Consider the following 72,089-nt stretch of genomic DNA (forward strand, 5'->3'; position numbering starts at 1 on the left):
GACCATCAAACTTTTTGGCTCAAGGGCCACATCATGGTTTCAAAATTCCGAGGGCCACACAGCTTTTGTTAGTCAAGATAAGGGCAGTTATCTGAAATTATATTGGTCCATTATTAGTTCTACATACTTTCTATTTGGTTGCATGTGTTAAAATGTAGCCTGGAGTTATTTTTTTATCCAAAATAATCATGGGACCGGATAGGGAAGTCAAGCAGAAAGGGGTGGTCACTTCCCTACCATATAAGAGCAACACAAACCTGGTAGAAGTTCTCCCTTTCACTGGGGTCTTTCAGCAGAGATTCAACCAGCTCCACAAACTTTGATTCAAATAATTCCACCTCGGCATCACCTGACTGCAACAAAACATGCACAACAGTTAAATAATCACATTTAACAACTCAACGACACAACATTTAGAGTGACATAGGCCTCTGCTCCCTCCCAGAAAGATACTCACCTCTGCTTCCCCAGTGGATATGAGGCTTCGGATCCTGGCCAGGTGTTGCTGAATGTCTTGGTCTGCTGTCTGCTCAGTGCGACACAACTCCAGAACCATCTACAATTACAGATGACCAATAATGTGTCCCTAGTAGAGCAAAGGTCAACCACACACTTTGAAGGCATTGCTCTGTTCTCATTTGAAGATAATGATAGCTAGCCTAGCTAAGGGCCAACGGCAGTATTTGAGAAACCAGTGTCAGGGTCTTTATCTCAATCAATGTTTAACAGCTGGCTGTTTTAGGCTAGAGTCAACAATATTGTTGTCAGAGAGTAACCTCGCATGATCTTGTTGCATGTTTCTTTTTCCCCATTCTGAACCCAATCTCTTACCCTTGCTCGAAGCCCCAGAATGAGTTGGGCCCTCTGACTGCAACTCAAAAGCTCTGGCACAATCTCTGTCACCGTGGTGACAAACTCCTCCAGCATCCCATAATCTTGAACGTCTCCTCGCTGAACCACTTGCCACATGGCTGCAGAGACAAGCCGCAGTGGTGGAATGAAGAGACGCAGAGAGGGAAGAAGAAGAGGGGGACCTAAAAATAAGGATATGAGCCACAATAATGATTGAAATAATACTGAACTGATATTGAAAGTTAGAGATGGTTAAAAAAAACTTTCAAATATTTCCTCAAGGTTCCTGATTTAACTTGTAAGACAATATGAAACCAATGGAATTGCCCCAAACGTGGAAACTGCATTCATATGAACTAATCAAGCGCACCAGATTAGTTCCAAATATTGAGGTCCCGATCTAGCAACTCATTTGGTTAAAGGGGAAAAAACATAACATGCTTGCCAAGGTAATTGTACATCTAAATAGGCTATCCCTTAAAAAACATAACAGTAGATGATTCAGAAGTACTAGTCCTCCCGCTTCTAGCATACTTAAAAGATCGAGACATACGGAAATTTAGCGAGGATACGCCATGTTGAACATCAAGCACACCAAGTCTAGTGAAAACAAATCCGCAATACCATTTTCGCTGGGATTTTGACATTGCATCTCGTCCTCATACAAAAGTATTCACGCACGAAGCTTGAAAATTAGCTAAGTGTTTGTTATAAAGATGGTTTCCAAAGTTAAAAGGCTTACAACAGTTTTAAAACCTAACCGTCGGTAGCATTGAGTGTGACACTGAACGTAGTCCGTTCAATTTCCGGTTGCGTTTACACCACCCAGAATAAAAGTCCTCGTGAATTGAGTTAAAATTCGGAATAGATTTTTTTAAGAAAGTCATCTTTGTCAGCAAGTTCGGTTATTGACTTGGTGTGCCAACTAAAAATTATTATTATAATAGTTAGCAATCCCCTTGTATAATCATAAAACATATTTAGAAACTCACCTGCAAGTGTGTAAATCCCAGAGTCTGGCATGGCTCAATAATGTGTCCCTAAATGTGAGGGTCAACAATGTGCAACAATAAAACACAGCCTAAAAAGATGACTTTGAAACCATGTACAGTACACCATAAACTATGTGGATCACATGATGTGCATTGAAATCAAGATTGCCCTCTTTCTCCATCTCCTCATGTGTAACCTACTAGATGGATTTACCCGTCATGCTCCTTCCACAAACAGCAAACTGGAAAAAAGCCCACACCATAATCAATGACCATTCCCATATTCTCTACACTTCATTGGAACTGATGCCCCCTGGGATGTGCTTGCTGCCCTTAAAAGCAGTGTTATGTGGGCTTGTATGAGTGGTAAGGCTGAAGCAACAGTCTGCAGACGAAAATTCGAGGAGTGAAGTCAGGGGATGTGAATCTGCTACAGTTTAAAGTCTGACATTGATGTGGTTTTCTATCAGCAAGGCTCCATGCAACATGGCAGTGTTGTCATTGTTTATAAAAGTAATTTTTTGTGGTGTTGAAATAAACATGTCTCCAACCCCCATATCACATACTGAAAATATGTGTGTACATTGTGCTATCAAGTTGTAGGCCCTCATTGTAAATACAATTTTTTTCTTAACTGACTTGCCTAGTTAAATAAAGGATTATTATTTTTTTTTTTTAAAGCATAAATTGGGGAGAGAGCCTCAAATATCACATTAATTTGTACATATCCACTGTATATGTTTGCCTTTGATGATGTTAAATGGCATTATGCTTATCTTTGTAATTCCGATAACTATTTTATTAACATTATTATTCTCTTGGCCAAATATTCCTCAAACCTGTTAAACTTAAAAAGTTGGAAAATATATTAGAACTCATTAACATGTCGGTTAATGTCTCATAGCCTTGTCACATCTAAAGATGTCTTGGTGTTGAATTTTTGAACATTTTATTGTATACACAGGAATGTCCCAGTATTGATGTGTAATATTGCTATTATTGTTGCAATAGAAAATGTAAAATAATTATAATTATATCCACGCGACTAAAATGCTACCTGATGGTCTTTGGTTCCGTTCGCATTTGTCAAACAAAAACACTCTAATGATCGGTTGACAATTCCCTTACAAAAATGTTCCATGCTAGTACTATGGTACTTTCATTCATATCATGGTACTTTCACTTACACCATGATATTGTCTGAATTATGGAAATGTACCATGGTTTTAACCTTGAAGTATGATGTTACTACCATGGTACTGCCATTGTACCTAAATATTACCATGGTATTGCCTCATTTATACCATGGTATAGATGTGGCTCATGGAAATACCATGGTGTTAAACTGCATTATACATTCTACCATGGTAATGCACAATTATGATGAATGGTACCAAAAAATGATATATGGTACTATCTTTATTAAGTGTGCGTTACCATGGTATAATGGCTATATAATGCATTAAATAAATAAACCCCCCAATGTGAAAAGAGGTTGGTTGGCCTTTAAATTGATGAATTGATATACCAGTATGGGCACGTTTCTTATAAAGTCAGAGGCAGGCTACTTGTTGGTCCTAGTTTTCTGAAACATCAAAGAAAAAGGAGAATAGTTGCTGTATTAATAGTACCGTATTTTGCTCATGTTTGGGTTCCCTGTGTTGCCAACCTGAAATGTGGGAGAAAGTGAGATATATGGTAGCCTGATCTTTGGCATTTTGTAATAATTTAGTATTTATAGTCAAGGGGCGTTGTGCTTGTTTCAGCCCGCAGAGGGAGCCGCTCGCTCTACTGGTTGCTTCACGCGCTCTCCCACAGAGGCTCTCGCGCTAGATCGACTAGTTAAAACTGATGAGGCACCAGATAAACGAAATATTTTTAACGTTACCATCACGGTGAGCAAGTTGTAAACCATAGGATAGGAAACCACAAGTTAAACGGATTGTAGTGATATAACTGTTGTTATTTTATGTTTTGATAGTTTAATACATTTATAAAAGCCCGTTAACATAGAAATCGGCTAAAGTTCGCTCCAGTCCAGCTAGCCTGTCGTAGTCATGGCGACAGGATCAACGAACGTTCTTGCAGAGTAACAAAATCAAACATTGTAAATGGCTGTTTTAGGGATATGGTGAGAATCTATTAAATAATATGATAATTAATACCTTTTAAAAACATGTTTTTTTTAGTATGTTGGCTATTTAGAATAGTATAAGAGTAGCCAATTCAGTTGAATGAGAGCAAACTGAAAAATCTATTGAAGAGATTTTTTTTTTTTTTTTGGAAAAATAATTTTTATTTTCATTTCACATTCAAATACAAATTCAGTGCATAACGTTGTACATAACATGGATACTTACAAACAGTATCAACAAGTACCGTAACAATATTAGAATATCAAAACTCCTAAAAAAAAGTGCTGTTCTGCAGAACCTGAGCAGTATTATTGGCCTATATTCAAGATTAACATGCCTCTAACAATCTCCAAAAACAATACAAACAATTCTATAAATAAAAATATATACATATGAAGAGATACGTTAGTTTACGGTTTCCGACTCCTGTCATTCTTCTCACCATACTCTATCCAGCTCCCAAGGTTTAAGAGGGTACACTACTAGACCATGTGTGTTGTGGTTTTTCACTATGAGCTAAAGGGGTTTAAGAGGGTACTAGGTTTACGCTTAGCCATTTCAGAGCTACTATAGTAGTAAATGTTGCATTATGCGAGTATCATAAATTACTTCGATTTTGGTCATATTACCCGGAAAACGGTGGGGCACAGACCATCATAATTCACTGTAAACAACTACCATGCTTTTGTTTTACAACATGCTACTAGTACAAAAACCAAATACCATGGTACGTACTGGTTGGAAAAAAAACTGATAGTACATTTTTTAAGGAAATCAGTGCCTCCCACAACGCAGGCGATGAGGAGCTGGTGAGGAGCAACTGCAGAAAATTGGAAGTCGACTGCAGTCAAAACTTCGTGACTTTTGATCACATGTTGTTGTAAAGTTCATGCAGTCCACACGTAGACGCATGTCGGAACATGTTTATCCCCACAATGCAAGTTTGAAAGGTAGGTCACTGATTTAACAAACGTGATCCACTCGGAGCATCCATGGTGTTGCATTTGGTTATGAGTATGTCATTTGTGCTGTTCGTGTATGCTGTCATGTTGCTGACTCACGTGCCCAAAATAATTGCCATGCGGAGACCGTTTTAGTGGTTTAAAGAAGGCCTGAGTAAGGCTAACAGGTCACAAATATTCCAAACTTGGATGAATTATTTCTCCATGAAGCTTTCGGATAAAAAATATAAAATAGCCAATATGCCCGAAAAAATACCCTTCCTCCCAAAGGACCTTTCTATGGATTAGCCTTCCTTCCTTCCAGTTAAATCAAGTCATTAATACGTTTGTTCCAGTGTCACTGGGACATTTGAGGACCAGCGATGCTGACCTGAATGATACACATGACTGATACAAAATTCAACCAACGCTTGCAGAAATGTATGAAGTGAATCTGTGCAAGATATGAATGTGAATACACACGTTTTTAAATCAGATATTTTCATGTCCTCCTTTATTATTGCTATTGTCAGAAAATGCAATGTTGTAGTTATTTGAGAATAACAGTTTACATTACAATTTATCTATTGAAATTATATAGGGAATTATGAATAAAAGATTAAATGAACAACAAACAAAAAATCTATTACAAGCAAAAGGTGTTAAACCAGTGTTTTTTAATATATATATATATATATTACAGTACACAACAAGAACTCAAATGCCAGAGTGGTAATGCTTTTGACTCCGGTCCACATATACCTGGTGACGAGGGTTCAAACTCCTTCTCTGCCCTTCTGTCTGTGCCCCTACTTTCCTTCTACCTCACTACTTTCCCTGCTGTACCATCTTAAAATTAATAAAAAATAAAAAGGAACATCAGAGTTCCAAAAAAAAAAAAAAAAAACGTCTATTTTAATTCCCAGGGTGAGTGCATAGGTGTTCAGTCAGGCACTTTTTTTGAGCGAAAGCTAACCCACATTCTCCACACACATGTGGCTTATTTTTTCTTGTATGGGTTCGCTCGTGTTTTAACCTATGATAAGACAATCTGAAACTTTTATCACAAAAGCTACATGCAAATGGCTTCTCTCCTGTGTGAAGACGTCGGTGAGATTTCAGATAACCTGACTGAATGAAAGACTTTCCACAGTCTTGACATTTGTATGGTCTCTCACCAGTATGGTATCTTTCATGCAGCCTTTTTTCATTGGCAGTGATGAAGGTTTTTGTGCAATAGGAGCATGGAAATGGTCTTTCTCCTGTGTGAGTGAGTTCGTGTCTTTTTAATGACACTGCTTTGTAAAACTGCTTTCCACAGATAGTACAAGGGTATCTCACCCCCTCATGAACTTGTTCAATGTGTGAATTCAGCTGAAGTTTTGTTCTGTAGGACATGTCACACTGCGAACAGGAAAATGGTCTCTCCTCTGAGTGGGTCCCCATATGCACCGACAGTTCTCCAGCAGCCTTGAAGCTCTTTCCACATTGCCAGCACAGGAACGGCTTTTCTCCTGTGTGCTTCCTACTGTGTATTGTTAGAGAATTTGCTGAATTAAACTTTGCTTGACAAACAGAGCACTGGTACAGGTACTCTCCTGAATGAACCCTCTCATGGATGACAAGGTACGATAACTGAGTGAAGGTTTTCTCACATTGAGAGCAGGGGTATGGGCCTGTGAATTTATGTTGATGCAGATAGTGTTCTCTCAGACGCCCCAACAGGGTAAAGGTCTTCTCACACATGGTACACTGGATTTCCTTGTGCTGCATCAGCTTGTGTCTGTCAAAGGCAATGGAGTTTGGGAGGACCCTTCCACAATCAGAGCAATAGAATGGGTTGTGAATTCGCTTATGTGTCCTTAGGGATGATGAACCTTTGAAGTCCTTCCCACAATCATCACATTTGAAGACCACCTTTCTTTTTTCACATTGGAAGACCACCTTTCTTTTTTCCTCTTTGCATGAACTTTCCTGGTGTTGCTTCAAATTACAGATGTCATCGAAACACTTTCCACATTTTTTACACCAGTGAACCAGTTGTAGTCGACTGGTAGATGTCTCTGGGGTATCAGCCTTAACAGCCACCAGTTCACAAGACTCCTCCTCTTGGTGCTGGTCTACCATCTGAGAGGACTCTTCTCGGTTCACCTTACAGATATATCTCTGGTGTTGATTCAAACTTTGCTTGTACTTAAAACGCTGCTCACAGTTGACACATTGGTAAGGACGCTCTTCGGAATGGGATCTCATATGAGTAGCTAAATGAGAAGCACAGTCCAAAATCTTCCCACACACAGTGCATGGGTGTTCTTTGGCAGTTGGCGCTGGAGTAAAAGCCTTGATAAGGAGCTCAGTGTCGTTTTCCTTGGTAGTGAGAGGGCTGATGCAACTCTCTGTGTTAACTTCCACTTGATGGTCCACACTCAGATCAAAGTCTTCTAGGATGCCCTCGTGTCCAAGGATTTCCTGATGTTTCTTCAAAGAGTCTTTGTACTTAAAGCTTCTCTCACAAATAGCACAATGAAAGGGACGTGCCTTTGAGTGAGATTTCAAGTGCCTTTCCATCTGTGAGGTACAAGTCAAAATCTTACCACAGACATAACAGGTTTTGGAATCTACCTGGGTTCGATTCTCTGCAGTGGCAAGAAAGACCTTCTCTGGTTCCAGGCCACTCTTTTGTTGTGCCATGTTCTGACCAACATCCTGACACAAATCTCCCTGGGTCACTTTCTGACACAATTCTCCCTGATGTTTTCTAAAATCGTATGAATACTTGAATCTCTTACCACAATTGACACACCTAAATGGACGCTCTTTTGAGTGGGAGCTCATGTGCCTCACCAAGCTTGATGTACGAGTAAAAAACCTCCCACACACAGAGCATGTGTTAGTGGCTGTGATAGTGTCCAGAGTTCCTTGATGAGATGGCCCTGGTGGACAGGGAGTCTTGAGGAGTGATGGGATCTGAGGTTTGCTAGTTGAGGGTTGTGGGATCTCTTCCTCATTTTTATCTTCATGCAACATGTTTAGCTCCTTTTCACAAACTCGCTTCTGGTGTCTCTTCAGACTTTGACCATCCGAGAATAATTTTTCACATTGGTGGCACTTAAACTTGAGATTTTCAGTGTGGGTTAGCTGATGCCTTTTCATGGCTGCAACCCGAGTGAATGTCTTTCCACACACTTCACATGCCTTATTGAATGGGCCTCTTCTGCATGAATTCTTTGGGGAAGGACACACCTTGGAGGATGATGGCTGTCTATTTGCAAGCCCAGTTTTTTTAGGTTTTCTACCTATTGAACACATTTCCTTAATCTGCAGCCTTTTGCTCCGTTTTAATTGTGATGGTCTGAGTAAATTCAAGCCAGTGACAGCTTGATTGTCATTTTCCCCAACGGCAGACTCCATGTTCATACCGTAATCTGGCTCAGTAATTATGAATCTTCTAACTTCATCTGCTGGGACTAGTACATCGATTTCCTTTGTCCGATTCTCCAACAACTCTCTTGCTTCCAGTCCCTCCAAATTCATGCTTTCTGATTGTGTATCTGAGTCTACATCTGGGGCAGTCACCACTCGCACATATGGAGGAAGAGACAGAGAGGAGAGGATGAAGTCACCAAAGGACGATGGAGTTCCTTTTTATGCAAAAGAGGGAGACAATGACAAAAATGTTCCACTGTGAATTCACTTTTTTTGCAACAGTAGTTGACTAACATCATACATGCAAATTATGTAAATGCCCCAAATATAAACTTTTACCGATAAAAGTCACATTTGTTCTACTTGACACATCATTCAAGTAATAAGGCAGAGGGCGTGTGATACATTTAAGCATAAGGCCGAGGGGGTGTGGTATATGGCCAATATACCACGGCTAAGGGCTGTCCCTAAGCACGACGCAATGTGGAGTGCCTGTATACAGCCCTTAGCAGTAGTATATTGGCCATACACCCCAAAAAATGTGCCTTATTGCTAATATAAACTGGTTACCAACGTAATTAGAGCAGTAAACAAGTATTTATACATCATACCTGTGGCAAATTGTTTGATATACACATGGCTGAAATTCAGTATCAACCAATCAGCATCCAAGACCCAAACTACCCCATTTATAATTGCAATTTTGGCACAACCAATCTAGAACACTGTATGATACTTACGGATGGAGTCCAAATGTCCAAGTTTTCTGTGGTACTGGAGCAGGGTCCTCAATTGTATGGGGTCAGGTACAAACTGTACACATTTCTCCAGGGCAGAGGGGACAGCACTTAACAAGGAGGCAGTCTTGAGAGAGAGGAGCATGGTTTAAAATCATTAACCCACGACAAACTCATTTCACACTGAGTTTCTTTGTTTAAAAGTGAAAAATATTACTGATTGGTATTCTTGACTTCTAATTCCCCAAGCTGATTAAATAAAGGTGTTATTCATTCTTATTACCTGTTCAAGGTCTGGTATGGGAAGTAACTTCTCAAGTCTGGAAAGGAATTCTAACATCAGCATCTGTATTGCAGTGTCATACTTGGGCCCAAATTCCACAGGGAACACGTCCTAGGAGAGAATAAATGCACCTAAAATGCCAATAATACCTATATTTATATTGGTTTGAAACAATATAAAACTAGGCCACTAAAACCTAGACCAGCAAAGCTTTTATACTTTCCCACCGTATAAGCAAAACAAACCTGGTAAAAGTTCTCCCTTTCACTTGGGTCTTTCAGCAGAGATTCAACCAGCTCTACAAAGTTTGATTCAGATAATTCCACCTCTGCATCACTTGACTGCAACAAAACACACACAACAATTAAATAATCACATTTAACAACTCAATGACACAACATTTAGAGTGACATAGGCCTTTGCTCCCTCCCAGAAAGATACTCACCTCTGCTTCTCCAGTGGATATGAGGCTTCGGATCCTGTCCAGGTGTTGCTGAATGTCTTGGTCTGCTGTCTGCTCAGTGCGACACAACTCCAGAACCATCTAAAATTACAGATGACCAGTCAGGAGTAGAGCAAAGGTCAACCACACGCTTCGTAGGCATTGCTCTGTTCTCATTGGGACACATTTGGAGAAAATGATAGCTAGCCTAGCTAAAGGCCAACGGCAGTATTTGAGAAACCAGTGTCAGGGTCTTCATCTCAGCCAATGTTTAACAGCTGGGTGGTTTATGCTAGAGTCAACAATATTGTTGTCAGAGACTAACCTCAATGATTGTGTTGCATGTTTATTTTCCCCATTCTGAACCCAATCTCTTACCCTTGCTCGAAGCCCCAGAATGAGTTGGGCCCTCTGACTGCAACTCAAAAGCTCTGGCACAATGTCGGTCAACGTGGTGACAAACTCCTCCAGCATCCCATAATCTTGAACATCTCCTCGCTGAACCACTTGCCACATGGCTGCAGAGACAAGCCGCAGTGGTGGAATGAAGAGACGCAGAGAGGGAAGAAGAAGAGGGGGACCTAAAAAAAATAGGAAAATAATTTGTAAATAAAGCCACCCAGATGTCTTTGCTAGCTAAGAAGTTATCCCATTGCACTGTAGTCACCTTGACCAGATACATTCATAGATCCTAGGTATAGTTAGAAGGGGAGGTCTAAATGCTATACTAAACAAAAATATAAAAACATACAATTTCAACGATTTCACTGAGTTATAATTCATTTAAGAAAATTAGTCGATTTAAATAAATTCATTAGGTTCTAATTTATGGATTTCACATGAATGGGCAGGGTCGCAGCCATGGGTGGGCATAGGCCCACCCAATTGGAAGCCATTTCCAGCCAATCAGAATTAGTTTATCTCCACAAAAGGGCTTTATTACAGACATAAAAACTTCTGTTTCATCAGCTGTCTGGGTGGCTGGTCTCAGACGATCCCGCAGATGAAGAAGCCGTGCAGTAGCAGAGAAAAAAAGTTTATGACTAGGGTGGCTGGAGTCTGACAATTTTTAGGGCCTTCCTCTGACAACGCCTCGTATAGAGGTCCTAGATGGCAGGAAGCTTTGCCCACGGTGATGTACTGGGCCGTACGCACTACCCTCTGTAGTGCCTTGCGGTTGGAGGCTGAACAGTTGCCATATCAGGCAGTGATTCAACCCATCAAGATGCTCTCGGTGGTGCCACTGTAAAACATTGAGGATGTGAGGACCCATGCCAAATCTTTTCAGTGTCCTGAGGGGGAATAGGTTTTGTCGTGCCCTCTTCACGACTGTCTTGATGTGCTTGGACCATGTTAGTGTGTTGGTGACGTGGATGCCAAGAAACTTGAAGCACCTAACCTGCTCCACTACAACCCTGTCGCTGAGAATGGAGGCGTGCTTGGTCCTCCTTTTCCTGTAGTCCACAATCATCTCTTTTGTCTTGATCATGTTGAGGGAGAGGTTGTTGTCCTTGCGCCATACGGTCAGGTCTCTGACCTCCTCTCCATAGGCTGTCTGATCTTTGTCGGTAATCAGGCCTACCACTGTTGTGTCATCAGCAATCATAATGACGGCGTTGGAGTCGTGCCTAGCCGTGCAGTCATGAGTGAACAGGGAGTACAGGAGGGGACTGAGCACGCACCCCTGAGGGGCCCCCGTGTTGAGGCTCAGCGTGGCGGATGTGTTGTTACCTACCCATACCACCTGGGCGGCCCGTAAGGAAGTCCAGGATCCAGTTGCAGAGGGAGGTGTTTAGTCCCAGGGTCCTTAGTTTAGTGATGACCTTGGAAGGCACTATGGTGTTGAAAATCTGAGCTGTAGTCAATGAATAGCACTCTCACATAGGTGTTCCTTTTGTCTAGGTGTGAACGGGCAGCGTGGCGTGCAATAGAGATTGCATCATCTGTGGATCTATTGGTGCGGTATGCAAATTGGAGTGGGTTTAGGATTTCTTGGATTATGGTTTTGAATTGAGCCATGACCAGCCTTTCAAAGCATTTCATGGCTACAGACATGAGTGCTACGGGTCGGTAGTCATTTAGGCAGTTTACCTTAGTGAGCTTGGGCACAGGGACTATGGTGGTCTGCTTGAAACATGTTGGTATTACAGACTCAGTCAGGGAGAGGTTGAAAAATGTCAGTGAAGACACTTGCCAGTTGGTCAGCGCATGCTTGGAGTACACGTCCTGATAATCCGTCTGGCCCTGCGGCCTTGTGAATGTTTACCTGTTTAAAGGTATTACATCGGCTGCGGAGAGCGTGATCACACAGTCATCCAGAACAGCTGATGCGCTCATGCATGTTTCAGTGTTACTTGCCTCGAAGCGAGCATAGAAGTTATTTAGCTCATCTGGCTGCTCTCGGCTGTGCTTCCCTTTGTAGTCTGTAATAGTTGGCAAGCCCTGACACATCCGACGAGCGTCGGAGCTGGTGTAGTACGATTTGATCTTAGTCCTGTATTGAAGCTTTGCCTGTTTGATGGTTCGGAGGGCATATCAGGATTTCTCATAAGCTTCCGGGTTAGAGTCTCGCTCCTTGAAAGAGGCAGCTCGACCCTTTAGCTCAGTGCCGTATGTTGCCTGTAATCCATGAGGGAGGTATGGTTGAGGTATGTACGTGCAATCACTGTGGGTACGACGTCCTCGATTCACTTATTGATAAAGCCAGTGATGGATGTGGTGTACTCCTCAATGTCATCGGAAGAATACCTGAACATATTCCAGTCTGTGTTAGCAAAACAGTCCTGTAGCTTAGCATCTGCTTCACCTGATCACTGTTTTATAGACCCAGTCACTGGTGCTTCCTGCTTTAATTTTTGCTTGTAATCAGGAGGATAGAATTATGGTCAGATTTGTCAAATGGAGGGCAAGGGAGAGGTTTGTATGAATCTCTGTGTGTGGAGTAAAGGTGGTCTAGATCTCTGGCAACAGCTCTGGTGGACATTCCTGGAGTCAGCATGTCAATTGCACGCTCCCTCCAACTTGAGACACCTGTGGCATTGCGTTGTGTGACAAAACTGAACATTTTTGGAGTGGCCTTTTATTGTCCCCAGCACAAGGGGCACCTGTGTAATGATCATGCTGTTTAATCAGCTTCTTGATATGCCTCACCTGTAATGGGGACAGATTATCTTGGCAAAGAAGAAATGCTCATTAACAGGGATGCAAACAAATATGTGCACAACATTTTTGAGAAGTAAGTTTTTTGTGCATAAGGGACATTTCTGGGATCCTTTATTTCAGCTCATGAAACCAACACTATAACGTTACAGGTTGCGTTACAGTTTTGTTCAGTATGAAAGGGACCCTTTGGACGTCCAAACCTGACGTCACCCCATTTAAATTGAAACGTAATAAAGTAAGGGTAAGGACGTCCCAAGGAGCCCAATCTCAGCATCTACATACAGTGCGGGGCTAAAGAAATTAATATGAGCCGCAACCCTGAATGAATACTGAACCGATTCAAAGTTGAATTTAACATAAAACAGTGCTGCTTCAAATACATATTTAAAATATTTACTAAAAATGTAGCAGATTTCAAATAACAATGAAACCTATGGTGATGCCCCAAACGTTCGAACTACATGCACAAGCCAACAACGCGCACCCGATTAGTTTCGAATATGTTTAAAAAGACAGATTATTTATTTGGGGTAAAAACAATGCATTCTTGTCAAGGTAACGTTAGGTCTCTATGTCATCCTACAATGCAAAGCGTGCTGAATAACTACATATTATCCAATCAATTATTATTAAACAGGCTATCCCTTACAAAACATAACAGTGGATGATTCTGAAATACTAGTCCTCACATTCCTAGCATGCTAAAAGAACAACAAATGCAAATCTAGCAAGGATACGCCATGTTGAACATCAAGCACACCAAGCCTAGTTAACAAAATCCACAATACCATTTTCGTCAGGATTCTCGTCCATCTCGTCCTCATACCATATTCACCCAAAAAACATGAAATGTTGCTAAGTGTGACAGCTATGATTTCCTATGTTTAAAGGCTTGCAAGTTTTAAACGTTATCTTCAGTAGCAGTGTGACAGTGAATTTAGTCCGTTCAATTTCCGGTTGCGTTTACCGCCCACAAATTTCTGAATAACAAATCCCCGTGAAGTTGTACATTATTAGAAAGACATATTGGCCAGCAAATGCAGTTACTGACTTGGTTTGCCATACTGGAACTCTTACTATTGGTTAGTCATACCCTTTGATAATTATTACAATTAAGAAAATCCACCGGGAAGTGCGTAAATATCATGAAACTGTCAAATAAAAATGTCAATAGCCTTTGCCGAATACCCTTCATGCAAAGGACCTTTCCATGGATTAGCCTACCTTGTAGTAAAATCAAACGTAATGAATCATTTTGTTCCAGTTTAACCGGTAATGATCCCGAAGGATCCTAATAAAACAGATATTTTTGCAAGCATTGGTTGACTTCTCTGTGAAGTGTATCTTTTCCAAAGTTACAAATGTGAAAACACACATGGATATTTTCATGTCCTCCTTTATTATTGCCATGATCACAAAATGCAATGTTGTGGTTATTTGAGAATAACAGTTTACACGTTCTCCTTTACTATACATACTACAAATTAGCAATGGAAATTATCCACAGAATTATGAAACAAAGCTGAAAAATAGAATATTAATTCAAACCTGAGGTGTAAACCTGTGTTTTTAGTTTTAGTACACAACAAGAACTCAAATGCCTGAGTCTAACAGAGTGGTACTTGGTGACGAGGGTTCAAAAGACCCTTCTCTGCCCTTCTTTCTGTCTGTGCCCCTAATTTGTCTCCCTCACTACTTTCCCCACTGTACTGTCTTCAAATGAATAACAATGCAAAGGAACATTAGACTTAAAAAAATAATAATAATAATTAATTCAAGGAGTGAGTGCATTGGTGTTCAGTCAGGCGCTTTCTTTGAGCAAAAGCTAACCCACATTCCGCACAAACATGTGGCTTCTGTTTTCCTGTATGGGTTTGCTCGTGTCTTTGCCTATGGTAATTTAATCTGAAACGTTTGTCACAAACACTGCATGCAAATGGCTTCTCTCCTGTGTGAAGTCGTTGGTGTGCTTTCAGAAAACATAACTGTACGAAGGACTTTCCACAGTCTTGGCATTTATATGGTCTCTCACCAGTATGGTATCTTTCATGCAATCTCCTTTCATTGGCAGTGATGAAGGTTTTTGTGCAATAGGAGCATGGCCATGGTCTTTCTCCTGTGTGAGTGAGTTCATGTCTTATCAATGACACAGCTTTCAAAAACTGCTTTCCACAGACTGCACAGGTGTATCTCACCCCCTCATGAACTTGTTCAATGTGTGTATTCAGCTGAATCTTTGTCCGATAAGTCATGTCACACTGCGAACAAGAAAATGGTCTCTCCTCTGAGTGGGTCCCCATATGCATTGACAGGTTTCCACGATCCTTGTAACTCTTTCCACATTGCCAGCACAGGAACGGCTTTTCTCCTGTGTGCTTCCTACTGTGTATTGTTAGAGAATTTGCTTTATTGAACTTTGCTTGACAAACAGAGCACTGGTAAGGGTACTCTCCTGAATGAACCCTCTCATGTTCAACAAGGTATCTTAACTGGGTAAAAGTTTTCTCACATTGAGAGCAGGGGTATGGTCCTGTGAATTTATGTTGATGCAGATAGTGATCTCTCAGACGCCCCAACAGGGTAAAGGTCTTCTCACACATGGTACACTGGATTTCCTTGTGCTGCATCAGCTTGTGTCTGTCAAAGGCAATGGAGTTTGGGAGGACCCTTCCACAATCAGAGCAATAGAATGGGTTGTGAATTCGCTTGTGTGTCCTTAGGGATGATGAACCTTTGAAGTCCTTCCCACAATCATCACATTTGAAGACCACCTTTCTTTTTTCACATTGGAAGACCACCTTTATTTTTTCCTCTTTGCATGAACTTTCCTGGTGTTGCTTCAAATTACAGATGTCATCGAAACACTTTCCACATTTTTTACACCAGTGAACCAGTTGTAGTCGACTGGTAGATGTCTCTGGGGTATCAGCCTTAACAGCCACCAGTTCACAAGACTCCTCCTCTTGGTGCTGGTCTACCATCTGAGAGGACTCTTCTCGGTTCACCTTACAGATATATCTCTGGTGTTGATTCAGATTGTGCATGTACTTGAAGCGCTGTTCACAATTGCCACATTGATAAGGACGCTCATCTGAATGGGATCTCATATGAATAGCCATAACTGAAGCACGGTTAAAAATCTTCCCACACACAGTGCATGGTTTGGGTTCTTTGAGAGTCGGCACTGAAGTAGCAGCCGTGATAAGGGGCTCAGTGTCGTTTTCCTTGGTAGTGAGAGGGCTGATGCAACTCTCTGTGTTAACTTCCACTTCTTGCTGGTCCACACTCTGACCCAAGTCTTCTAGGATGCCCTCGTGTCCAAGGATTTCCTGATGTTTCTTCAAGGTATCTTTGTACTTAAAACTTCTCTCACAAATAGCACAATTAAAGGGACGTGCCTTTGAGTGAGATTTCAAGTGCCTTTCCATCTGTGAGGTACAAGTCAAAATCTTACCACAGACATAACAGGTTTTGGAATCTACCTGGGTTCGATTCTCTGCAGTGGCAAGAAAGACCTTCTCTGGTTGCAGGCCACTCTTTTGTTGTGCCATGTTCTGACCAACATCCTGACACAAATCTCCCTGGGTCATTTTCTGACACAATTCTCTCTGGTGTTTTTTCAAATCGTACGAATACTTGAATCTCTTATCACAATTGACACACCCAAATGGACGCTCTTTTGAGTGGGAGCTCATGTGCCTTACCAAGCTGGAAGTACGAGCAAAATACCGCCCACACACAGAGCATGTGTTAGTGGCTGTGATAGTGTCCAGAGTTCCTTGATGAGATGGCCCTGGTGGACAGGGAGTCTTGAGGAGTAATGTGATCTGAGATTTGCTAGTTGAGGGTTGTGGGATTTCTTCCTCATTTTCATCTTCATCCAACATGTTTATCTCCTTTTCACAAACTCGCCTCTGGTGTCTCTTCAGATTATGACCATCCCTGAAGCTTTTTTCACACATGAGGCACTTAAACTTGAGATCTCCAGTGTGGGTTAGCTGATGCCTTTTCATGGCTGTGACTCGAGTGAATGTCTTCCCACACACTTCACATGTCTTACTGAATGGGCCTTTTTTGCATGACTTCTTTGGGGAAGGCCGACCCTTGGAGGATGATGGCTGTTTGTTTGCACGCCCGGAAGAATCGGTCTTTCGAGGTTTCCGTCGTTTTGGAAACATGTTCTTAATCTGCAGCCTTTTGCTTCGTTTTAATTGTGATGGTCTGAGTAAATTCAAGCCAGTGACAGCTTGATTGTCATTTTCCCCAACGGCAGACTCCATGTCCATACCGTAATCTGGCTCAGTAATTATGTATCTTCTAACTTCATCTGCTGGGACTAGTACATCGATTTCCTTTGTCCGATTCTCCAACAACTCTCTTGCTTTCATTCCCTCCAAATTCATGCTTTCTGATTGTGTATCTGAGTCTACATGTGGGGCAGTCACCACTCGCACGTATGGAGGAAGAGACAGAGAGGAGAGGATGAAGTCACCAAAGGATGATGGAGTTCCTTTTTATGCAAAAGAGGGAGACAATGAAAAAATGAAGGTTAAATTGAACAGCATATATGATAATTATATCAATGCCTTAAATATAAACTGTTACCAGACAAACATAACCAATAATATATTTTCTATACATAATTACTCTACCTGACACTCATCATTTGACATTTTTGCAGAACCAATCCAAGCCATGGATCCTCTATAAATCTGTATGATACTTACGGATGGAGTCCAAATGTCCAAGTTTTCTGTGGTACTGGAGCAGGGTCCTCAATTGTATGGGGTCAGGTACAAACTGTACACATTTCTCCAGGGCAGAGGGGACAGCACTTAACAAGGTGGCAGTCTTGAGAGAGAGGAACATGGTTTAAAAGAATTAACAACTACATGCTCATGTCCAACACAGTTTTTTAAACATGAAAATATGATTGATTGTTGATTGGTATTCTTGACTTCTAATTCCCCAAGCTAAATAGATAAAGGTGTTATTCATTCTTATTACCTGTTCAAGGTCTGGTATGGGAAGTAACTTCTCAAGTCTGGAAAGGAATTCTAACATCAGCATCTGTATTGCAGTGTCATACTTGGGCCCAAATTCCACAGGGAACACGTCCTAGGAGAGAATAAATTAATGTAATAATTAATGTCAATAATTAGGCTAAAATGTGTACTGATATTACCTTTGGTCTTAGATCATCATACAGCCACATCAACATCCTAAAGCAGAAAGTTTTAGCCTTTTGTTTGATCTACAAAGAAATCATAACTAAACCAAACACCTGGAGGTGGAGATACAGCATGTATGAATGAGAAGGACTCGAACATATAAATATTGTACTTTCATTTATTGGAGATGCAGTCCTGTACATGGATGTAACATTTAGAATATAAAAACTCAGCCCCTATATTTAAATATAGTAAAAAAAATCCCTGTCTTAGGTCAGTTAGGACACCACTTTATTTGAAGAATGTGAAAAGTCAGAATAATAGTAGAGAGAATTATTTATTTCAGCTTTTATTTATGTCATCACATTCCCAGTGGGTCAGAAGTTGACATACACTCAATTAGTATTTGGTAGCATTGCCTTTAAATAGTTGAACCTGGGTCAAACATTTTGGGTAGCCTTCCACAAGCTTCCCACAATAAGTTGGGTGAATTTTGGCCCATTGCTCCTGACAGAGCTGGTGTAACAGAGTCAGGTTTGTAGGCCTCCTTTCTCGCGCATGCTTTTTCAGTTCTGCCCACAAATTTTCTATGGGATTGAGGTCAAGGCTTTGTGATGGCTACTCCAATATCTTGACTTTGTTGTCCTTAAGCCATTTGGCAACAACTTTGAAAGTATGCTTGGGGTCATTGTCCATTTGGAAGACCCATTTGCGACCAAGCTTTAACTTGGTCGCAAATTTGCAGTTGCAAACCGTAGTCTGGCTTTTATATGGCGGTTTTGGAGCAGTGGCTACTTCCTTGCTGAGCGGCCTTTCAGGTTATGTAGATATAGGACTCGATTTACTGTGGATATAGATAATTTTGTACCTGTTTCCTCCAGCATCTTCACAAGGTCTTTTTCTGTTGTTCTGGGATTGATTTGCACTTTTCACACCAAAGTACGTTCATCACTAGGAGACAGAATGCATCTCCTTCCTGAGCGGTATGACGGCTGTGTGGTCCCATGGTGTTTATACTTTTTTTTTTTTTTTCCCATGGTGTTTATACTATTGTTTGTACAGATGAACGTGGTACCTTCAGGCGTTTGGAAATTGCTCCCAAGGATGAACCTGAGGTCTTGGCTGATTTATTTAGATTTTACCACTATGTCAAGCAAAGATGCACTGAGTTTGAAGACTGGATGTATTTCAAGGCCTAAGGTACACCTCCAATTGACTCAAATGATGTCAATTAGCCTATCAGAAGCTTCTAAAGCCATGATACCATTTTCTGGAATTTTCCAAGTTGTTTAAAGGCACAGTCAATTTAGTGTATGTAAACTTCTGACCCACTGGAATTGTGATACAGTGAATTCTGAGTGAAATAATCTTTCTGTAAACAATTGTTGGAAATATTAGTTGTGTCGTGCACAAAGTAGATGTCCTAACCGACTTGCCAAAACTATATTTTCTTAACTAGAAATGTGTGGAGTGGTTGAAAAATTTGTTTTAATGACTCCAATGTAAGTGTTTGTAAACTTCTGACTTCAACTGTAAATGGAGAAACAAACCTGGTAGAAGTTCTCCCTTTCACTTGGGTCTTTCAGCAGAGATTTAACCAGCTCCACAAACTTTGATTCAGATAATTCCACCTGCATGGAGGACCAATGAAAAATGCATCACTTGCATCACTTGACTGCAACAAAACATGCACAACTACTACATCATTGAAGCTGACAACTCAATCACACAATACTGTCTGGTTGGGCCTATTGGTTTGGTATCGCCTGGTGACACGGGTGGGTGGAGTTAGCACATTATAGATCATTTTTCATTGGTCCTAAAAATGACTCTCCAGCCAGTCAGCCATCAGGTTAAATCCTTTTGAATTCAATTACTTTTTGACAGCATCTGTTTTGATTTAAATAAAAAAATTCCATACATATTAACCAATGGAAGAAGTGGTCAGAAAGTTACTTTTTGTACCTGAATGCCAAAACATTCAGGAGGTAAAGGTGCTTAAAGTTGACCCATTTTCCATACCCCATCCATGTCTTCATCACTGGAAAAGATAAACGGTTGAGTTTGATATAATTTAAAAGCTTACAAGAAGGGTTGTCAATTTAAAAAAAAATGTATTTACATTTTTAAAAATTAATATATATATTAATATATATTAATAAATAAAACATTGTTATATATATATATATATATATATACAAATTATGTTGTAGCTTAAACCTTTACATTTTTTATTTAACATGGCAAGTCAGTTGAGAACAAATTCTTATTTACAATGACGGCTGAGGTTGCTTGTTCAGGGGCAGAACGACAGATTTTTACCTTGTCAGCTCGGGTATTCGGTCTAGCAACCTTTCAGTTACTGGCCCAACCCTCTAACCACTAGGCTACCTGCCGTCACGACATCATCTGAGGTTTTTGTGTTGAGCCCGCCATCGGTTGAGACACAACATGCTCTTGTGTGTGTCATTTTAATCATAGAAATAGAATGTATTGAATGTAACAATCCCCCCCCCCCCCCCCCCCCGAAGACCACTGCAAGTTAGCTGGTACACCATTATTTTAATTGAATGGAAATGTTTACTTCTAATTTTCTACCACAAAGATGACCGCCGGTCCACCCACTGTCAAATGTCAACTTAAAATGGTCATGTCTATTTTCCATATTTCTATGATTGCAATAGGTTTCCTATGGAGGATTGATAGCATCATTTAAAACAACAGATATTTCATTCCAGTCAACATTCTCTGATGTGTGGACCTCCAACCATTTTTGTGGTACCATTTGAAAGTAGACATTTCAATTTGATTCAATTTGATTTATCAGTCACAACATGGCACCCTGTATTTAAGAGTACGTTATGTCTCAACCGATTGCGGGTTTAACACAAACACTTCAGTTGATGTAAGATAGGGTCTGACCTACAAAAAAATAAAAAAAAGAATCTGAGTTTAAGTGTTTTGAGATCATTTACATTTATGGTTAAAAAATGCCAATGATTATTAAAAAAACATTTTTTTAAAGAAACTATAAAATAGTAATAACCTGTTTGCAAGTTTTTCAATTATATCAATCTCAACTGGTTATCTTTTTTAGTGATGAAGACACGATGGTATGGTCGAGTATGTAAAATAGGTCAACTCTAAGCACCTTTATCTCTTGAATGTTTTGGCATTCAGGTCCAAAAAGTCCCTTTCTGAGCACTTCTACAATGGACAAATATGTATGGAAGGTTTTGTTCAAATGAAAAGGGGTTCTGTCAAAAAGGTGATTGAATTAAAATGGATTTACCCATCAGTGAGTGTGCCCACTGACATAGGCATGTAATTCTTCACCTCCAATCCCTCTTTGAAAGATACTCACCTCTGCTTCCTCAGTGGATGTGAGGGATCGGATCCTGTCCAGGTGTTTTTGAATATTCGTGAGGTCTAATGTCTGCTCAGTGCGACACAACTCCAGAACCAGCTGAAATGACAAATGGCCAGTCAGTAGTCGGTCAAAGGTCAACCCCACACTTCTTAGGCACTGCTCTGTTCTCATTGGGACACATTTTGAGAAAATTAAAGATAGCCTAGATAAGGCCCAATGTCAGTATTCAATTGAGATAATCAGCTTCAGGGTTTTCATCTCAGTCAATTACCATTCTGTTGTCTAAGGCCAGAGTCAACTGTCTACACTGTTTTGTCAGAGCTAAAGGCTAGGGTAGCCCCAGGGTCTTGTTGTGGTGTTTACTATGATAACTGTAAATATCTGCATCTAAAGGTGGAGGAAACATGCTCTTGTAGACTGCTCAGTGATCTAAAGGATGCAAAATAACTGCCTTCTGATTATAGATAGGCATATAAATTCATACTGTACATGGAAGAAGTTCTGCTCAGACCTCAAATAGATAGCTAGGAGTTCTAGATCTATGTAGGAGTTCTAGGTCTATGTAGGAGTTCTAGGTCTATGTAGGTCTATGTAGGAGTACTAGGTCTATGTAGGAATACTAGGTCTATGTAGGAGTTCTAGGTCTATGTAGGAGTTCTAGGTCTATGTAGGAGTTCTAGGTCTATGTAGGAGTTCTAGGTGTATGTTTGGGCTAAAGGATAGGACTACCATCATCATCTTGTCGCATGTTTATTTTCCCCATTCTGCACCCCAATCTCTTACCCTTGCTCTAAGCCCCAGAATGAGTTGGGCCCTCTGACTGCAACTCAAAAGCTCTGGCACAATCTCTGTAACCATGGTGACAAACTCCTCCAGCATCCCATAATCTTGAACGTCTCCTCGTTGAACCACTTGCCACATGGCTGCAGAGACAAGCCGCAGTGGTGGAATGAAGAGACGCAGAGAGGGAAGAAGAAGAGGGGGACCTTAAAATCGGAAAATAAGTTGTTAGCCGACACATGGTTACCCTGACTAGGCGCACGCAATTTTGACCCAAGTTAGCAAGCTCTAGCTAAAAAGTGAATACACTTTAGACTAACGTTAGTAAAAATACATGTTATGTTAATGGGATATTTAACGCAGCCACCAGCAGTAGAAACCATGACAAAGCGGAGTCCCGACTCTCCACCCATGTTAAGGTAGAAAGTTAAGGGACGGGGCTGGAGAAATGTAACCACTCAAATAGAAATAGCTATCCATGATATCAAAATTATAGTTTTAGTCATGTTTTGAGGCTATGTAGTGTTTGTTTACAATTACATTGTTGACAAACATTGTAATAAAACAAGCTTATATTTTGGGTTATAGTGGGGTGCGACCAATGGTTTATATACATCATCGTGTACGACAGTAAAACTTAGCTAATGAGGCATACAAGTTGTATTTTTCAAGAAACAATGGGTACATATCATTAATAAGTACAACAATGGATGAAGCAACTGCTGATTTGACGATATAGCGTGAAATAAAGTCATGGACGATTTCGAAACGGTCTAGACATATCGATATTGCAGATACGTGGACTTGCCAGTGCCACCATTTCAGATAGCCTGGACTACATTTCAGGCAGGGCGGGATCATAGGGCAAGATACGGCATACGCCATGTTGAACATCGAACGCACACCAAACCTAGCTAACGTTAGCTACGTTATCAAATTTGTTAACAATTTCTATCGTTAACTTACAATTTTCGCATGGATCCTGACTTTGCATCTCGGCCTCATACAATAGTCAACAGGAAGCTAAGGTATACTTGAAAAAAGTTAGCTAGCTAGATTTGATTTAGATGCCCCACTTCCCGGTCTAGAGTTGCCGTTCTCTCCACATACCATTCAGGCAGTGAGAAACGGAAGTTGTTTTAATCAGTTTCCGGGTTTTCTTGTTTTTCAAAATTAAACTCAGATAGGGCTTTCCTAATCACTTATTACATCTCAAACGACTACCTACTGCTATGCCTTTGTTCTGTATTTTAATGGGCGTGTTCATTCTACCGCTACATTATATTTATTAGACAATTAATTTAAAAAGTTGATGAAAAAGTGTAAGAATAGCTCATGCAAAGCCCATATGTAGTAGGACAAGTGTGTATGTTTATATGTAATGTAAATGGAAATTGTCATTATTACATCCTTCATACAATTTTCATACAATTCTTTTGAAGGCCCTCATAATGATTAGAACGATGAATTCTGACATTATAGCTCCACCCTGTGTCCGTATTAAGCTATTACTATTATTGTCGATTGACAGTGGTGGCACAGGGTGGTACCAATCTAGTAAGTGCACTGTAAATAGGAGCATCAATGCGGTGCAGCAGATCAGGGCTGGATGACGTTGTGTAAGGCAGAGAGCCAGAGACAGGCAGCTGGCCACTGAGGCAGAGAAGATAAATGGGGGCTGGGGTTGAGAGAGGGTCATGACCTTTAGAGGAACAGGGAAGGCTGGGGTGTGATGTTGACAACCCTAGACCTACATGCTTTCCGCAGTTGTGTCAAGTTGTCTGGATGTCCTTTGGGTGGTGGACCATTCTTGATACACACAGGGAACTGTTGAGCATGAAAAACCCAGCAGCGTTGCAGTTCTCGACACAAACCGGTTCTCCTGGCATCTACCACCATACCCTGTTCAAAGACACTTCAATATTTTGTCTTGGTCCACTGAGTTGGTCCACTGAGTTGCACACATACACAATCCATGTCTCAATTGTATCAAGGCTTACAAATCCTTCTTTAACCTCTCTCCACTTTTTATTTTATTTAACCTTTATTTAACTGTGCAGGTTAGTTAAGACCAATTCTTATTTACAATGATGGCCTACCAAAAGGCAAAAGGCCTCCTGCAGGAACTGGGGCATGGGATTAAAAATAAATAAATAATAAAATAAAATATAGAACAAAACACACAACACGATAGAACTACATAAAGAGAGACCTAAGACAACCACATAACATGGCAGCAACACAACATGGCAGCAGCACATCATGGTAGCAGCACAAAACATGGTACAAACATTATTGGGCACAGACAACAGCATAAAGGGCAGGAAAGTAGAGACAACAATACATCACGTGAAGCACCCACAACTGTCAGTAAGAGTGTCCATGATTGAGTCTTTGCATGAAGAGATGGAGATAAAACTGTCCAGTTTGAGTGTTTTTTGCAGCTCGTTCCAGTCTCTAGCTGCAGCAAACTGAAAAGAGGGGACCTTAAACAGAATGTGACTGGCAGAACGGGTGTATGTGTATGTGGAGGATGAGGGCTGCAGTAGGTTTCTCAGACAGGGGGGAGTGCGGCCTAAGAGGGTTTTATCAATAAGCATCAACCAGTGGGTCTTGCGACAGGGATACAAAGATGACCAGTTTACAGAGGAGTATAGAGTGCAGTGATGTGTCCTATAAGGAGCATTGGTGGCAAATCTGATGGCCAAATGGCAAAGAACATCTAACCGCTCGAGAGCACCCTGACCTGCCGATCTATAAATTACGTTTCCGTAATCTAGCATGGGTAGGATGGTCATCTGAATCAGGGTTAGTTTGGCAGCTGGGGTAAAAGAGGAGCGATTACGATAGAGGAAACCAAGTCTAGATTTAACCTAAGCCTGAAGCTTTTATATGTGCTAAGAGAAGGACAGTGTAACCGTCTAGCCATACTCCCAAGTACTTCTATCCGGTGACTACCTCAAGCTCTAAACTCTCAGAGGTAGTAATCACACCAGTGGGGAGAGAAGGATTCTTCTTACCAAACCACACGACTATTGTTTTGGAGGTGTTCAGAACAAGGTTAAGGGTAGAGAAAGCTTGTTGGACACTAAGAAAGCTTTGTTGAAGAGCATTTAGCACAAAACCCGGGGAGGGGCCAGCTGAGTATAAGACTGTATCAACTGCATATACAGTGCCTTGCAAAAGTATTCGGCCCCCTTGAACTTTGCGACCTTTTGCCCCATTTCAGGCTTCAAACATAAAGATATAAAACTGTATTTTTTTGTGAAGAATCAACAACAAGTGGGACACAATCATGAAGTGGAACGACATTTATTGGATATTTCAAACTTTTTTAACAAATCAAAAACTGAAAAATTGGGCGTGCAAAATTATTCAGCCCCTTTACTTTCAGTGCAGCAAACTCTCTCCAGAAGTTCAGTGAGGATCTCTGAATGATCCAATGTTGACCTAAATGACTAATGATGATAAATACAATCCACCTGTGTGTAATCAAGTCTCCGTATAAATGCACCTGCACTGTGATAGTCTCAGAGGTCCATTAAAAGCGCAGAGAGCATCATGAAGAACAAGGAACACACCAGGCAGGTCCGAGATACTGTTGTGAAGAAGTTTAAAGCCGGATTTGGATACAAAAATATTTCCCAAGCTTTAAACATCACAAGGAGCACTGTGCAAGCGATAATATTGAAATGGAAGGAGTATCAGACCACTGCAAATCTACCAAGACCTGGCCGTCCCTCTAAACTTTCAGCTCATACAAGGAGGCCCATGGTCACTCTGGATGAACTGCAGAGATCTACAGCTGAGGTGGGAGACTCTGTCCATAGGACAACAATCAGTCATATATTACACAAATCTGGCCTTTATGGAAGAGTGGCAAGAAGAAAGCCATTTCTTAAAGATATCCATAAAAAGTGTTGTTTAAAGTTTGCCACAAGCCACCTGGGAGACACACAAAACATGTGGAAGAAGGTGCTCTGGTCAGATGAAACCAAAATTGAACTTTTTGGCAACAATGCAAAACGTTATGTTTGGCGTAAAAGCAACACAGCTCATCACCCTGAACACACCATCCCCACTGTCAAACATGGTGGTGGCAGCATCATGGTTTGGGCCTGCTTTTCTTCAGCAGGGACAGGGAAGATGGTTAAAATTGATGGGAAGATGGATGGAGCCAAATACAGGACCATTCTGGAAGAAAACCTGATGGAGTCTGCAAAAGACCTGAGACTGGGACGGAGATTTGTCTTCCAACAAGACAATGATCCAAAACATAAAGCAAAATCTACAATGGAATGGTTCAAAAATAAACATATCCAGGTGTTAGAATGGCCAAGTCAAAGTCCAGACCTGAATCCAATCGAAAATCTGTGGAAAGAACTGAAAACTGCTGTTCACAAATGCTCTCCATCCAACCTCACTGAGCTTGAGCTGTTTTGCAAGGAGGAATGGGAAAAAATGTCAGTCTCTCGATGTGCAAAACTGATAGAGACATACCCCAAGCGACTTACAGCTGTAATCGCAGCAAAAGGTGGCGCTACAAAGTATTAACTTAAGGGGGCTGAATAATTTTGCACACCCAATTTTTCAGTTTTTGATTTGTTAAAAAAGTTTGAAATATCCAATAAATGTCGTTCCACTTCATGATTGTGTCCCACTTGTTGTTGATTCTTCACAAAAAAATACAGTTTTATATCTTTATGTTTGAAGCCTGAAATGTGGCAAAAGGTTGCAAAGTTCAAGGGGGCCGAATACTTTTGCAAGGCACTGTATGTGCCCTTTGATTTCCATGGTCTTGTTGATTATTGTTACAATGTCCGTTGGTGCGTGTGAGTACCTGTGCTGTGTATTTTGGGATTTCGTGCCCTTGTGGATTGCGCAGATGATTACGGGTGTTGTCCCATGTGTTAATCATTGTGCGTGTGTGTATTTATTCGTGGTACTCCTCGCTCTTTTGTTTGGGTTTCAACCTGCGTTTTTGTCACATGTTTGTTTGGTCTTCGTCCCCGTGACCTTGCACGGCGGAATTTGAGGTATAATAAAAAAACTATTCCGCATTCCTGTACCTGTCTCCCGAATCATTCATACCAACGTGACATAACATAATTTATTTTCATCATCGCTATACCTTGATTGGTTGGTTTCCGTGACAAGGGTTTTTTAAACAAGTTTTGTTTTGCTAATAAAATGAAAACATTAATTTGAGCTACTTTTGGGTACCTTGTTAACATAAAACATGAAATTCATGTCTTAAACATTGCTACGTTTCGGAAATGGCAAAGAAAACGTGTAATCTGCTTGACACATTAAAGTTACTTACCTTACAGATTACGAAATCAGATAATTTCCACTCCATTCATATGCAAATCCATTTGATTCATACTAGAGGTCGACCAATTATGATTTTTCAACACCGATACCGATTGTTGGAGGACCAAAAAAGCCGATACCGATTAATCGGCCGATTTCTTAAAATGTATTTGTAATAATGACAATTACAACAATACTGAATGAACACTTATTTTAACTTAATATAATACATCAATAAAATCAATTTAGCCTCAAATAAATAATGAAACATGTTCAATTTGGTTTAAATAATGCAAAAACAAAGTGTTGGAGAAGAAAGTAAAAGTGCAATATGTGCTATGTAAGAAAGCTAAAGTTTAAGTTCCTTGCTCAGAACATGAGAACATATGAAAGCTGGTGGTTCCTTTTAACATGAGTCTTCAATATTCCCAGGTAAGAAGTTTTAGGTTGTAGTTATTATAGGACTATTTCCCTCTATACCATTTGCATTTCATTAACCTTTGACTATTTGATGTTCTTATAGGCACTTTAGTATTGTCAGTGTAACAGTATAGCTTCCATCCCTCTCCTCACTCCTCCCTGGGCTCGAACCAGGAACACAACAACAACAGCCACCCTCGAAGCAGCGTTACCCATGCAGAGCAAGGGGAACAACCACTCCAAGGCTCAGAGCGAGTGACGTTAGCACGCGCTAACTAGCTAGCCATTTCACTTCGGTTCCACCAGCCTCATGTCGGGAGTTGATAGGCTTGAAGTCATAAACAGCGCAATGCTTGACGCACAACGAAGAGCTGCTGGCAAAACGCACGAAAGTGCTGTTTGAATTAATGTTTACCACCTGCTTCTGCCTACCACCGCTCAGTCAGATACTTAAGATACTTGTATGCTTGTATGCTCAGTCAGATTATATGCAACGCAGGACACGCTAGATAATATCTAGTATTATCATCAACCATGTGTAGATAACTAGTGATTATGATTGATTGATTGTTTTTTATAAGATAAGTTTAATGCTAGCTAGCAACTTACCTTGGCTTACTGCATTTGCGTAACAGTCTCCTTGTGGAGTGCAACGAGAGAGAGGCAGGTTGTTATTGCGTTGGACTAGTTAACTGTAAGGTTGCAAGATTGGATCCCCCGAGCCGACAAGGTGAAAATCTGTCGTTCTGCCCCTGAACGAGGCAGTTAACCCACCATTCCTAGGCCGTCATTGAAAATAGGAATGTGTTCTTAACTGACTTGCCTAGTTAAATAAAAATATAGATTTTTTTTCATCTGCAAAATCGGTGTCCAAAAATACCGATTTCCGATTGTTATGAAAACTTGAAATCGGCCCTAATTAATCGGCCATTCCGATTAATCGGTCGACCTCTAATTCATACACTGCCTTGTCTGTCTGTCATGTTTTATTTGAACCTGCCATTCCCTTACCTACACTGAAATAATATGATTTCAGTTGTCCTGTGAGCTGTCGCCCACTCTTAGCTATGATGCGGGCGTGCCCCAAGGGTCAATACCGGGGCCCCTCCTGTTCAGCCTGTACATTAATGATCTGCCTTCTGTCTGTACTGGGTCTGAAGTTCAAATGTATGCAGATGATACAGTGATATATGTGCATGCAAAGAGAAAACAACAAGCTACACAAGAACTCACTACTGTAATGGTCCAGGTTACAAAGTGGCTCATTGACTTGTGTTTGCATCTCAATGTGAAAAAAACAGTTTGCATGTTCTTCACAAAGAGGGCAACAGATGCTACTGAGCCAGATGTCTATGTGTCAGGGGAGAAGCTCCAGGTGGTATCTGATTTTAAGTACCATGGCATCATACTTGATTCCAACCTCTTTTTAAAAAGCATGTGAAAAAGGTCATTCAGATAACCAAATTCAACCTAGCTAATTTCCGATTTATACGAAATTGTTTGACTACAGAGGTAGCAAAACTGTACTTCAAATCTATGATACTCCCCCACTTAACATACTGCTTGACTAGTTGGGCCCAAGCTTGCTGTACAACATTAAAACCTATTCAGTCTGTCTACAAACAGGCTCTCAAAGTGCTTGATAGGAAGCCCAATAGCCATCATCACTGTTACATCCTCACAAGCATGAGCTCCTGAGTTGGGAAAATCTTGTGCAATACAGTGACAAATGTCTTGTATTCAAGATCCTAAATGGCCTGGCTCCCCCTCACTCAGTATTTTTGTTAAACAGAAAACCCAAACATATGGCAGCAGATCCACAAGGTCTGCCATGAGAGGTGACTGTATAGTTCCCTTAAGGAAAAGCACCTTTAGTAAATCCGTTTTCTCTGTGAGAGCTTCCTATGTCTGGAATACACTGCCATCAGACACACATAACTGCACCACATATCACAATTTAACAAAATGCTTGAAGACATAGCTAAAGGTCAATCCGATTTGTGATCATAATCCCTAGTTGTGTGTTTCCGCTTTACATGTTGTCTGTTGTCTGTAGCTTGTGAGGTGTGGAAACACTTTGTTGCTTTTATGAATTTTGTCTTGCTGCTTTTTGTCCTATGTTGCTCTGTCTGTATGCTATGTCTTGCTTGTCCTATGTTGCTCTGTCTGTATGCTACGTCTTGCTTGTCCTATGTTGCTCTGTCTGTATGCTATGTTTGCTTGTTCTATGTTGCTCTGCGTGTGCTCACTGCTCAATGATTGTCTATATTGTAATTGTTTTTAATAACCTGCCCAGGGACTGCGGTTGAAAAGTATCCGGCTGGCTAAAACCGGCACTTTTACTGAAACGTTGATTAATGTGCACTGTCCCTGTAAAAATAAAATAAACTCAAAATCAAGAGGGAGACTGTAAAGTCCAGGCACTCTGGACTGTAGACCGTCGCCGGAGGCTCTGGACTGTAGACCGTCCCTGGAGGCTCTGGACTGTAGACCGTCCCTGGAGGCTCTGGACTGTAGACCATCCCTGGAGGCTCTGGACCGTGAACAGTCGCTGGAGGCTCTGGGCTGTAGACCGTCCCTGGAGGCTCTGGACCGTGAACCGTCGCTGGAGGCTCTGGACTGTAGACCGTCCCTGGAGGCTCCGGACCGTGAACAGTCGCTGGAGGCTCTGGACTGTAGACCGTCCCTGGAGGCTCCGGACCGTGAACAGTCGCTGGAGGCTCTGGGCTGTAGACCGTCCCTGGAGGCTCTGGACCGTGAACCGTCGCTGGAGGCTCTGGACTGTAGACCGTCGCCGGAGGCTCTGGACTGGAGACCGTCGCTGGAGACTCTGGACTCCAGTGACTCGCCCTGAGGAGCGTGTCATCAGTCCGGTGCCACCTGTGCCGGCTTCATAGCACCTGGCCTCCAGTGCGCCTCTACAGCCCGGGACCTCCAGTGTTTTGTGAATTAAAATGTTGTCTTATATATTTATTACAACAAGATTTTTCAAGTAAGCCCACGCCTTCCAATCTGAGTTCTGGATAAGCTTTGTGTTCATTACCAAAGCTAAGATGAGTTTTCATTAGGGTAGTTAGACCACTGGGAACGGCTTTGACCACAGAAATAAACTCTCTGGAAAGTATTGGAAACTCTTTTGATGTTATAAATTGTTCATATGTAAGAATATTACCCTTGTTATCGAAAACATCAAGAACAAAGTCAATATTCCTTTCATGCCCGCTGGGGTAGAACAATGACTTATTCCTTACAATTATGTCTGAATTATTCCACAAAATTATTCCCTAGCAACAGAAGTTATAACTCATAGAATCCCATTGTGACGTAGAGGGTGACACTATTTGGCCGGGGGACATTATTTGGCATGACAGACCCCCAAAAGGCTAGAGCCCTGCATGGATTGCTGGGAGTGGATGAACTAAAGAGACTGGTAGCCAGATTAATTAAATGCTGCCTGCCCTGCCAGGGCAGAGCTCCCCCCCGGTCATGAAATAGCTTTGCTTAGAAGTTTAAACTCTTAACTGATATCACTGCCCTGCAGGACACACTCTCTCTCTCTCTCTCTCTCTCTCTCTCTCTGTCTCACTCTCTCTCTCTCTCTCTCTCTCTCTCTCTCTCTCTCTCTCTCTCTCTCTCTCTCTGTCTCTCTCTCTCTCTCTCTCTCTCTCTCTCTCTCTCTCTCTCTCTCTCTCTCTCTCTCTCTCTCTGTCTCTCTCTCTCTCTCTATCTCTCTGTGGTGTTCATGTTACTAAGGTCAGGTCTGTCCTGGCTAACACAATTTACTGAAGGCAGTTGTTTGTGGACTCTGGCTCACTTTGCGAAAGATAAAAGAAATTGCAGATGTGGTGACTAAAGAACGCAAGGTACACCTGAGAGCAAAACGTGTAACCAGCATGTGAGACGATATCTGTCAAGGCAAAACTTACGTGGGCATTGACCTTCACTATTTTGAACAGTTCATTTTCAGTGCATCACCGTGGAAATGTCGTATTATGAACTTAATTAATCACCCAGTATTTAAAAATATAAAATATAAAATGTACACCGTTAATTGGAATTCATTCAAATTTAAATTTGAATAGGCTAGGCATGTAGGCTAAGTACTGTCAAATATTAGAAACATAACATAAATTGAATTGGCTGTAATCAGAAGATAAAATGTCTTCTAAGTAATTAAATTCACCTGAAAACTAACAACCACAAGCAGATTTTTTGTCAACTTGTTTTGTTTATGCCAGGGCTGCCCAACCCTCTTCCTGGAGATCTATTGTCCTGTAGGTTTTCAGTTCAACCCTAATTTAGCGTATCTAAACAACTTTTATGGCTACCCAAACTATTTTCATTGCCCCCCACCCTCTCTAGTCACTTTAACTCTACCTACATGTACATACAGTATTACCTAATTACCTCAACTAACCTGTTCCCCCGCACATTGACTCTGAACCGGTAGCCCTTGTATATAGCCTCCACATTGACTCTGTACCGGTAGCCCTTGTATATAGCCTCCACATTGACTCTGTACCGGTAGCCCTTGTATATAGCCTCCACATTGACTCTGAACCGGTAGCCCTTGTATATAGCCTCCACATTGACTCTGTACCGGTAGCCCTTGTATATAGCCTCCACATTGACTCTGTACCGGTAGCCCTTGTATATAGCCTCCACATTGACTCTGTACCGGTAGCCCTTGTATATAGCCTCCACATTGACTCTGTACCGGTAGCCCTTGTATATAGCCTCCACATTGACTCTGTACCGGTAGCCCTTGTATATAGCTTCGTTATTGTTATTTTACTGCTGCTCTTTAATTATTTATATTTTTACTTATCTATTTTTTTACTTAACACTTATTTTTCTTAACTGTATTGTTGGTTAAGGGATTGTTAGTAAGCATTTCACTGTAAATTCTACACCTGTTGGTTAAGGGATTGTTAGTAAGCATTTCACTGTGAGGTCTACACCTGTTGTATTTGGCCATGTGACAAATACAATTTGATTTGATTCAGTACTTTGATATTTCCAATGAGTAACCCAATAGCTTCTTATCACTTTCAGTGTTTCAACCTGATACTGTACACACACCTTGTGATAACCACAAATGTGATACCATAAGTCCATAAGATAGTACTTAGTACCATACCATGGTTCAACACATTCTCTGGTAATAAAATACCATAAAAGACCCTTGTGATGTGTTTTCAGGAATCTCTCTTCCTTTCAGTTCCTCATATTAACCTGGGGTCAAACACTCAAAGACTCCAGTTGTATCATACAGTCAGTGCATTCAACTAAGATAGGTAAGACACTGTGGGTTTATTTACATTCTGTATATAATGTAAAAAAATTTAAAAAATGGCCTACATGATATCAATTTAATCAGATTAACGCCACAGAAGTGTTTGCGGGGAAAATCATGGATTTGTAGGTTAGACCCTGTTTTCACTCTTGCTGTCAATTGAGCTACTAAAGAGTAGGTCCTTATGATGTAATGTCAGGACACAGTATTTATACTGGACAAAAATATAAACGCTACATGCAACAATGTCAAAGATTGTATTGAGTTACACTTCATAGTTGTAGTTCATTGGGGTAACAGGTAGCCTAGTGGTTAGAGCAGTGGTTCTCATTCCTGGTCCTGGGGACCCAAAGGGTTGCACATTTTGTTTTTGCCCTAGCACGACACACTTGATGCAAATCTTCAAAGCCTGATGATGAGTTTATCATTTGAATCAGGTGTGTAGTGCTGGGGCCAAAACCAAAAATGTGCAACCCTTTGGGTCCCCAGGACAAGGTATGAGAACAGTGTGTTAGAGTGTTGGGCCAGTAACCAAAAGGTTGCTGGATCAAATCCCCAAGCTGACAAGGTAAAAATCTGTCGTTCTACCCCTGAACAAGGCAGTTAAACCACTGTTCAGTTAAACCACTGGATGTACTGTCAAATTCTCTAAAACGATGTTGGAGGCGGCTTATGGTAAAGAAATGAACATTCAATTCCCTGGCAACAGCTCTGGTGGACATTTCTGCAGGTTTCAGGTTTAAGGTTTAAAACATTTTTACACTTAACAAAAAAAAACTTTTAAGAGATGTAATAGCAGTACTTCTTGACAATCAGATCCACTGTTAATGTTGTGGCAGCACAGAGACATAGAATAGAAGATCAAGACTAGATATTAAGTGTGAAACATTGATTGATAAATAAATAAAGTAATACTTTATCATGGCTAGCAACCTAAAAACAGGAGAAATAAGGCTTGTTCTTGACCTTACTGAAGGAAGATGAACTTTGATATCAAAGTCATGGGAGTAATACTTGTCCTGTCATGACAACTTTCGGAAAATTGGGGACACTAACGGGTTTAATCTGTTTAGTTCTGTACATTGTTATAAACCCTGCTGTACTGATTTTCTATATATTTTCTCCATAGTGGTCATTCCTTAATGCAGGCTATTGGTCAGTGACCATGTCTCTATGCAAAAAGAGAATAATATATAGTCTTGGCCAGACTTAAATAGAACAATTGTCCTATTTTAAGTATGGTATGTTAAGAAGGTGAAAACAATACTAATATTATTATTATTATTATTAATAATAATAATAATAATAATACTTGTGAGTCCAATATACAGTGCATTCGGAACTTAGTCAGACCCCTTTACTATTTTCCACATTTTGTTACATTACAGCCTTGTTTAAAAATGTATTAAATTATATTTTTCCCTTTTCAATTTACACACAATATCCCATAATGACAAATCAAAACAGGTTTTTAGATTTTTTTGCTAATTTATAAATAATAAAAAACAGAAAATATTACATTTACATAAGTATTCAAACCCTTTACTCAGTACTTTGTTGAAGCACCTTTGGCAGTGATTACAGCCTCAAGTCTTTTTGGGTATGACGCTACAAGCTTGGCACACCTGTATTTGGGGAGTTTCTCACATTCTTCTCTGCATTTCCTCTCAAGCTCTGTCAGGTTGGATGGGGAGTGTCTCTGCACAGCTATTTTCAGGTCTCTCCAGAGATGTTCGATTGGGTTCAAGTCTGGGCTCTGGCTGGGCCACTCAAGGACATTCACAGACTTGTCCCAAAGCCACTCCTGCGTTGTCTTGTGTCATGACTGTCCTGATCAGGTCAGGTTACAGGAGACCACAACCCTACAGATTATCTCTCAACCCCAACAGAGGAGGAGAGATCTAGGGGTCTGAAGATGTGGGGTTTTATGACCCCTCACGCCCATGGTAAATCTTAGGCCACAGACAAATTCCTTTTGTCCTGTCACTATGGAGAACCAGCTTCAGAACATTAAACATGAAATAAAGGGACTTTGGAACAATGGTTTCCGTCAGCCACAATGGTGGTCATGACGATAGATGGTTTATGAAAATGTATGTCATTTTTGTTTTGTTATTAAAGGTTAATAGATGACGTTATTACAAAAACATTGTAACGTCAACAGTTTACCTAGTATATGTTTGATGTTTATACATTGTACGTTGTATGGAAAATGTCCAAATCAAAGATAATGTTTTGGTAAAGATGAAATGTGAAGTTAGTTGTATAAAACTGGATATGATTAAAATCTAGACCTTGCCCTTAACTTGGAACGCCAAGAGAATTGCCTTAAAGGCGGTTAAGCCCACTTCTGACCCAAGGGTATAAAACCGGTGAGTGAAGAATTTACAGATAAGACTAAGTGACCCAAGCTGCAGCCGAGGTCTAAAAAGTCAATGAACCCAAAATGCAGTTTGAAGACAAATAAATATTTTTCTACCCAAGCTACGGATGAGTAGATGTGTCTAAGTGGGTGAATTCAAGTCGAACCACCTAGCCTCCACTCCCCATCGAATCGTGGTTTCATTCCTACGCTGTGAGCTCTGAGCTACAGACCTGTCTGTCCTCAGAAGAGCCCTTCCAGAGCAAGGGTGAGGAAACAGACTCCGAAGCCAAAAGGACACTGACATTGTGAGGACAACCAGAGAGTTGCGCCAGAGAAGTGCGTCATTGAGCAGCCTGAACGGTCCACGTGGAGAATCCACGGAGACCTTCCCCACGTAATGACATCATTATATTCTGACCCATAAGAGCGGCAGTTTGGGGCAAGGCTAGGGTTGGAATTAAGCATAGCTGACAAATTCACCCAAATGTATATTTCTCTCGTGTACTTTCTCTTTTTCTCTCTCTTTTAAATCCCCATTTTGGGTAACACGTGCCATAGTGTGTTGGCCCGTTATACTAAGTTCTAATCAATAGCCTATAATGTGTTTTTGTGTATGTATATCTTTTATCATCATTTTAGCTTTCAAGTAAATAAATACTCAACTAAGATTGGTGTGGTGCGAACTCATTGGTGAGACGCGGGTCCGTGCAGATTTCCGTTCAGAACAAGACTCTAGAGGTAACTGAATAATTAGCGGCTGTTGTAAAATCGATATTCTCATATTCTTTGAGTTAATTTGGGAAATAGAAACTCAATAAAAACTAATTTTCCCATGGTGCCCCAGGTTAATGAGTTAATAATTGCTTGATTCAGTTAATCACGCAATTAGAAACATTTAATCATTCGATGAGCAACAGTCATCACATTAACTAATACAACGTCACGACACTTGGCTGTGTGCTTAGGGTCATTGTCCTGTTTGAAGGTGAACCTTTGCCCCTGTCTGAGGTCCTGAGCGCTTTGGAGCAGGTTTTCATCAAGGATCTCTCAGTACTTTGCTCTGTTCATCTTTCCCTCGATCCTGACTAGTCTTCCAGTCCCTGCCACTAAAACATATCCCCACAGCATGATGCTGCCACCACCATGCTTCACCATAGGGATGGTGCCACGTTTTTTTCAGCTTGGCATTCAGGCCAAAGAGTTCAATCTTGATTTCATCAGACCAGAAAATCTTGTTTCTCATGGTCTGCAAGACAAACTCCAAGCAAGCTGTCATATGCCATTTACTGAGTAGTGGCTTCTGTCTGACCACGCTATCATAAATGCCTGATTGGTGGAGTGCTGCAGAGATGGTTGTCCTTCTGGAAGGTTCTCCCATCTCCACAGAGGATCACTGGAGCTCTGTCAGATTGACTATCGGGTTCTTGGTCACCTCCCTGACCAAGGTTCTTCTCCCCCGATTGCTCCGTTTGGCTGGGCAGGCAGCTCTGGGAAGAGTCTTGATGGTTCCAGACTTCTTCCATTTAAGAATGATGGAGGCCATTGTGTTCTTGGGGAACTTCAATGCTGCAGAAATATTTTGGTACCCTTCCCCAGATCTGTGCCTTGACAAAATCCTGTCTCAGAGCTCTACAGACAATTCCTTCCATCTCATGGATTGGTTTTTGCTCTGACATGCGCTGTTAACTGTGGGACCTTATATAGACATGTGCTTGCCTTTCCAAATCATGTCCAATCAAGTTGTAGAAACATCTCAAGGATGATCAATGGAAACAGGATGCACCTGAGCTCAATTTCGAGTCTCATAGCAAAGGGTCAGAATACTAAATAAGGTAAATAAGGTATCTGTTTTTTAAATTTTTAATACGTTTGTAAATATGTCTAAAAACTTGTTTTTGCTTTTTCATTATGGAGTATTGTGTGTAGACTAATGAGGGAAAACATTTATTTAATACATTTTGAAACAATACTGAATACTTTCCGAATGCACTGTAGTTATATTTTCATGTTCTGAACGTTGTATTGTAGTAACCCTTAAGCATTTGTTCACCATAAGGTAAGAACTATTTCACAATGGCAAATGTTTATACTTTTATTGCATTTAGTGATTGTGCCCTGTTTATTGTGGTGATAACTGGATCACTGGCTTTCTCATGGTGTGTGTGAAAGTGTGTGTCATGATCAGGATGGCCTGAACTCAGAGCCTGATAGAATATCAGCGAAAACCTCAATAACTGCAGTCCAGACACAGTGGAAGACAGCCAGAGTGCCGTAACTTCACTTACTGCTGTTTGCCTTGGTTTTTACTTGGATTTTGTAGTTCTCAAATTTGACATTACATTTTCACTGAAACAGAAGATAATTGAACCAGGACACTTGGTCAAAAGATAAAACTGATGCTACAGCGCTTGATTTCGTTCTTGACATCATTTTGACCAAATGTGTTGTTACTGCAGTCTGTGATTGTACAGCTGAACATTGTCTTCTTTTAGGGTTTGAACTGGTCTGGTCAGATTTCATTAAAACATTTATTTTAACAATGCTAGTTATGCATCTTTTTCACACTCATCCAAGGACACATTGACTTTCATTACACACCCTCACTGCAGAAACTTTTTCTCATGAAATCAAGTGACTTATAGTTAGAGAACAGGATTCCTGTTAACGTGCCCTGCTACATATGCAATATATTCTACAGTACTTTTCCACTAACATGACACAGCACTTTCCACCGACCCTTTCTCCATAATTAAGGACAATTAAGGATATGGTCTAAAAACATAAGCTTTATCTTCTATGTGTGAAGTACCCTCCTCCAGCTACTGCCACCATCTCATCAATCTTCTTGACCAGCTCAACAACTTGACCTCTACTTCCACTTGTATTGTCGAAAACATGGAATCTGCCAGAACAGCGTTTTATAATTGCTCGAACACACTCATGGCCATCAGATATGAAGTTGTTTATTGTTTGACCCACAAGTTTATCACCATGAGTAAAGAGCACAATCATGAACTTGAAGACCTCTCGTCCAAAGAGCCTCTCCAGATCATCCACAGTATTCTGATCCTCCTTTCTCCATGTCGTTGCCTCCACCACCAGCAAGAAGACATGAGGACCAGGGGCTGACTTTTGAAGACACCTCACTATCTCCTTTTTGACAAGTTATTCAGTCTTCCCTGTGTCTAACAGTCCTGGTGTGTCCACCACATATATCCATCTTTTATCATGAACTCTTTCTTTAACACAACTCTCAGTCACCGATTTAGCGTCTTCCATCGATGTAAAAATGTTTTGCCCCAGAATGGTGTTTCCCGTGGCACTTTTACCCGCTCCAGTTTTTCCAATCATCACAATTCTAATGTCACGGCCTGCAAAAGATAATACATTGTAAGTTATCAAATCCCTCAAAACCAGTAAACAAATGTCCAGACTTGAAAAACATACTCAACTGAAAAGTAACAGAAATCATTCAACTCTCACCTGCAGGCATAGAATTACCCATATTGTCTTGATAATGAAAGGTGAATGTGGAGAAACAGTGTTATCTTACTATTTATTCACCAAGCTCTCTTAGAACCTCCCACTTGCTTCATGTCTCTACAATAAGGAAGATGCAAACCGGTTCCTTTCAGATTTGCACAGACCGTATGTTGGAGACCTCCCTGTGGGTCACCATGATCGTTTGAAATCCAGGCAATCGTCATAGAAATCGGATGTGTTGCATGGAAGACTAAAGTTTCAATGAACTGACACTGTTATTAATACAACTACCAACGGAAAAAGTCCCTGCTAACTGAAACCGAGGCCAATTGTTTTCCTCAAGGTTGCCCCTTTTTTATTTTCAGGCTTTCTACAAAGGTGGAGGAAGAGGAGGAACATGTCACAATGTAAGTATTACTTTTTCTAAATGATTAAGTCATATACAATGTAATGTCAATTTATTGCCATATTTATCGAAAAGAAATTACACGACAGGTTAATGCCTTTCATAGATGTTTTCCCCCTAACATATCTCAAGTTAATACTGTCATCAAATGCCCGTTTCTATCCAAGTACATTGTACCTATTACTGTTTTATCAGGTCAAAGTCAACAGGATAGTGAGGTACCAGGTAGTGGAGCAGAAGTAGGAGGACCAGGACCAGAGAACAGTAAAAGCAGCCCCAACAAGATTTTGAACATTGTCTTACTGGGACAGGCAGGCACCGGAAAGAGTGCAAGTGGCAACACAATCCTGGGGAAAGACATTTTTAAATCATGTCAAAGCTCTCTACCAGTCACTAGACAGTGCCAGGTAGAAAATAAGCAGTTTTCAAGAGCAAAAGTTAGAGTCATTGATACCCCTGACTTCTTTGATGAATATGTTAAAAAAGATGAACAGCTGACACGTTGCAGTAATTACTGTGAGACTGGGATTTGTGTGTACTTGTTGGTGATTAAAATTAGCCGATTCACAGAGGGCAAGAGAGGGACTTTAAATGAATTGGAAAAAGCCTTTAAGATTAAAGGCAAAGATAAAACTATTGTCCTCTTTACTCATGGAGAGAACCTGAAAAACATGAACATAGAGATGTTTATCCAGTCAGACCCTCATCTTAAACAGATAGTTGAGCTCTGTGGGAACAGGTACCATGTGTTCAGAAACACTGACAAAGACCGTCATCAGGTGATGGGGCTGATGGGGAAGATTTCTGGATTGCCGGGCATTGATCAAATGTTCCCTGATTCGAAGGGGTGGCTCACTGCTATACAGAAGTGGATACCGTGGATACCTCCGAGGGAAACAAGCAATGCTCAATATAAGTGCACAATGACTTAAGATTTATGGAAAATATGAGAGTGCTACCAATGAATGTTTTAGGTTACAGGATTATTGTGTCTTAAAAAGAAGATCATTGTATGAAAACTCTAAAATGTTATAAATTGATTTATTGTGTAAACTGATTGTAAATGGATTAAACTTCTTTCGTAAAACTTGTGCTATTTAATTTTCCAGTTATATGAATGTGATTTTTTTCTACATTCCTGTTGTTTTCACTGTATATAGCCACTGACAGATATTGAGATGTATGCTTAGTTTTCTTATTTGACCTGAAATGTTCACATTGTGACTTTGATTGCTCTTGTTTGTTTTTTTTATCTGAAATTATGTTTTTGGTGTAAGAAAACCACATTATTGTGCTCTAGGAATCCATGATTACTGTAATCAATAAGTCAATGTCGATAGTGGAAACAACAAGATACTCACTAATGACTTACATTCATGCCCTGCTGATAAATTACACAAGAATTAGCCACATTTGTTAGAGAAGGAAATAAAATGCTGACATTCATTGTAAATATGACGTTTCATGGTAAGCCAGAGGAAACAGTGACACTGTCCAGAAATCTCTTATGTCCCTCACATTAAAAAACCATTTCACTTGTTTTTCCAACTATTTTTGGAACACTTCACATGATCACGTTTTCACATGGGTAGTTTCATGCTATCACATGTTGCTTTACATGTTGTTACATGTTATCACATGAAAACATTTTTTATGTGACGTGTGTGAAGCAGACATGCAAATAATGTGTATGACACTTGATCATATTAAAATCTTCGATAGCAACATATTCAGTCAGTGGAGTCTTTGTTTCAGTATTGATAATTTATACAAAACAAATGTTGTTTAAAAAATGCTTTTGAAATGGATGTCCTGACGATTTATGACATGTTAATGAGAATGTATAGCAGCATCATTTAAAGCTAATAGGCAATATTTTCACTATGAAAATGAAATGCACCATGGTAACTTTACAGGGCAGGGAAAGCAAACATGAAGAATGTATTCACCAATAGAAAATGGTGAACAACAGGATTAGATGTAGCCATTAGCTCAATATCTCAGAGGACTTTGTAAGGTAAATGTGACCCCCTAGAGGTAGTTTTGTAGTGTGGTTGATGAGTCAGTTGATGCTATACTGCTTTATGTTGGGGATCTGATTAGCTCTTCAGCTGATTTTTATTTTATTGTATTTATTTTTACCTTTGTTTTACCCGGCAGGCCAATTAAGAACACATTCCGATTGACAATGACTGCCTGGCAAGACATCCTGGTCTCATAGACTAGACGTATCATAGTAAACGCAAATCCGGGACAACCAAATGAGTAAGATTTGTTACTTTTGATATGGTTCCATAAGACTAAAGGTTACTTAAGGCAGAAACGATTGGAGGTCAGGGTGGATGGGTGGGCGTATGACATGGATGTCTAGCATTGTGAATACAATGTGAACAACTAGGTTAAAGGAAACAGTCGTATATGAATAACTGTTATAAGTTGAATAACTAAATGTATCATTTGTATATCATATTTCTTTATGTCAGAGTGTTATAGTATCTGTACTAACTGTCACTTTTTGGTAAGTAGCACCAATATCCATTTAAAAACTGATTAACAACAAATCTAAGTGGAACATTTTGGTGTTAAATATACATATAAAATACAAAACAGTATGAGAAGGTCATTACTTGTTTGTATAACTTTGGTTGTAGTTTGAAATACTGAAATGTAAATGTAGTGTATTTTGTACAGAGAATATTTTGTTATGTTATAAACATGCTTGATTAACATAAGATAATAACATTAAATCAGCATTACAAAACGTAAATAACTACGATGAGCTATGTAACATTTCTGTCAATACAAATTTCTAAATTATTGCAAGTTGACTGATTAAAATGCAGGAAGTGTGCGCATTACTTTTGTACTTGTGGTTGGTCAGTCTATAAACGCACATTATTTGAAAGCATACCTTTGACAATAAAATATTATTAAGTGAGAAGCTGATGAGAACGTATTGTTTTAAGCAAACAGACTATAAGTACTGACCTGACAATGGTGGAATCCAATTCAAATTCCCATTTACCTAGTGGAGGCTGGTTTAGAATTTCATGTTAACGTCATACTTTCCCACATAACCATTGCTTTACTCCTCTGAGTATATGGAGTCACAAACAGAAGATTGATAGTAATTGATACATCTAAGATGGAACAATACTTATTTACATGTTCTTGTACTGTCATATATTCAACAGTCTGTCAAGAGTTCTCGCAGTTCTATATAGATTGACAGTATACTGTATAGTCTAAGTGTCACGTTGGTATAAACCCCAAAAACACACACGCACAACACGCAGCACGATAGCCAAAACAAACACAACACATGTACTCACACGACCAACGGACAATGGAAGAAAAATCGACAAGACAATGGTGAACAGAGGGCACATAGTTGAAGTCGGAAGTTTACAGACACCTTAGCCAAATACATTTAAACTCAGTTTTTCACAATTCCTGACATTTAATCCTAGTAAAATTAATTGAAAATAAAAATGTGTTCTTAACTGACTTGCCTCGTTAAATAAAGGTAAAATAGAAAATAATAGCTTGAGATGGTCTTCAAATAACATCTCATATAAAGCGACTTAAGGGGGATTCCTGGTGAATTTGGCCTTAAAATAATTATATAGGCCTATTTTTTGGAGAGGGTTTTCCTGAAATAAAATCCATAGAAAGGTTCTTTGGGAGAAGGATTTTTGGAATATATGCTATTTGAAATCTGTTTACGAGATATTTAATTTTATGCCGTTACAACTGATTCTACAATAACATTCCTTCAACAAAACAGTTTTTTTTACCTTTATTTAACTAGGCAAGTCAGTTCAGAACAAATTCCTATTTTCAATGACGGCCTAGGAACAGTGGGTTAACTGCCTGTTCAGGGGCAGAACGACAGATTTGTACCTTGTCAGCTCGGGGATTTGAACTTGCAACCTTCCGTGTCACCCTTTCACACACAGGGCTTTGCTATGATGGTGTGGTTGATGGACCCTATCGTAAACTGGCAGCACTTATTTAAAACCCCTATAATGGCTAATCAGTGCAAAATCTACAGCTAGTAGTTTGTTGTATTGTATCGTAATGTGGTGTTCACATGTTATATTCAGGGTAAACATACCTTTTTTGAGAGTTTTGTTTTGAGTAACCAATCATCACTGACACATAGGCTATTGTCAAAAAATGCATATAGACTGAAATACTTGAATATTAATGACGCGCAGGTTGACTCATATCCTGCAGTCGCTGTGGTTATATCCACAAGCATTCGGATTCAGGCTCAATAAATGCTGTGTGGATGAAGGGCGGGTGGGTGGCGGGAGGGTTAACTGAAGAGAGAACAATGCATCAAAACACACATATATATATATTTAAACCTTATCAAAACATATAGGCCTATGGGCTAGGCTACATATGATTTGAAATGGTCGCAGGAAAAGCATGCGCTGTTTGCCTGAAGCTGTGCATCAATCCCAAGGGATCAGTGTTGGATAAAGTACGAATTGTCATAGTTGAGTAAAAGTAAAGATAACTTCATAGAAATTTACTCAAGTAAAAGTGAAAGTCACCCAGTAAATTACTACTTGATTAAAAGTCTAAAAGTATTTGGTTTTAAATTTACTCAAGTATCAAAAGTAAATGTAATTGCTAAAATATACCTATATCACATTTCTTATATAAAGCAAACCAAACTGCACCATTTTCTTGTTTTTCAGCCAGGGGCACACTCCAACACTCAGACATCTTTACAAACGAAGCATGTGTGTTTAGTGAGTCCGCCAGGTCAGAGGCAGTAGGGATGACCAGGGATGTTCTCTGTTTAGTGAGTCCGCCAGGTCAGAGGCAGTAGGGATGATCAGGGATGTTCTCTGTTTAGTGAGTCCGCCAGGTCAGAGGCAGTAGGGATGACCAGGGATGTTCTCTGTTTAGTGAGTCCGCCAGATCAGAGGCAGTAGGGATGATCAGGGATGTTCTCTGTTTAGTGAGTCTACGAGATCAGAGGCAGTAGGGATGACCAGGGATGTTCTCTGTTTAGTGAGTCCACCAGATCAGAGGCAGTAGGGATGACCAGGGATGTTCTCTGTTTAGTGAATCCTCCAGATCAGAGGCAGTAGGGATGACCAGGGAGGTTATCTGTTTAGTGAGTCCACCAGATCAGAGGCAGTAGGGATGACCAGGGATGTTCTCTGTTTAGTGAATCCACCAGATCAGAGGCAGTAGGGATGACCAGGGATGTTCTCTGTTTAGTGAGTCCGCCAGGTCAGAGGCAGTAGGGATGACCAGGGATGTTCTCTGTTTAGTGAGTCTACCAGATCAGAGGCAGTAGGGATGACCAGGGATGTTCTCTGTTTAGTGAGTCCTCCAGATCAGAGGCAGTAGGGATGACCAGGGATGTTCTCTGTTTAGTGAGTCCTCCAGATCAGAGGCAGTAGGGATGACCAGGGATGTTCTCTGTTTAGTGAGTCCGCCAGATCAGAGGCAGTAGGGATGATCAGGGATGTTCTCTGTTTAGTGAGTCTACCAGATCAGAGGCAGTAGGGATGACCAGGGATGTTCTCTGTTTAGTGAGTCTACCAGATCAGAGGCAGTAGGGATGACCAGGGATGTTCTCTGTTTAGTGAGTCCACCAGATCAGAGACAGTAGGGACGACCAGGGATGTTCTCTGTTTAGTGAGTCCTCCAGATCAGAGGCAGTAGGGATGACCAGGGATGTTCTCTTGATAAGTGCGTGCTTTGAACCATTTTCCTGTCCTGTTAAGCATTCAAAATGTAACCCAAACTACTTTTGGGTGTCAGGGCAAATGTACGGAGTAAAAAGTACATTATTTTCTTTAGGAATGTAGTAAAGTAAAAGTTAAAGTTAAATATAAATAGTAATTTAAATACAGATACACCCCAAAAATACTTAGGTGCTTTAAAGTATTTTTAGGTAAATCATTTATACCACTGCAAGGGATAATATGTCATTCACAAGGGATAATATGTCATTCACAAGGGATAATATGTCATTCACAAGGGATAATATGTCATTCACAAGGGATAATATGTCATTCACAAGGGATAATATGTCATTCACAAGGGATAATATGTCATTCACAAGGGATAATATGTCATTCACAAGGGATAATATGTCATTCACAAGGGATAATATGTCATTCACAAGGGATAATATGTCATTCACAAGGGATAATATGTCATTCACAAGGGATAATATGTCATTCACAAGGGATAATATGTCATTCACAAGGGATAATATGTCATTCACAAGGGATAATATGTCATTCACAAGGGATAATATGTCATTCACAAGGGATAATATGTCATTCACAAGGGATAATATGTCATTCACAAGGGATAATATGTCATTCACAAGGGATAATATGTCATTCACAAGGGATAATATGTCATTCACAAGGGATAATATGTCATTCACAAGGGATAATATGTCATTCACAAGGGATAATATGTCATTCACAAGGGATAATATGTCATTCACAAGGGATAATATGTCATTCACAAGGGATAATATGTCATTCACAAGGGATAATATGTCATTCACAAGGGATAATATGTCATTCACAAGGGATAATATGTCATTCACAAGGGATAATATGTCATTCACAAGGGATAATATGTCATTCACAAGGGATAATATGTCATTCACAAGGGATAATATGTCATTCACAAGGGATAATATGTCATTCACAAGGGATAATATGTCATTCACAAGGGATAATATGTCATTCACAAGGGATAATATGTCATTCACAAGGGATAATATGTCATTCACAAGGGATAATATGTCATTCACAAGGGATAATATGTCATTCACAAGGGATAATATGTCATTCACAAGGGATAATATGTCATTCACAAGGGATAATATGTCATTCACAAGGGATAATATGTCATTCACAAGGGATAATATGTCATTCACAAGGGATAATATGTCATTCACAAGGGATAATATGTCATTCACAAGGGATAATATGTCATTCACAAGGGATAATATGTCATTCACAAGGGATAATATGTCATTCACAAGGGATAATATGTCATTCACAAGGGATAATATGTCATTCACAAGGGATAATATGTCATTCACAAGGGATAATATGTCATTCACAAGGGATAATATGTCATTCACAAGGGATAATATGTCATTCACAAGGGATAATATGTCATTCACAAGGGATAATATGTCATTCACAAGGGATAATATGTCATTCACAAGGGATAATATGTCATTCACAAGGGATAATATGTCATTCACAAGGGATAATATGTCATTCACAAGGGATAATATGTCATTCACAAGGGATAATATGTCATTCACAAGGGATAATATGTCATTCACAAGGGATAATATGTCATTCACAAGGGATAATATGTCATTCACAAGGGATAATATGTCATTCACAAGGGATAATATGTCATTCACAAGGGATAATATGTCATTCACAAGGGATAATATGTCATTCACAAGGGATAATATGTCATTCACAAGGGATAATATGTCATTCACAAGGGATAATATGTCATTCACAAGGGATAATATGTCATTCACAAGGGATAATATGTCATTCACAAGGGATAATATGTCATTCACAAGGGATAATATGTCATTCACAAGGGATAATATGTCATTCACAAGGGATAATATGTCATTCACAAGGGATAATATGTCATTCACAAGTGATATTCTAATATTGTCACCCATCACACTATTCTTGATTTAATCTTATCTTTACATATTGTAACGTAGGGAGTCAGGATGCAGTTAGTGAGTTTAATAACATCGAACATGGAACGATACAAAACAAGAGCAGCTTCTGACATGGAAACATAAACTACTACCTGACGACTGACAACAAAACAGTGGTATATAAAGGGTAGGTAATCAAAGGAGTAATGCAGTCCAGGTATGACTGATGACACACACAGGTGTGTGTAAAGATGGTTGGCAGGTGTGTGTAAAGATGGTTGGCAGGTGTGTGTAAAGATGGTTGGCAGGTGTGTGTAAAGATGGTTGGCAGGTGTGTGTAAAGATGGTTGGCAGGTGTGTGTAAAGATGGTTGGCAGGTGTGCGTAAAGACGGTTGGCAGGTGTGTGTAAAGATGGTTGACAGGTGTGTGTAAAGATGGTTGACAGGTGTGTGTAAAGATGGTTGGCAGGTGTGCGTAAAGATGGTTGGCAGGTGTGTGTAAAGATGGTTGGCAGGTGTGTGTAAATATGGTTGGCAGGTGTGTGTAAAGATGGTTGGCAGGTGTGTGTAAAGATGGTTGACAGGTGTGTGTAAAGATGGTTGGCAGGTGTGCGTAAAGATGGTTGGCAGGTGTGTGTAAAGATGGTTGGCAGGTGTGTGTAAAGATGGTTGGCAGGTGTGCGTAAAGATGGTTGGCAGGTGTGTGTAAAGATGGTTGACAGGTGTGTGTAAAGATGGTTGGCAGGTGTGCGTAAAGATGGTTGACAGGTGTGTGTAAAGATGGTTGGCAGGTGTGCGTAAAGATGGTTGGCAGGTGTGCGTAAAGATGGTTGGCAGGTGTGCGTAAAGATGGTTGGCAGGTGTGCGTAAAGATGGTTGGCAGGTGTGTGTAAAGATGGGTGGGCAGGACCGGTGGCTAGTAGACCGGTGACATCGAGCGCTGGAGCAGGGAGTGGATGTGATACATATGCTAAATAATATGTGTGAAATTTGTTATTGATTTAGAATGGAACAATTATCATACACCTGTATCGAAACAGGGACAGTGGGAAAATATACTATTCCATTAAATTGTGACTGGAGGACGCTTTTCCATGGTCCATTTTCATGCCAGCCAGGTAGGCTATGTCGTGGAAATTATCGCTAAGTACCCCAAACTGAAACATATCTTTATGGCGTTAGACTGTCCAATGGGTTTCCTTCAACTGAGGCGTTAGGCTGTCCAATGGGTTTCCTTCAACTGAGGCGTTAGGCTGTCCAATGGGTTTCCTTCAACTGAGACGTTAGGCTGTCCAATGGGTTTCCTTCAACTGAGGCGTTAGGCTGTCCAATGGGTTTCCTTCAACTGAGACGTTAGGCTGTCCAATGGGTTTCCTTCAACTGAGGCGTTAGGCTGTCTAATGGGTTTCCTTCAACTGAGACGTTAGGCTGTCTACTGGGTTTCCTTCAACTGAGGCGTTAGGCTGTCCAATGGGTTTCCTTCAACTGAGGCGTTAGGCTGTCCAATGGGTTTCCTTCAACTGAGGCGTTAGGCTGTCCAATGGGTTTCCTTCAACTGAGGCGTTAGGCTGTCCAATGGGTTTCCTTCAACTGAGGCGTTAGGCTGTCTAATGGGTTTCCTTCAACTGAGACGTTAGGCTACCCTCTGGTGGTAAAAAAAGGTGTATGTCAACTGTCCCATTAGATAATGACTCCATGACACAATATATTAATCTAGTTCTTTTAATTTATGAGATCATATAACATTTAACAAACTGCAGGAAAATACAGTACAATAGTAAACAATAAAACCAACAAGAATGTCAAAGCAACTCAAACCAATGTCCTACTTCATTCTAAAACAGATAAAGAACATACATTAAAAAACAATCTAAATCTGATTAAAGACCTCATATATACTGAGTATATAAAACCCCTTACCCTCAATTTGTCAGGACATGGACTCTACAAGGAGTCAAAGGCGTTCCATAGGGGTGCTGGCCCATTTTGACTCTAATGCTTCCTGCAGTTGTGTTCATGGACCATTCTTGATACACACAGGACATGGTTGAGTGTGAAAAGCCCAGCAGCGTTGCAGTTCTCAATACAAACCGGTCCTCTTGGCAGCTACTACCAGAGCCTGTTCAAGGGCACGTAAATATTTTATCTTACCCATTCACCCTCTGAAAGGCACACACACAATCCATGTCTCAAGGCTTAAAAACTTTTAAACCTGTTTCCTCCCCTTCATCTACACTGATGGATTTAACAAGTGACATCAATAAGGGATCACAGCTTTCACCTGGTCAGTCTATGTCAAAGAGAGAGCAGGTTAAGGGATCATAGCTTTCACCTGGTCAGTCTATGTCAAAGAGAGAGCAGGTTAAGGGATCACAGCTTTCACCTGGTCAGTCTATGTCAAAGAGAGAGCAGGTTAAGGGATCATACCTTTCACCTGGCCAGTCTATGTCATGGAGAGAGCAGGTTAAGGGATCATAGCTTTCATCTGGTCAGTCTATGTCAAAGAGAGAGCAGGTTAAGGGATCATAGCATTCACCTGGTCAGTCTGTCAAAGAGAGAGCAGGTTAAGGGATCATAGCTTTCACCTGGTCAGTCTGTCAAAGAGAGAGCAGGTTAAGGGATCATAGCTTTCACCTGGTCAGTCTATGTCAAAGAGAGAGCAGGTGTTCATAATGTTTTGTACACTCAGTGTATATACTTCATTTCATTAAAACTAAGACAATTAAAAAGTACTGACTGTATTTGTCAACACAACCTGTAGTAATATAAAAACCCAAACTACACTGACCTGACAACCTGTAAAACACATTTCAGCCTGAGCCAAGTGCATGAAAGTGAGTAAATATGCTTCTTTCTAGAACTCCAGAGAAAGTAGAGAGATGTCAATAACCTTTATTGTCACTTTGCCTAATGTTTGGCCCAGGCATGAGTTCAGAGGGTTTGTCTGATTGATAGAATGCAGTTTAGAATACAATATCCTGAGTGTCAGTCTGTTACTGCTCTCTTGTCAACTCATTTTTTTACATGACAATGAATGACAAGGGGATGTTCTCAATTGCATATTCCTCGAGTCCTTGTCTCCTTCTCAAAAACCATTGAAGGAGAAGGTCAGAGGGAAGAGAAGGAGACAGGGAGAGTGGGTGCGAGGAGTATGCAATTGAGAATGCAACTCTTCCAGTTTACATGTGAAGTTTAGTGTTTTTTGGCAGGAAATTATTATTTTTGGTAAAAAAAACACTCCAGGTCATGAACTAGATAGAAAGGATGTAGAAATTATAATGGATCTATGTATTTTAAAATATCTGCACTTTTTCTGGCCCAGAAATGGATTTGGACAAACAAATCAATCCCCAAAAATCTGTTTGGCCTACTTTAGAACACATTCTACAGTTCAGAATGGATCTCTCTGACTTTAGAACACATTCTAGAGTTCAGAATGGATCTCTGTGACTTTAGAACACATTCTACAGTTCAGAATGGATCTCTGTGACTTTAGAACACATTCTACAGTTCAGAATGGATCTCTGTTACTTTAGAACACATTCTACAGTTCAGAATGGATCTCTGTGACTTTAGAACACATTCTAGAGTTTAGAATGTATTTCTGTGACTTTAGAACACATTCTAGAGTTTAGAATGTATTTCTGTGACTTTAGAACACATTCTAGAGTTTAGAATGTATTTCTGTGGATGCGGTCCTGTTCCATCTGAGACTTGGCCTTCTTCTTGAGCAGCAGGATGTGTTCAGAAAACTCCCTCACAGCCCCCAGGCCTGCAGCACTGTGGCAGGAGTATTTAGCAGCGTTGATCGCCACCACTGGGGCGTCCCGGGGTACTGCACTCAGCCCAGCCAGGTTCAGACAGTCAACATCTGGTGCATCATTACCTGTAGGAGGGAGAGATGGAGGGATGAAATGGAGGTGTGAGATTCATTTGTATTTTATTTTAAATCTATTTAAGTGTCCATACGGTGGTTATGGAAGTATTTTAAGAATGAGCTGATCTTGGACTACAGGAAAAGGCGGCCCAAACAGGCCCCCATTAAGAAGATTTAGCATGGGTCCCCAGATCCTCAAAAAGTTCTACAGCTGCACCATCGAGAGCATCGTGACCGGTTAATCACCGCCTGGTATGGCACCTGCATGGCATCTGAACGTAAAGTGCTACAGAGGGTAGTGCATACGGCCCAGTACATCACTGGGCCAAGCTTCTTGCCATCCAGGACCTATATACTAGAGGAAAGAGGAAAGGCCAAAAAATTGTCAATGACTCCAGTTACCCAAGTCATAGACTGTTCTCTCTTCTACCGCCTCTGCAAGCGGTACCAGAGCGCCAAGTCTAGGACCAAAAGGCTCCTTAACAGCTTCCACCCCAAAGCAATAAGACTGCTGAACAATTCATCTATTTACATTGACACCCCAAACAACATCAATACTGATACAGGGAACACACAGGGAAGTAGACCGAAATAGGGAAGGCAATCAACAAATGAAAGGAGTCCAGGTGAGTCCAATGATGCGCTGCTGCGCATGATGGTGACCGGTGATGAAGTGCAGGTGTGTGTAACGATGGTGACAGGTGTGCAAAATGAAGGCAGTCTGGCGCCCGAGAGGGAGAGCGGGAGCAGGCAAGTTATTTAATCAGTGAAGAACTTACAATCACTTCCTGGCAAGAGATAACGGAGGGATGAGAGGAGATAGATGGAGAGAGATGAAGGGTTGAGAAGAGAGAGAAATGACCACTGTAGCCAGGTTTTGTTTCACAAGTGTCATTTCGCAATGAATTTGTCTACTTTCAACTTTTTATTTTTTGATAACCTGATTGGAATACGTTTTATTTAGGAGGAATAGGCCTGAGTTCTAGAGACCTACAGAGCTGCGTTGTGTGGATGTCACGCTTCTCAGTAACAGAGGGAGGATCTCTGTGGCTTTAGAACACATTCCCCCACTCGCCTGGCGGCGGGTGGGGGACAGTACTTATCGAAGGTAAATCTGAACCACTTTCAGTTCAACTCTTTTATGCCTGAATGTACGCAAAAATGAAGAGAATTCAATGTTTAGACTTAATGCATCATAAAAATATTGATATTGCATTTATCCATGAATCTCATTTGCGAGTAGGGAATATTCATCGCTTACAGGACAAGGTGTATAACGTTGCTGCTTCGACTAGTGGAGCCTCTAAGTCCAAAGGCGTTGTTATTTTGGTTAAAACGAATATAACTTTAGTTATCGAAAAGACTAGCGAGGATACTTCCGGCCGCTTAGCTTCCATTTACACGTCTATGGCAAGAAAGTAGCATTTGTGTCCATCTCTGCACCCGCTGTTTTTGAGGACAGCTTTTTCGCTGGGCTTACCAATAAATTGTTATCACTTTAAGAGTATGAATTGGTCATAGGGGCAGATATGAATGCAGCGTTCAACCTCAACCTTGATAGATTCACACATTAGTGTGGATGACTAAAAGCATCATTAGTGTTGAATGGAATGACAGAACATCTCAGTATCTCTGTGTGGTGAGTTCAGAATCCGGGCATCAAAGATTATACCTGTTCTTCTGCATATCACAAATCATACTCTAGAATTGATTGTTTTCTATTCTCTAAGTATGTGCGTCATGCCAATATAAATATTGCCTGCGACGCTTTCAGATCATGATCCCCTGGTTACCCAAGTGGATGTGAGCTTTAAGGCAAATAAAACAAAACATTGGCATTTTAATATGAACCTTCTTCAAAACGAATTGTTTGTGGCTGAATTTCAATTTGCATTTTTAGAAAAAAACACAAGGACTCTGTAGAGGACCCCAGGTTTACATGGATGGCTACTACTCACAGACTTTACATCTTATGCATCTCACCTCAATAAAGCCAGGAATCACAGAATCAAGTTATTGGAGAAAACATTTAAAATCACTTCAACAAAACCTGAAAAGGAATTACTCAAATAATGTCAGCAATGATTTGAGGGTGGTTAAACAGGAATTTAATAATTTATTAAGGAGGAGAGCAGTGTTCATCATGCATAGAGTGAGGCAGAACTATCATTTTAATAGGAGCAAACCAAGCAGGTTTCTAGCATTAAAATTGAAACAAAGTGAATCTTGTACTTCTATAGAATCTATTCAATCCCTGGTTAAAGGCTTACTTTCTGATCCACAGAAAAATAATGCAACATTTCAGTCTTTTTTACCAGGAGTTATATACATCTTCTATCCAGGTTGAACCAGACAAATGCAGTTTTTAGATCATCTTGATTTGCTCGTATTGGAGGAGAAGCGATCTGCGGATCTGGGCCGACCCATCTCATTAGAGGAACTGGAGTCAGCACTGAAAGGTGCGAAAAAGGGGAAATCACCTGGACCTGATGGCATTCCCCCTGAGCTGTTACAACAAATCACCTGTCCAGGATGGCATTCCCCCTGAGCTGTTACTACAAATCACCTGTCCAGGATGGCATTCCACCTGAGCTGTTACAACAAATCACCTGTCCAGGATGGCATTCCCCATGAGTTGTTACTACAAATCACCTGTCCAGGATGGCATTCCCCCTGAGCTGTTACTACAAATCACCTGTCCAGGATGGCATTCCCCCTGAGCTGTTACTACAAATCACCTGTCCAGGATGGCATTCCCCCTGAGCTGTTACAACAAATCACCTGTCCAGGATGGCATTCCCCCTGAGCTGTTACCACAAATCACCTGTCCAGGATGGCATTCCCCCTGAGCTGTTACTACAAATCACCTGTCCAGGATGGCATTCCACCTGAGCTGTTACAACAAATCACCTGTCCCGGATGGCATTCCCCCTGAGCTGTTACTACAAATCACCTGTCCCGGATGGCATTCCCCCTGAGCTGTTACTACAAATAACCTGTCCCGGATGGCATTCCCCCTGAGCTGTTACAACAAAACACCTGTCCCGGATGGCATTCCCCCTGAGCTGTTACAACAAAACACCTGTCCCGGATGGCATTCCACCTGAGCTGTTACAACAAATCACCTGTCCCGGATGGCATTCCACCTGAGCTGTTACAACAAATCACCTGTCCCGGATGGCATTCCACCTGAACTGTTACTACAAAACACCTGTCCCGGATGGCATTCCACCTGAGCTGTTACTACAAAACACCTGTCCAGGATGGCATTCCACCTGATCTGTTACTACAAATCACCTGTCCAGGATGGCATTCCCCCTGAGCTGTTACTACAAATCACCTGTCCAGGATGGCATTCCACCTGATCTGTTACTACAAATCACCTGGCCCAGATGGCATTTCCCCTGAGCTGTTACTACAAATCACATGTCCCGGATGGCATTCCACCTGATCTGTTACTACAAATCACCTGTCCAGGATGGCATTCCCCCTGAGCTGTTACTACAAATCACCTGTCCAGGATGGCATTCCACCTGATCTGTTACTACAAATCACCTGGCCCAGATGGCATTCCCCCTGAGCTGTTACTACAAATCACCTGTCCCTGATGGCATTCCACCTGATCTGTTACTACAAATCACCTGTCCAGGATGGCATTCCCCCTGAGCTGTTACTACAAATCACCTGGCCCAGATGGCATTCCCCCTGAGCTGTTACTACAAATCACCTGTCCCTGATGGCATTCCACCTGAGCTGTTACTACAAATCACCTGTCCCGGATGGCATTCCACCTGAGCTGTTACAACAAATCACCTGTCCCGGATGGCATTCCACCTGAGCTGTTACAACAAACACCTGTCCCGGATGGCATTCCACCTGAGCTGTTACAACAAATCACCTGTCCCGGATGGCATTCCACCTGAACTGTTACTACAAAACACCTGTCCCGGATGGCATTCCACCTGAGCTGTTACTACAAATCACCTGTCCCGGATGGCATTCCACCTGAGCTGTTACTATAAATCACCTGTCCAGGATGGCATTCCACCTGAACTGTTACTATAAATCACCTGGACCTGATGGCATTCCACCTGAACTGTTACTATAAATCACCTGGACCTGATGGCATTCCACCTGAACTGTTACTACATATCACCTGTCCCTGATGGCATTCCACCTGAACTGTTACTACATTTTGGGGGAATTTTAGGACCAGTATTATTGGAGTAAATCCATTCGGCCATCGACAGTTTTTTTTTTCATGATCATATTAACTCTGCATTAATCTCTCTACTGCCAAAGAAAGGGAACGATCACACAGACTGTGCAAATTATCGTCCGATATATTTAATTAATTCGGACCAAAAATTGTATTGAAAAGTATTTGGATAAGTTGATTCACATGGACCAGTCAGGTTTTGTGAAAGGTCTCCTTGCAGCTGACAATGTCAGACGATGCATGCATGTAATACATGAAGCACAACAGCTGGACACATCGTGTGCTGTGCTGTCTCTAGATGCTGAGAAGGCTTTGACAGGCTTGATTGGCAGTACTTGTGGGCTGTTTTGGAGAAATTTGGTTTGGGAAAGAATTTTATTGATATGGTTTGTGTGTTATATACTAACACTGTTGCTATGGTTTCTACTAATGACGTACACTCAAGTCCATTCCCTATTTTTCAGGGATGTAGACAAGGAGATGGCCTATCCCCAACGTTATTCATTTAGTCGCTAGAGCCTTTAGCCCAACATCTAAAGCAGAATGTAGTGGGGCTTCTCCTATACTGATTACATCCTCCTCTCATACCAAATTCAATCTCCTCTTTATTATCCACATTTGAAGAATTCAAATTGCTGTCCGGGTATAAAATCAGCATTAATGTTACTGAATGAAGTGGTCAAAAAAGAAGGAAGGAAGGAAGGAAGGAAGGAAGGAAGGAAGTTGAATGGGATTTAACAGTTTGGGAGAAGTTATCTGCTTCTTTACAAACTAGGGGCAGCTTCCATAAAGATGAATGTGTTTCTACGTATCAGTTTCCTGAGCATGATGATCCCACTCCCTCCACCTGTAGGCTAATGGGGAAGGATTGATAAACGGATACGTAAATACCTTTAGGAATGGCAAACATCCAAAGAGTAGGTTTGAGGTGTAACAATGACAGAAGTGTCATGGTGGACTTGCATTACCAAATGTTTGTATTTACCACCAGTCTTTCCAGTTACGCCCACTTAGATCATCAGTCTCTTGGAGAACTATTGAGGAAGAACTTGTTTCACCTACTAGATTGCAAGATGAGTTACCCATCTAATAAGAAATGCATGTTGTATTTTGGTCCGATCATTGATAGATAGAGAAATTTAGGAAGGTTGAGATGGGCGTAGATGGTAACTGGAAATGGCATCTCCTATGGCATAACAAGGCTATTACCTCCGGTAATAAACCTTAATGATGGTGTTGGAGTCGTGCCTGGCACTACTACCGCAAGGCACTACTAGTGTGTACAGCCCAGTACATCACTGGGGCCAAGCTTCCTGCCATTCAGGACCTCTATTTTTTATTTTACCTTTATTTAACTAGGCAAGTCAGTTAAGAACAAATTCTCATTTTCAATGACGGCCTAGGAACAGTGGGTTGTTCGGGGGAAGAACGACAGATTTTGACCTTGTCAGCTCGGGGATTCGATCTTGCAACCTTTCAGTTACAAGTCCAACGCTCTAACCACTAGGCTACCCTGCCACCCCAAATTACCAGGTGGTGTCAGAGGAAGGCCCTAAACATTGTCATAGACTCCAGCCACCCTAGTCATAGACTGTTCTCTCAGCTACCGCATGGCACGCGGTACCGGAGTGCCAAGTCTAGGTCCAAGAGGCTTCTAAACAGCTTCTACCCCCAAGCCATAAGACTCCTGAACATCTAATCAAATGGCCACCCAGACTATTTGCATTGCTCCCCCCTCTATCTTTTACACTGCTGCTACTCTCTGATATTATCTATGCATAGTCACTTTAATAACTCTACCTACATGTACATATTACCTCGACTAACCAGTTCCCCTGCACATTGACTCTGTTCCGGTACCCCTTGTATATAGCCTCGCTATTGTTATTTTACTGCTGCTCTTGAATTATTTGTTACTTTTATTTATTATTCTTATTTTTATTTATTATAACTGCATAGTTGGTTAAGGGCGTGTATGTAATAATTTCACTGTAAGGTTACACCTGTTGTATTCGGAGCATGTGACAAAATAACATTTGATTTGATTTCCATCTCAGAAGGGCTGCAAATCAATACCTTCATACGTTTTGATTGACATGAACGCACAAGTATTACTCAAAATAGAAGGTTAAGATTCCACTATATTACAAACTGTACTATGAAACTAAAATGAATTAGTAATAGTGGTACTATTTGTAGTAGTAGCAGTTGTAGCAGCAGTAGTAGTCGTAGTAAATTGTTAAATGAAAACAACAGTGAGTTTACCCATATAGGCAACCTCCTTCCAGTCCAGATCCTTGTCGTCCATCATGGCTGTGACCTCACCCTGGATGTCCTTGCCCAGCTGCCTGACCTCGCAGCCTGTCCTCTGGGATAGATTGTCAGCCAGGGCCTTGGTCAGGAGGTCCTCACTGGATGAGATCAGGATCACCTGGAGGAGACAGAAAAAAACAAATGTCTATGCTCTGTGTTTTGTATGGGTGCTCTGTGTGTTGAATAGAAGCTCTGCTTTGTATGGGAGCTCTGTTTTGTATGGGAGCTCTGTTTTGTATGGGAGCTCTGTTTTGTATGGGTGCTCTGTTTTGTATGGGTGCTCTGTGTGTTGATTATAAGCTCTGTTTTGTATGGAAGCTCTGTTTTGTATGGGTGCTCTGTGTGTCGAATATAAGCTCTGTTTTGTATGGGAGCTCTGTTTTGTATGGGTGCTCTGTGTGTTGAATATAAGCTCTGTTTGTATGGAAGCTCTGTTTTGTATGGGTGCTCGTGTCGAATATAATTTCTGTTTTGTATGGAAGCTCTGTTTTGTATGGGTGCTCTGCGTGTCGAATATAATCTCTGTTTTGTATGGAAGCTCTGTTTTGTATGGGTGCTCTGTGTGTCGAATATAATCTCTGTTTTGTATGGAAGCTCTGTTTTGTATGGAAGCTGTTTTGTATGGAAGCTCTGTGTTGTATGGGAGCTCTGTTTTGTATGGGAGCTCTGTTTTGTATGGGTGCTCTGTTTTGTATGGGTGCTCTGTGTGTTGAATATAAGCTCTGTTTTGTATGGAAGCTCTGTTTTGTATGGAAGCTCTGTTTTTTATGGAAGCTCTGTTTTGTATGGAAGCTGTTTTGTATGGAAGCTCTGTTTTGTATGGAAGCTCTGTTTTGTATGGAAGCTCTGTTTTGTATGGAAGCTCTGTTTTGTATGGAAGCTCTGTTTTGTATGGAAGCTCTGTTTTGTATGGAAGCTCTGTTCTATGTATTGTACAGACTGAGTGTAAGGAGGAAATATCAGTTCATATTCAGTTCAGAGTGATTAACACAATGTTTAACATACAGTATTTAGAGTTCTGTAATACAAATCATTCCCAGTGTTCTGTTTGTGACATTCAAGGTGAAGGTTGATGGTCACTAGACTTGATAGTGAATGTTATGGATTATTGTCTTATCTGTTGATAGTGATTGACACCAGACTGGATGTACAAGGCCTGAGGACACACTGATTATTCACTGTTGTATTGTATTGACATTGTGTGTGAACTCGGTTGATTCTGTAGCAGCTGGACAAGTCACTGTCTTTTGTTTTGTCTTCCTACAAGCCTCTGGGCTGGTGTTTACAGAACATTTGGTGCTGCCTGATTAGGATATAAAGGGCCTGTCTCCAGGAGGCTGGTGTTTACAGAACATTTGGTGCTGTCTGATTAGGATATAAAGGGTATGTCTCCCTGTTACAACTTGTAATACACCAGAATGATTTTTGATTGACTGCTCTCCTTTTTGTTCACCTGGAAATTCATATTACAACATAGACATTACAACATAGACAATACAACATAGACAATACAACATAGACAATACAACATAGACAATACAACATAGACAATACAACATAGACATTACAACATAGACATTACAACATAGACATTACAACATAGACAATACAACCTAGACAATACAACCTAGACAATAAAACATAGACAATACAACATAGACAATACAACCTAGACATTACAACCTAGACATTACAACCTAGACATTACAACATAGACATTACAACATAGACATTACAACATAGACAATACATTAATTTATGGTAGCAGTCATTGTAAAAAAAAAAAGTAACACCTGTCTGTCACTGTTTGATCTTTTAAAACACAATGAATGAATCACCCGTATTCATCACATTATCTTTGTATCTCCACTCCCTCTCTCTGCAGTGTGTGTGTTCTATATGTTCTGTATCTGTACCTCCACTCCCTCTCTCTGCAGTGTGTGTTCTATATGTTCAGTATCTGTACCTCCACTCCCTCTCTCTGCAGTGTGTGTTCTATATGTTCTATATGTTCAGTATCTGTACCTCCACTCCCTATCTCTGCAGTGTGTGTGTTCTATATGTTCTATATGTTCTGTATCTGTACCTCCACTCCCTCTCTCTGCAGTGTGTGTGTTCTATATGTACAGTATCTGTACCTCCACTCCCTCTCTCTGCAGTGTGTGTTCTATATGTTCTGTATCTGTACCTCCACTCCCTCTCTCTGCAGTGTGTGTTCTATATGTACAGTATCTGTACCTCCACTCCCTCTCTCTGCAGTGTGTGTTCTATATGTTCAGTATCTGTACCTCCACTCCCTCTCTCTGCAGTGTGTGTTCTATATGTACAGTACATGTACCTCCACTCCCTCTCTCTGCAGTGTGTGTTCTATATGTACAGTATCTGTACCTCCACTCCCTCTCTCTGCAGTGTGTGTGTTCTATATGTACAGTATCTGTACCTCCACTCCCTCTCTCTGCAGTGTGTGTGTTCTATATGTACAGTATCTGTACCTCCACTCCCTCTCTCTGCAGTGTGTGTGTTCTATATGTACAGTATCTGTACCTCCACTCCCTCTCTCTGCAGTGTGTGTGTTCTATATGTACAGTATCTGTACCTCCACTCCCTCTCTCTGCAGTGTGTGTGTTCTATATGTACAGTATCTGTACCTCCACCCCCTCTCTCTGCAGTGTGTGTGTTCTATATGTACAGTATCTGTACCTCCACCCCCTCTCTCTGCAGTGTGTGTTCTATATGTACAGTATCTGTACCTCCACCCCCTCTCTCTGCAGTGTGTGTGTTCTATATGTACAGTATCTGTACCTCCACTCCCTCTCTCTGCAGTGTGTGTGTTCTATATGTACAGTATCTGTACCTCCACCCCCTCTCTCTGCAGTGTGTGTGTTTGTTCTACATGTTCTGTATCTGTACCTCCACCCCCTCTCTCTGCAGTGTGTGTGTTCTACATGTTCTGTATCTGTACCTCCACTCCCTCTTTCTGCAGCATGCGGATACCCATAGTATCTCTGGTGTTGACTGAGACCATCTCCTCTCCAGAGACAGAGATGAGGACGCGGCCGTCAGTCAGACAGCCGGAGACGTTACACAGCAGCAGACGCACCACCTCAGGCTTGTCCAGGCCAAAGTAACCAAACCTGGACAGGAACAACACACACAGGGAAATACATTTGGACAACCACTCCTCTGTGTTACAGCATTATTCATTGTGTTGCTTTACCACAAAATCTAATTATATTTAAAGTGCATTCAAATAAACACTTTCAGAGAAAGAGAGACAGAGACAGACAGAGAGACAGAGACAGAGATAGAGACAGACAGAGAGACAGACAGAGAGAGAGAGACAGAGACAGACAGAGAGAGAGGTGGTTCGGAGTGAATGACTTCAACAGAGAGTGAACTTGAAATTCTAGGTCAGTGATTTCAGACTACCTCAGTACTCTCTGTTCTGCCACGGGCCAGTCGATATCCACATCAATATCCACACTGTACTCTGGCAGCATCTCATAGTAAGCCCACTTCCCCCCCTGAGAAAGACAACAACACAAAGGGTATTCTATTAGCATTCAAAACACCAGTTAACAATAGAATATCTAGTAGTATCACAGACCAGTCCATCTCTCAGTGTGTATGTTGTTTCTAGTCAGGCTCACATCCATTGAATGAATAAACGTTATTGATCCCCTGAGGTGAATAGGGTTCACCACCAGCAACAGACATACACATCAGGGCCTGTATTCATAAAGCATCTCAGAGTAGGGCTGCTGATCTAGGATCAGGTCCTCCCTGTCCATATAGACGTATTCATAATGATTGAAAAAAGAAAACTGATCCTAGACCAGCACTCCTATCCTGAAACGCTTTGTAACTATGGGCCCTGATGGGGTATAGTGCCTGTTACCTGCAGGCCTCTCTCTATCGTCGCTCTGGTATAAATGTAGAAAGATCCGTTCTCACACAGCTCTCCATCCCAGTCCTGTCTCCGGGGCCTGTTACACGGGTCTAAGTTCAGAGGCTGGGTGGCTACACTACCTGAACAGGAGAGAGAACACATAGTCAATGTTATAGGTTATAACTAGAAACCAAACTACTTCCTGGTCCGGAGAAAAACTAATTTGTCTAAACACCCCTCATCTCTCTATTGTGATACACAGTGATTAGTGGTGGATGGAGTTACTTCAATGTAATGTGCTTGTGAAAGATACTATATTTACAGTTGAAGTCGGAAGTTTACATAAACCTCAGCCAAATACATTTAAACTCAGTTTTTCACAATTCCTGACATTTAATCCTAGTAAAAATTCACTGTTTTAGGTCAGTTAGGATCACCACTTTATTTTAAGAATGTGAAATGTCAGAATAAAAGTAGAGAGAATGATTTATTTCAGCTTTAATTTCTTTCATCACATTCCCAGTGGGTCAGAAGTTTACATACACTCAATTAGTATCTGGTAGCATTGCCTTTAAATGGTTTAACTTGGGTCAAACGTTTTGGGTAGTCTTCCACCAGCTTCCCACAATAAGTTGGGTGAATTTTTGGCCCATTCCTCCTGACAGAGCTGGTGTAACTGAGTCAGGTTTGTAGGCCTCCTTGCTCGCACAAGCTTTTTCAGTTCTGCCCACAAATTTTCTATGGGATGGAGGTCAGGGCTTTGTGAGGGCCACTCCAATACCTTGACTTTGTTGTCCTTAAGCCATTTTGCCACAACTTTGGAAGTATGCTTGGGGTCATTGTCCATTTGGAAGACCCATTTACGACCAAGCTTTAACTTCCTGACTGTTGTCTTGAGATGTTGCTTCAATATATCCAGATAATTTTCTTTCCTCATGATGCCATCTATTTTGTGAAGTGCACCAGTCCCTCCTGCAGCAAAGCAACCCCCACAACATGATGTTGCCACCCCCGTGCTTCATGGTGTGATGATGGTGTTCTTCGGCTTGTAAGTCTCCCCCTTTTTCCTCCAAACATAACGATGGTCATTCTGGTCAAACAGTTCTATATTTGTTTCATCAAAAAACATTTCTCAAAAAAATACGATCTTTGTCCCCATGTGCAGTTGCAAACCATAGTCTGGCTTTTGGCGGTTTTGGAGCAGTGGCTTCTTCCTTTCTGAGCCTTTCAGGTAATGGCGATATAGGACTCGTTTTACTGTGAATATAGATACTTTTGTACCTGTTTCCTCCAGCATCTTCATAAGGTCCTTTGCTGTTGTTCTGGGATTGATTTGTACTTTTCGCACCATAGTACGTTCATCTCTAGGAGACAGAACGCGCCTCCTTCCTGAGCGGTATGACGGCTGAGTGGTCCCATGGTGTTTATACTTGCGTACTATTGTTTGTACAGATGAACGTGGTACCTTCAGGCATTTTGGAAATTTCTCCCAAGGATGAACCAGACTTGTGGAGGTCTACAACTTATTTTCTGAGGTCATGGCTGATTTCTTTAGATTTTCCCATGATGTCAAGCAAAGAGGCACTAGTTTGAAGGTAGGCCTTGAAATACATCCACAGGTACACCTCCAATTGACTCAAATGATGTCAATTAGCCTATCAGAAGCTTCCAAAGCCATGACATCATTTTATGGAGTTTTACAAGCTGTTTAAAGGCACAGTCAACTGAGTGTATGTAAACTTCTGACCCACTGGAATTGTGATAGATTATTTCACTTATAATTCACTCTGTGTGTAAACAAAAACTAAAACTATAGTTTATTAACAAGAAATGTGTGGAGTTGTTGAAAAACGAGTTTTAATGACTCCAACCTAAGTGTATGTAAACTTCCGACTTCAACTGTACATATGTCACGGCCGTCGAAAGAAGTGAACCAAAGTGCAGCGTGGTGGGCGTAAATGTTCCTTTTTATTTAAAATGTCAACCAACAAAACAACTGTGAAGCTTACAGGGCTACGATGCCTCTAACAAAGTTAACTACCCACACTGAAAGGAGGGGAAAAAGGGCTACCTAAGTATCATTCCCAATCAGAGACAACGATAGACAGCTGTCCCTGATAGAGAACCATACCCGGCCAAAACATAGAAATAAAGAAACATAGAAAACAAAACATAGAATGCCCACCCCACATCACACCCTGACCTAACCAAATAGAGAAATAAAACGGCTCTCTAAGGTCAGGGCGTGACAACATGTTAGTCATTTAGCAGACGCTCTTATAAACACAATCCATTATCATTGAGCATTAGCATCTTACATCAAGATATGATGGGTAGGTGTTTTCAAACACACAATATAGTTTTTCCTGGCTCTGGTCACATGGTCGGGACAAAATCCTGACCCTACTTATAAAGTGAGGGACAGTTTTTCCTCAGGCACAGTGTAGTGGAAAATGTTACACATTGTGTTCTTTCTCAAGGTTGGCATGTTCTGTAAACTGTCTGACAATGACAATTGTTGTTTTGTGTTATTAAGTTGCGATGTGCTTATGGTTTGTTCACAGGGTGTGAGTCAAGCAGAAGAGGAACTAGATACAAGATAATAACCTCCCTCACTCTCCCACCCTGATACTCATTCCTTGTATCTGTGTCTGCTTAGTTGTGCTTAGGAGACGTGTCTGTGACGCGGTATAAAGGACAAGTGAAGGGACTGACCCTTCAGATCTCCTGACAGACCTGAACATTAAGTTTGTTGGAACCTCTCCAGTTAACTGATAATAACTGTGAGGTCCTAAACATAACACATGGCTGTCCCGTACCTCCTTTCTTCACCTCCTGACAGACCTGAACATTAAGTTCGTTGGAACCTCTCCAGTTTACTGATAATAACTGTGAGGTCCTAAACATAACACATGGCTGTCCAGTACCTCCTTTCTTCACCTCCTGCCAGCGGAAGTGGTGTCGTCGGACCACGGAGAAGACGGACGTGAAGCCCTGCTTGGTGATCATCTCCAGGGCCTCCTTCAGGTGGAAGGGGTGCAGGCAGGGAGACGTGGCCTGGATGTGACAGATCACATCCACCTCTGGAGGAGGACAACACAACAGATATTTGATTTATCCATTATTTAATCAGGTAGCCACATATGATATGACATATGAATACATCTACATGGTTACTGTTGACATCTGTATCTATGGAGTAGGTCCCACTTCATTTGGATAGCACCCTATTCATGGGTTGTCTATAGCCGCTATCAACACTATCAACAATCTACCACCTGAAACTCTTAATACCAGGCGTGCTTCTACATCTGCATTGCTTAGTCTTTTGGGTTTTAGGCTGGGTTTCTGGATAAGCACTTTGTGACTTCTGCTGACGTAAAAAAGGGCTTTATAAAGAAATGTGACTGATTGATTGATTGATATGCAACACTTTCCTAGGGTTGGGATTAGGGTTATGGTATTAGAAATTTAATTAAAAGAAAACAGCATGTGAGCATTATCATGTGATCATGTGAGCAAGATCAGGGGTGCACAACTGTGCAGGGGGCACAATAACTGTCACTGATTGGCTGGAGAGGGGTGAGTCAGACCACACACCTGGTTTCCCAGACTGGTGTTCTCAGGTTCTGATTAAAAAGCAGGAAGAAAAAACAGCAGCGGGCTCTGCGGCCCTGAAGGTCGTATGTTTCAAGTGTCTCAGAGTTGGAGTGCTGACTTAGCTCATAGATCACAACAAATAAGACTACATGGACAGGGGGGACCTGATCCCAGATCAGTATTCCTATTCTGAGATGCTTGATTACATGCCGTCCCAGAGCCTTAGCCAAGCTAGCTTGATTCCTCACGGCTCCCTCCTTGGCTCCTTCTCAAAGCACATTGGAGCAGAAGATCTGAGCTTCCTCCACTCAGATCTCCTCCTCTACTGCATTTTGAGAAGGAGGCAAGGAGAGAGGACATGAGGAATCAAGGAAATACACTTGACTTTCACCCCCTACCTGGGTTTAATCTGGCGAATTCCTGGATGGTGTCAAGAGAGCTGGAGGAGTCTTTGGACACCTCTGGGCTCCTGCGGTGAACCTGAGCTCCCCATGTCTTGGCTACCTTCTCAATGTCATCATGGTCAGTTGATACACACACACTGGGAGAAAGAACGGAAGAAGTTGATTCCTCAGGCTTTGTAACAAGTAGGCTGCATCAGTGCAATCCAGTCTTGTGTGGCCAAGCCCAAACCAGGGGGTTCATTCAGAGACTGTACACTAACTTTCAGACAAACTTTCTCAATAAGAATCTGACATGGGTATACATATTTATACAACAAACAGTTACTAATGTATAGTTATGACCAGGAGTTAAAGTAGATGTCATTTCTTCCCAGTATGGAACCTCCTATGTGTGAACATGCATGTACTAAAACAATGCATGGGCCTAACAGGACCGGTTCTGGACGTTCTGCTGCCCTAGGCAAGACAAAAACAATGGCCACTATCCCCTTAACCTAGAATAGTGTAATGCAGGGGTTGGCAATAGGTTTGGCCTTAGGCCAGTTTTTTTCTCAGCTAATAGTTGTAGAACAGAACATTATAGAGGTCCCATTCATGATTAAACTACAAATTAAACACATTTTAACACATCTGGTTACTAGGCTATATAATGTCAATTACATATCCTAATATTTTCAATCTGATTACACTGCTAAAATCACTAATGTCTCTATTAAATTATTTAGTTATTTTCCTTTGTGCGTTGATTGCAATCAAGACAAAATGTCACTCTGAAAAAGTTTCAAAAGAAAGGTGGAAATGCAAATAGAAGTGTCAGGGAAGAATGGACAGAGGAATATGTATTCTTACCATATGTCTCCTATATCAAACCAGAGTGTCTTGTTTGCAACGAAACGGTTACTGTTTGCAAATCATTAAATATTAGACATTATGAATCTAAGCATGGCAGTTTCAAAACATACCTTTCCACCCAGACAGAGACTCCACTAAGTAGAAAAATGTCAGCTTTAACTGCTGGCTTCTCATCCGTTGCTGAACTCAACAACATAATTGCTTCCCTAAAAGCTGCCTGGGTTTAAACATATACACTTTTCAGAAAGCTCAATTAATAGGGATAGATTAGCCAAGTATCATTGTTTTGGGGCAGAATAATGTGAGGTGTTATGTTTTGTTGGATGTGCGTCTTGGTCAGTTTAGCTCGGAAAATGCCGCCCTGTTCAAATCACTGCTCTAGGTGTGCTGGTGTGGTACCGAAAATCTCCCCCCTGACAGAAATCTCCCCCCTGACTGAAATCTCCCCCCTGACAGAATCTCCCCCCTGCTCGTTCTTCACTGCTGCAATTTACTTGCTAGTTGAGATTTCTGCTCTTCACTCCGTTGTCAGTTTAGCCTACATTTCACTGATCTTAGTAGCAGAAATCATTTTTGTCTGCAGTTTATTTTGTATTAGTCTATAAATAAATCTCTTTGTCAAAATTCGTCATCTCTCCCATGTCTTATTCAACTAATATTTTTTCAAGTGTAAGGATAATAATTCACCCATAGTTGTTCTGAAATGTTTATTGCTTGCCAACATATTACATATATGTTTAATATAACACACATACATTCATTATTCATTTCGGTTGCCTATCCTGATGTGAAGTTAATTCTATAGAAAGTATTTGACTCTGATGTGTACTACAGAAAGTATTTGACTCTGATGTGTACTACAGAAAGTATTTGACTCTGATGTGTACTACAGAAAGTATTTGACTCTGATGTGTACTACAGAAAGTATTTGACTCTGATGTGTACCACAGAAAGTATTTGACTCTGATGTGTACCACATAAAGTATTTGACTCTGATGTGTACTACAGAAAGTATTTGACTCTGATGTGTACTACAGAAAGTATTTGACTCTGATGTGTACCACATAAAGTATTTGACTCTGATGTGTACTACAGAAAGTATTTGACTCTGATGTGTACTACAGAAAGTATTTGACTCTGATGTGTACCACAGAAAGTATTTGACTCTGATGTGTACCACATAAAGTATTTGACTCTGATGTGTACTACATAAAGTATTTGACTCTGATGTGTACCACAGAAAGTATTTGACTCTGATGTGTACTACAGAAAGTATTTGACTCTGATGTGTACCACAGAAAGTATTTGACTCTGATGTGTACCACAGAAAGTATTTGACTCTGATGTGTACCACAGAAAGTATTTGACTCTGATGTGTACCACATAAAGTATTTGACTCTGATGTGTACCACAGAAAGTATTTGACTCTGATGTGTACCACAGAAGGTATTTGACTCTGATGTGTACCACAGAAAGTATTTGACTCTGATGTGTACCACAGAAACTATTTGACTCCATCCACAAAAGTAAGGACATTAGAAGGGTGGGGGGATCCTGACAGGGGGGAGATTTTCGGCACAACACCAGCTGTGGGTCCTAATCATATACAGTGCCTTGCGAAAGTATTCGGCCCCCTTGAACTTTGCGACCTTTTGCCACATTTCAGGCTTCAAACATAAAGATATAAAACTGTATTTTTTGTGAAGAATCAACAACAAGTGGGACACAATCATGAAGTGGAACGACATTTATTGGATATTTCAAACTTTTTTAACAAATAAAAAACTGAAAAATTGGGCGTGCAAAATTATTCAGCCCCCTTAAGTTAATACTTTGTAGCGCCACCTTTTGCTGCGATTGCAGCTGTAAGTCGCTTGGGGTATGTCTCTATCAGTTTTGCACATCGAGAGACTGAATTTTTTTCCCATTCCTCCTTGCAAAACAGCTCGAGCTCAGTGAGGTTGGATGGAGAGCATTTGTGAACAGCTGTTTTCAGTTCTTTCCACAGATTCTCGATTGGATTCAGGTCTGGACTTTGACTTGGCCATTCTAACACCTGGATATGTTTATTTTTGAACCATTCCATTGTAGATTTTGCTTTATGTTTTGGATCATTGTCTTGTTGGAAGACAAATCTCCGTCCCAGTCTCAGGTCTTTTGCAGACTCCATCAGGTTTTCTTCCAGAATGGTCCTGTATTTGGCTCCATCCATCTTCCCATCAATTTTAACCATCTTCCCTGTCCCTGCTGAAGAAAAGCAGGCCCAAACCATGATGCTGCCACCACCATGTTTGACAGTGGGGATGGTGTGTTCAGCTGTGTTGCTTTTACGCCAAACATAACGTTTTGCATTGTTGCCAAAAAGTTCAATTTTGGTTTCATCTGACCAGAGCACCTTCTTCCACATGTTTGGTGTGTCTCCCAGGTGGCTTGTGGCAAACTTTAAACAACACTTTTTATGGATATCTTTAAGAAATGGCTTTCTTCTTGCCACTCTTCCATAAAGGCCAGATTTGTGCAATATACGACTGATTGTTGTCCTATAGACAGAGTCTCCCACCTCAGCTGTAGATCTCTGCAGTTCATCCAGAGTGATCATGGGCCTCTTGGCTGCATCTCTGATCAGTCTTCTCCTTGTATGAGCTGAAAGTTTAGAGGGATGGCCAGGTCTTGGTAGATTTGCAGTGGTCTGATACTCCTTCCATTTCAATATTATCGCTTGCACAGTGCTCCTTGGGATGTTTAAAGCTTGGGAAATATTTTTGTATCCAAATCCGGCTTTAAACTTCTTCACAACAGTATCTCGGACCTGCCTGGTGTGTTCCTTGTTCTTCATGATGCTCTCTGCGCTTTTAACGGACCTCTGAGACTATCACAGTGCAGGTGCATTTATACGGAGACTTGATTACACACAGGTGGATTGTATTTATCATCATTAGTCATTTAGGTCAACATTGGATCATTCAGAGATCCTCACTGAACTTCTGGAGAGAGTTTGCTGCACTGAAAGTAAAGGGGCTGAATAATTTTGCACGCCCAATTTTTCAGTTTTTTTTTGTTAAAAAAGTTTGAAATATCCAATAAATGTCGTTCCACTTCATGATTGTGTCCCACTTGTTGTTGATTCTTCACAAAAAAAAACAGTTTTATATCTTTATGTTTGAAGCCTGAAATGTGGCAAAAGGTCGCAAAGTTCAAGGGGGCCGAATACTTTCGCAAGGCACTGTAGTTCTACTCAGAATCCCTATTAATTCAATAACATCTCTGTGGGCCTTGTCATAAAGATTTGTCATTTGACTTTTAAAATGTATTACCTTTTATTGTGGCATAAACACAACCAGTCATGATGTTTTCATCTGATTGTCAAACAATCATATTCAAATGACTCCTTTACAAGGCTACCTGCGCACGTTCATCCACCCGCAACATATTTCCAACCTCCAAACAGTGGTGAATGAAAAGAGACATCTGTTACACAAAACACCAACAAGTGTATTGACATTTGGCAAGTCTTACTGTACTTTCTCCCCTGGTTATGACAGATGCATCATCGACTATCACTAATAAACAATAATAACATGCAGCTAACTAACGTTACTATTAACAAAGGCGTCAGAGCAAGTCCATATACCGTAGCTAGATTAGAAATACATTTGACCAAAATGTTGACTGAATTAACGTTACCTGTCAAACTGTTTGGAGTCCACTGCAGCTCTCAGAACCCATCCGATGAGGGGGACACCGGCGAGAACTTTTATATTTTTCAGGGGGATCCCCTTACTGCCTCCCCTCGCCAGGATCAGGGCTGCGATGTGTCTCTTCTCACCGCTGTCTTTAATAACCTTTGCTTTTCTGTCTCTCACATCTTCCATGCCCGACAGCGTACGTTTGTTTGCAGCAGCCATTGAAAGGATCAGTAGCCGGGTGGGCAGGCAATAGTCTTGTAGCGGTAGCGATGGATAGCAGTCGTCTGAAGTATCTAGCACCTTGCTTTCTAACTCACTGTAACTAGCTAGCTACGTACTTAGTTTACATGACCTACTACGGCTTAAACTGTGTGAAGGAAATCCTACAAATGTTACATGTGCACAGTAAAAAATAGGCGTAGACCTGCTAGCTTTACTCGGAGGTAATTTCAACAACGATTCATTTTGATGCCATAGTAACAATTTCAGTTTAACTATTTACTGAATTTACTCTGGTAACAGGTTAACTGGCAATGTCAAGAAAACGATGATCGCGCTTCAATGAGGGGATTCGATTATCTGATCCGGGTTTCCCTGGTCGGAAGAGTTATAGCGGGTAAAACGTGATTGCATTCATTTTGGAACCGGGCAACCTCCCGGGCGTGAGCCAGGTTCAAATGCCGTGTTTATGTGCCAGTCGGAACTATGAAACTCTGAAATGTCCGACTTGCAAAATGGTTGAACGTGGCAGGTGTATAACTACAACCAAGTAGCAAGTCGGAAATGTCAGAGTTTCCTTGTTCCGATTAGTATGTGAATGCGGCAAAATCCGCTCAAAACCAGTGACAGGCTAGATAAAGCACGTGGGGGAATGAGTAGGGATTCTGTGTTTTCACATGCAAAAGTCATTGCTTTTTTATTAAAAATACATTTAAAAAAACGCTTTATCTGCCTTCCCAATGAGAGTGACTAGGGGATCAATAGAGTACCACAGTATGAGTAATAATACCTATTAAACCTAGCGGTCAAACAAGGAAACGGTTCGAATTGTTTTCCCCCCCATTCATCTTTCCCATGGGGGATTTAAGAAACACTTAAAATAAGGGCTGTGTTTCATGTAGGCTTACCCTGGCATGACATTTTGTCTCTCTAGGACAAGGTGACTTTGATCAATATATTCACCTGTATTTACCTACCCAAAATGAAATGGTAATACTAGCTGGTAATGTGGCTAATCATAAAGAACTACAAATTCTGTGAACCATGGACATCACCAGGACCTTTAGCCCAGAATGATTTAGGGTCAGTCCCAAATATTTTGCTCTGCTGCTGAAAAGGTGTAAAATAAATTGTACCACTTAGTTCATAGAGCTTTGATTAGGTGAAGCTTCCAAAGTCATCCAACCATTATAATCAGGGGTGCTGGTGCACATATTTTTCAAAATGGTGCTATGTCTCCAAGATCACTTAATGATTAATTAGTATTTTACATAACAAGCCGAATATAATAGCAGGATAATGTCCGGCTACTGTTATAAAAAAAAAACTGAATTTTTCTGATGCTGTGGTTGTGTTTAACTCCATCTATTCAATTAGTTAGGCAGGTTAGCCACCCTTACATCATTCAGAAATTCTAAATGCATATACCCATTAAACTGATTGGGATCAAATGGTTGGCTGCATGCAGCATGGCCGTTTCACCTGTAAAATGTGAAGAATTATCATTCACGATTGACACTGATGATGGCCTAATTTATGATAAGGTAGGCCTAATTTAGTGTTTTAGCATTGAAAATATATAAAATGTTCCTTTCGCCACTTACAGTATGTGTAGGCATAGGCAATCATGCAATTTGGATGATGCATTGTATGTATATTCTAATTAACCAATAGGCTTAATTACGGTACAAACTTTCATTCAGAAATGATGGCTTAATAGGGCACCTAACAAAACACCACTACACCTCTGGTTA

General features: G+C 40.9%; 4 protein-coding genes and 1 pseudogene across 5 annotated transcripts in view; all 5 read right to left on the minus strand.

The window, feature by feature from the left end:
- LOC139392552 (zinc finger protein 11-like) overlaps positions 1 to 1,633 on the minus strand; it is a 5,319-nt gene extending 3,686 nt beyond the window's left edge. The window contains exons 1-4 of the mRNA XM_071140599.1: positions 1,477 to 1,633; positions 832 to 1,034; positions 454 to 556; positions 258 to 349 (exon numbers count right to left, since the gene is read on the minus strand). Coding sequence (XP_070996700.1) covers positions 258 to 349; positions 454 to 556; positions 832 to 1,034; positions 1,477 to 1,504 — 426 coding nt within the window. The 5' untranslated portion in view covers positions 1,505 to 1,633. The remainder of the gene's footprint in view (positions 1 to 257; positions 350 to 453; positions 557 to 831; positions 1,035 to 1,476) is intronic.
- Positions 1,634 to 5,463: 3,830 nt separating this feature from the next.
- LOC139392543 (zinc finger protein 11-like) lies at positions 5,464 to 13,928 on the minus strand. Of its 2 annotated transcripts, none has more exons than XM_071140588.1 (7): positions 13,759 to 13,928; positions 10,187 to 10,389; positions 9,812 to 9,910; positions 9,612 to 9,707; positions 9,367 to 9,477; positions 9,087 to 9,210; positions 5,464 to 8,561 (listed from the first exon to the last, which is right to left on the minus strand). In XM_071140588.1, the coding sequence occupies exons 1-7, from the start codon at positions 13,781 to 13,783 to the stop codon at positions 5,836 to 5,838; spliced, it is 3,384 nt and encodes a 1,127-aa protein (XP_070996689.1). In that variant the 5' UTR covers positions 13,784 to 13,928; the 3' UTR covers positions 5,464 to 5,835. The 2 variants fall into 2 exon arrangements, 1 of the variants encoding a protein (XP_070996689.1); XR_011629709.1 differs by having other exon boundaries at positions 8,515 to 8,561; positions 9,367 to 9,403; positions 13,759 to 13,912.
- Positions 13,929 to 14,368: 440 nt separating this feature from the next.
- LOC139392542 (zinc finger protein 585A-like) lies at positions 14,369 to 23,397 on the minus strand. The gene is made up of 7 exons (XM_071140587.1): positions 23,258 to 23,397; positions 22,295 to 22,497; positions 21,506 to 21,607; positions 19,692 to 19,772; positions 17,978 to 18,088; positions 17,698 to 17,821; positions 14,369 to 17,480 (listed from the first exon to the last, which is right to left on the minus strand). Exons 1-7 carry the CDS (start codon positions 23,283 to 23,285, stop codon positions 14,740 to 14,742), a joined length of 3,390 nt encoding a protein of 1,129 aa, XP_070996688.1. The 5' UTR covers positions 23,286 to 23,397; the 3' UTR covers positions 14,369 to 14,739.
- Positions 23,398 to 38,472: 15,075 nt separating this feature from the next.
- On the minus strand, positions 38,473 to 39,036 carry LOC139392967 (GTPase IMAP family member 7-like; annotated as a pseudogene).
- Positions 39,037 to 50,848: 11,812 nt separating this feature from the next.
- LOC139392852 (N-acylneuraminate cytidylyltransferase) lies at positions 50,849 to 70,399 on the minus strand. The gene is made up of 8 exons (XM_071141160.1): positions 70,115 to 70,399; positions 65,573 to 65,715; positions 64,502 to 64,657; positions 61,584 to 61,714; positions 61,115 to 61,209; positions 60,648 to 60,819; positions 57,638 to 57,803; positions 50,849 to 51,162 (listed from the first exon to the last, which is right to left on the minus strand). The coding sequence occupies exons 1-8, from the start codon at positions 70,333 to 70,335 to the stop codon at positions 50,948 to 50,950; spliced, it is 1,299 nt and encodes a 432-aa protein (XP_070997261.1). The 5' UTR covers positions 70,336 to 70,399; the 3' UTR covers positions 50,849 to 50,947.
- Between the last annotated feature and the right edge of the window lie 1,690 nt (positions 70,400 to 72,089).

Source organism: Oncorhynchus clarkii, chromosome 33 (genome assembly GCF_045791955.1).
Source record: "Oncorhynchus clarkii lewisi isolate Uvic-CL-2024 chromosome 33, UVic_Ocla_1.0, whole genome shotgun sequence".
In the NCBI taxonomy this organism is placed as follows: Eukaryota; Metazoa; Chordata; class Actinopteri; order Salmoniformes; family Salmonidae; genus Oncorhynchus; species Oncorhynchus clarkii.

Coding starts and splice junctions, on each gene's coding strand:
- LOC139392542 (XM_071140587.1), bottom strand. CDS start 23,285: ATGCAAAGTCAGGATCCATGCGAAAATT. Junction 18,089..19,691: donor AAAGGGAGAACTTCTACCAG/GTTTGTTTCTCC, acceptor ATTCTCTCCTAG/GACGTGTTCCCTGTGGAATT. Junction 17,481..17,697: donor TGGACATTTGGACTCCATCC/GTAAGTATCATA, acceptor TTGCATAAAAAG/GAACTCCATCATCCTTTGGT.
- LOC139392543 (XM_071140588.1), bottom strand. CDS start 13,783: ATGGACGAGAATCCTGACGAAAATG. Junction 9,911..10,186: donor TTCTGGGGCTTCGAGCAAGG/GTAAGAGATTGG, acceptor CTGTAATTTTAG/ATGGTTCTGGAGTTGTGTCG. Junction 9,478..9,611: donor AAAGGGAGAACTTTTACCAG/GTTTGTTTTGCT, acceptor ATTCTCTCCTAG/GACGTGTTCCCTGTGGAATT.
- LOC139392852 (XM_071141160.1), bottom strand. CDS start 70,335: ATGGCTGCTGCAAACAAACGTACGCTGTCGGGCATGGAAGATGTGAGA. Junction 61,210..61,583: donor CGATAGAGAGAGGCCTGCAG/GTAACAGGCACT, acceptor TGTCTTTCTCAG/GGGGGGAAGTGGGCTTACTA. Junction 60,820..61,114: donor GCAGAACAGAGAGTACTGAG/GTAGTCTGAAAT, acceptor GTTCCTGTCCAG/GTTTGGTTACTTTGGCCTGG.